This window comes from Bufo bufo, chromosome 7 (assembly GCF_905171765.1).
Source record: "Bufo bufo chromosome 7, aBufBuf1.1, whole genome shotgun sequence".
NCBI classification, from domain to species: domain Eukaryota; kingdom Metazoa; phylum Chordata; class Amphibia; order Anura; family Bufonidae; genus Bufo; species Bufo bufo.
This window is the reverse complement of record NC_053395.1, coordinates 122,905,518-122,977,606: the sequence shown is the minus strand read 5'-3', so window position 1 is coordinate 122,977,606 and position 72,089 is coordinate 122,905,518. Positions and strand designations below refer to the sequence as shown.

Sequence of the window (72,089 nt, the reverse complement as noted above, 5' to 3'; positions counted from 1 at the left end):
GCAATAGCAGTGGTTTCCAGAGGGGAGGCGTGTACTGAGTGGTTGCGCGGTGTTCATACTTATATAAAAGTTTACATTTTTTCTAATGAATCTCTTACCAAGACTACAATAGGATGGCATTGGCAACATCCAATGTGCTGTCATTCATACTGTATGAATGACAGCACACCTACCCCTAGGCTCGGACTGGCCCACAGGTGTATAGGTGTATCCCCTGGTGGGCCCCTAGCCCCCTGCACAAGTGGCACATGGCATAGTAAAGTGACTGAACTACACATAGATAGGCTGGTGGGTATGGTGTACATTGTCTGTGTTCATATAAAAAATTGGTAGATTATTTAACAGTTTATTATTAAAGATACATTGGGTGGCCTCGTTTCATAGGGACATAACTTCTTAAAGCTGCTGCAGGGACCCCATAATCAATCACTTTGTAACATCTTGAAGTTGTTGCTGCCTGCCGCTGTGTGAGCAGTTAATGTTTGCTTGTATCTGTTTAGTGTGCCCCTAGAATGAATTTTACTGGTGGGCCCTAGGAGCCCCAGTCCTACACTGTCTACCCCATTCGTTTCCATTATGCCATTTAGTCTGGCTGCGACACTGTAGTCATACTGTAATGTCCAGTTTTAGTATAGAAACATCAAACATAAAGCAAGGCTGTCGAAAACAGTCATCATATAATCTAAATCAGGCCATTTTAAACTGTTACATTTGTTAAACCTGCAATTACACAGTAGAGACCGTTTTGTTTCCATTTTTACTTGCTATTATTTACTTCATTAAATGTCAGAAAATACCTTTAAAGGGGTTCTCCAAGAGTATAAAATGTCCCCTCATGTGTCGGGCACCCCACATGGAATATACTTACCCCGGTCCCCGCTCCCAGCGCCGCTCCTCGTCCCTGCAACGCTGCTGCTCCTCCCTGCACGCGGTAGCGTCACTGGCAATGTGATCGTACTGTAATACAACATCCTAAACATGTGTAATCGGCTTTTTTTTGTCTCCCTGTTGCTCTCTATGTGCACCTCTTCAATACAGCAACAGTGAGCTTGACTTCAGCAGTAGTCCATATTAGTAGAAGACTACAGTTCTCATCTCGCCTTGCTGATACCTATTCCAGGCAATTCTTCCCCATATTCCCCTGACTGCAAGTATTGGCCCCCTTGTGTATTTCATGTTGTGCTTCCTTGCTTTTGAGCCTCTCACATTAGTTCTGAGTTACAATCTCCTACAATTCCTAGTGCTGGAGCTGAGCATACTAGAACAATAAGCTGAAGCTGGAATGCAGGTCGTAACCCTAGGCAGCAAACTAAGAACATTGCATTTTGGGCCAACTAGTGTTGAGTGATTATGTGGGAAAGTACTGAAAAGATTTAGGGGGAAATGTATTATTGTATGTGTATTTAAGGTATTTTTTTTTATTTCAGAGTTGCTATGCTCATGTGCTATGCTCAAGTTTATGATAATAGTGCAAAGTAATAATTTGGTGCAAGTGCAATGTGGTTGCACATGTTTTAGTAAAAGTACACCTGGGGGATGCCTGGTGGGGAGTCACACTTTTTTGCGACCTTTTAAAAAGTCACATTAAATACTATATATCAGAAAAGTAATCTACTCTGAAATTCTGACCAAACTGGAAGGCACAGTGCTCAAAAAGTAGCTAAATGCACAAAAGACCTGGAAAAGTTGCAAAGACCCTACTTAGGACTTTTTGAATCCAGAATTCTAGTGTGCAGAGCTTAACCCCTTAACACATAATGCCGTGCATGTGCGGCATTATGCGCTCACAACTGTATGGAATGGGCTGCTGCGGTGAGCCCCCTCCATACGTGGCAGGTGCCAACTGTATAATAGCTCCCGGCCGCCACAACGGGGATCGAAGATTATGCCGAACCCGTCATTTAACCCCTTTAGATGCTGCGTTCAAAAGCGAACATGGCATCTATGAGGTTATGCAAGGGGATGCGGCTCTCTCTATCTACCAATTGGAGCCCCCGCAGTAAAATTGTGGGACTCTAGATGGTTACCATGACAGCCTGGGGCCTGCTGAAGCTTCCCAGGGCTGTTATAGTAATCTGCCTGCTAAGCTGTACACGAGACCCAGCTCAGCAGGTAGAGTGTCAAAATCCCATTCAACTTAATATATCTCTATTAGGGTGAATGGGATAAGGGAGCAAAAGATTTCAGGTTCTAGCTCCTAAGGGGGCTAATAGTTATGGTGGAAGTGAAAAAAGTAAAAAAAAAATATTAATAGTTTAAATCACCAATTTTACATATAAAATATATAAACAATAAAAAAATAAACATGTTATCAACATGTCCGAAAATGTCTGAACTATTAAAATATTAAAAATATTTCCTGCACAGTGAATTCCGTAACAAAAAAATGATTCATCATTTTTTTGTCACCTAGTCCCCTCAAAAAAAACGGAATAAACAGTAATCAAAAAGTTGTATGTACCACAAAAATGGTACCAATAAAAAGTACAGTTATTTCTACAAAAAACAAACCATCATACAGCTGCATAGACCAAAATATAAAAAAGGTGGCAATGCAAATAAAATTTGGATTTTTTTCCAAAGGTTTTTATTTTTTATTCAATAAGTAAAAAAACTAGGAAAAACTATACAAGTTTGGTGTCACCGTAATCTTATTGAGCTGCATAATTCGGGCATAATATTATTTTTTGTGCACAATGTGATGTGATGTCAAAACCTCGAAAACCTTGGTGGAATTGTGTTTTTTTTTCAGTTTTACCCCACAAAGAATTTTTTCCCATTTTCCATGGTAAATTAAATGGTGCTATTAAAAAATGTATCTTGTTCATCAAAAAATAAGCTGTGAATGGGAAAATAAAACAGTTATGGCTATTGGAACATGGGAAGGAAAAATTAAAAATTCTAAAGTGAAAATAGACATTTAAAGGGTTACTAACTTCCCTTCTTAGGCTTCAATAGAAGTCAAGTTTTGTAGACTGGAATAACCCTTTGAAAATCAATTTGTATAACCTTGAGGAAAGAGAAAGCGGGACATGATCAAAGTCTTAAGAGAAGATCAGAAGCAATGTCATTAAATATTATTGACAGATGGTTTTGATGTTGATCGAACACCAAAGTGCTCTTGTGTTCTACCGGGCACCCCTGCATTGTGCTCGGTAGAACACACGAGTTCATGACTCATGAACAGCGCCATCTATTGGTTTCATAGTCTTATGACAATGTTATTACTCTTGTCTTAAGACTATAAAACCAATAGCTACACGATCGCGAAATTTCCATGCAAATGGTTTTTCAGTTGAAAAACAAGGCAGATTCTGCTCATTTGCATGTCTTTCCCATATGCCCATGTTTATGCAAATGAGTTTTTACATGACAAAACTGTATAGAAAGGTTATTGAATATTATGTTAGGACTATCAGAAAACTTTTTGTCTCCCTAATAGTGATGAGCGAGCACCAAAGGGTTCGTGTGTTCGAGTGTTCGGTCCGAACACATTACGATATTCGTGCGCTCGGCCGTGCACCCGAGTATAATGGAAGTCAATGGGAGGCGACCAGGCACCCCCTGCTCGGATAAGGGGAGGGTGCCTGGTCTATAGGAAAAGGTCTGAAAGTGATGGAAAAGCTTCTGAAATTGATCAGGAACAGCAGGGGGACCATGTCTGGATGCATCTTGGACACCAATGTCGCTGTTAGGAACCATGTTGTCCGAGTTGCACACCACTTTCACAGACTGACAAAAAAATGCCCAAAACCCCGCCCCCACAAAAAAATCCTTTTTAGAGGAAAAATTGTTAGGAAACATTTTCCTGTAGATTCAATTGTATATACAGTGTAAGTGCTGCCAAAAATTACAAGGAAAAAGAGATACAGCCTCTATATCACATAAAGGAGGGCCTCATTCACATGGTGCTACAATTGTTCAGGTAGTGGCACTCCTACACTCATACAGCCTATGCACCTTAAAAGGCGTGCCAAAAATTACAAGGAACAGGCACTCCAATGCACCTTTTATTACACATTAAGGAGGGCATCATACACACCCTTTAAAAATTATTAATAATAGCCTGCTGCTGACCCTCAAAAAACATTAGGAGCAAAGGCCTGCTGGTTACCCTCTAAAACATTACGGGTGAGGGCCTGCTGCTCAGCTGACTCTCTTAAACATTATGGTTGAGGGCCTGCTGGTGAGCTGACCCTGGAAAACATTGGAGGTGAGGGTCTGAAGGTGAGCAAACCCCTTAAAACATTGTAGTGAGGGCCTACAGCTGAGCAGACCATATGAAACATTGGAGGTGAGGGCCTACAGCTGAGCAGACCGTATGAAACATTGCAGGTGAGGGCCTGAAGGTGAGCAAACCCCATAAAACATTGTAGTGAGGGCCTACAGCTGAGCAGACCGTATGAAACATTGGAGGTGAGGGCCTACAGGTGAGCGAACCCCATAAAACATTGTAGTGAGGGCCTTATGGTGAGCAAACCCAATAAAACATTGTAGTGAGGGCCTACAGCTGAGCAGACCATATGAAACATTGGAGGTGAGGGCCTACAGCTGAGCAGACCGTATGAAACATTGGAGGTGAGGGCCTGAAGGTGAGCGAACCCCATAAAACATTGTAGTGAGGGCCTGAAGGTGAGCGAACCCCATAAAACATTGTAGTGAGGGCCTACAGGTGAGAAGACCATATGAAACATTGGAGGTGAGGGCCTGAAGGTGAGCAAACCCCATAAAACATTGTAGTGAGGGCCTACAGGTGAGCAGACCGTATAAAACATTGGAGGTGAGGGCCTACAGGTGAGCAGACCGTATGAAACATTGTAGTGAGGGCCTACAGCTGAGCAGACCGTATAAAACATTGGAGGTGAGGGCCTACAGGTGAGCGAACCCCATAAAACATTGTAGTGAGGGACTTATGGTGAGCAAACCCCATAAAACATTGGAGTGAGGGCCTACAGCTGAGCAGACCGTATGAAACTTTGGAGGTGAGGGCCTGAAGGTGAGAAAACCCCATAAAACATTGTAGTGAGGGCCTACAGCTGAGCAGACCGTATGAAACATTGGAGGTGAGGGCCTACAGCTGAGCAGACCGTATGAAACATTGCAGGTGAGGGCCTGAAGGTGAGCAAACCCCATAAAACATTGTAGTGAGGGCCTACAGCTGAGCAGACCATATGAAACATTGCAGGTGAGGGCCTGAAGGTGAGCAAACCCCATAAAACATTGTAGTGAGCTCCTACAGCTGAGCAGACCGTATGAAACATGGGAGGTGAGGGTCTACAGCTGAGCAGGCCGTATGAAAGATTGGAGGTGAGGGCCTGAGGGTTAGAAAACCCAATAAAACATTGTAGTGAGGGCCTACAGCTGAGCGGACAGTATGAAACATTGGGGGTGAGGGCCTACAGCTGAGCAGACCGTATGAAACATTGGAGGTGAGGGCCTGAAGGTGAGCAAACCCCATAAAATATTGTAGTGAGGGCCTACAGCTGAGCAGACCATATGAAACATTTGAGGCGAGGGCCTGAAGGTGAGCAAACCCCATAAAACATTGTAGTGAGGGCCTACAGGTGAGCAGACTGTATGAAACATTGGAGGTGAGGGCCTACAGGTTAGCAGACCGTATGAAACATTGTAGTGAGGGCCTACAGCTGAGCAGACCGTATAAAACATTGGAGGTGAGGGCCTACAGGTGAGCAGACCGTATGGAACATTGGAGTGAGGGCCTACAGGTGAGCAGACCGTATGGAACATTGGAGTGAGGGCCTACAGGTGAGCAGACCGTATGAAACATTGGAGTGAGGGCCTACAGGTGAGCAGACCGTATGAAACATTGTACTGAGGGTAAATATACTGTATGGAACAGGAGGAGGAGGAGTAAACAAGATTCAAACATATACCCTTTTTTGGAGGTGAAAAGGGTGCATCTGAATCTTGTGAATTGAGTACATTGTAAAGCTTACTTTAAATTGCGTGTGTGTTCCTCATTAGCTCAGCGTTCCTCTGGTGGAGTGGAGAAGTCAGGGGCAATCCAGGCCTTGTTCATTTTTATCTGAGTCAACCTATCAGCATTGCCAGTGGACAAGCGGATACGCTTATCTGTTATGATGCCACCAGCAGCACTAAATACAGGCTCAGACAAAACGCTGGCGGCAGGGCAGGACAACACCTCCAAGGCATAGAGCGCAAGTTCATGCCAAGCTTGGACACCCAGTAGTTGTAAGGCACTGAGGGATCATTTAGGACACTGACACGGTCTGCTATGTATTCCTTCACAATTTTCCAAAACTTTTCCCTCCTTGTAGCACTAGGCCGCGCTTCAGGGTGAGGTTGCTGGCAGGGTGTCATGAAAGTGTCCCATGCCTTAGAGAGTGTTGCCCTGTCTTTGTTGGAACTGCTGTGTGTTCCCATTGTCTCCCTTCCCCGGTTGCCTAAGGAAGTACGGACTCTGCTGCCAACGTTGTCAGATGGAAAATTCCAGAGCAATCTCTCAACAAGTACCTTCTGGTATTGCACCATTTTACTCGTCCTCTCTACCACAGGAATGAGAGATGAGACGTTTTCTTTGTAGCGGGGGTCGAGAAGGGTGAACACCCAGTAATCCGTGTTATCTAAAATGCCTATAATGCGAGAGTCGCGGGTAAGGCAGCCTAACATGAATTCAGCCATGTGTGCCAGAGTACCGTCAGGCAAGATGCCGACATCAGTATGACTCTCCATCTCCTCTTCCTCCTCGTCCTCCTCTTCGGCCCATCCATGCTGAACAGATGGAATTAAAGTTCCATGGGTACTAGCCTCAGTAGCAGAGGCAATAGTCTCCATCTCCTCCTCCTCCTCCTCTTCACGGTCCAATTCGTGCTGAGAAGACGAACTGTGGGTGGTCTGGGTATCACCCTGTGAGATGTCCTCCCCCAGTTCCTCGTCTGCCACATTCAGAGCGTTGTCCTTAATTGTGGGCAGCGATCGATTGAGTAGACATGTGTGCCAGAGTACCAACAGGCAAGATGCCGACATCAGTATGACTCTCCATATCCTCTTCCACCTCCTCCTCCTCTTCGGCCCATCTACGCTGAACAGATGGAATTAAAGTTCCATGGGTACTGGCCTCAGTAGCAGAGGCAACAGTCTCCATCTCCTCCTCCTCCTCCTCCTCTTCACGGTCCAATTCGTGCTGAGAAGACGAACTGTGGGTGGTCTGGGTATCACCCTGTGAGATGTCCTCCCCCAGTTCCTCGTCTGCCACATTCAGAGCGTCATCCTTAATTGTGAGCAGCGATCGTTTGAGTAGACACAGAAGTGGGATGGTTAAGCTGATAATAGCATTATCGCCACTAACCATCTGTGTGGATTCATCAAAGTTTTTTAAAACCTCACACAGGTCTGACATCAATGCCCACTCCTTGCTTGTGAATAGTGGCAGTTGACTTGAAAGGCGACGACCATGTTGCAGCTGGTATTCCACAACTTCCCTCTGCTGCTCACAAAGCCTGTGTCACCGCCAGTTCTGTGAGAATATCTGGCAGACGTTCTTCTCTACCTCTTGTATGATGTTCTTTGGTTTCACTTTCTCATCTCCTTTCCTTCTGCCAGGTGTCACTTATTTCGACTAATTGTCTTCCTTTATAATCCCTCCCATACTGCCTCACTTTGCGGTTTATACTACTTCCTGGATGAGGTGTTCACTGCTGGATGCTGCTTCTGCTGTTTGTTCAGATAAGTCATTTACTTTATTGTGTTACCTTGCTGGCTTGATTCTAGGTGACCCTAACTCTGTCCGTATTAAGTGCAGGGAGCTGGTGGTCGTGTCCCCTCACTATTATAGGGTTTTCAGGTGGCCCACAGTATTAGGTACGCGGGCATGCAATCGTCTGCCATACAGACCTTTGCATGTGCATAGCAGTCAGGGAGAGCTCTTAGGGTTTTATAGGGCTCACCTATAAGCTCCTTAGTTTGGGATCAAGCCAGTCGCTTGTTTATTTATATGTTCCAGCTATCTGCTAACTTCATCCGTGACATTATAAACCGCCATAACCGTCTTAAGCATGGATCCGGTTTCAGCCTTGATTGACCGCATACATGGTATTTCGCTGGAGGTAGCAGATCTCTGTAAAACTGTGTCTCAGGTGACCGGTTCTGCTGGCGTTCATGGAGTTTGTTCCGAGCATAAGATCTCGCTCCCGGATACGTTCTCCGGAGGTAGTGAGAATTTTGTTCGCTTTAGAAAGGCTTGCAAACTCCATTTTCGCCTACTTCCCCATTCCTCTGGTGATGAGGAGCAGAGGGTGGGGATCATCATCTCACTGCTCAGGGATAACGCTCAGTCTTGGGCTTTTTCGCTGCCGGTGGAGGCACGGCCCCTCCAATCGGTGGATGAATTTTTTATAGCCCTGGGGCAGATATATGATGACTCGGATCGTATTGCTCTGGCTGAATCTAAACTGCGTCTTTTATGCCAGGGTAAACAGTCCGCAGAGGTATATTGTTCTGAATTTCAGAGATGGGCAGCTGATACTGGTTGGAATGATGCTGCACTCCGAAGTCAATTTTGCCATGGTCTTTCGGAAAGATTGAAAGATGCATTCGCTTTTCATGAGAGACCAGTGTCGTTAGAGTCAGCCATGTCTCTAGCTGTTTGTATTGACAGGCGTCTTAGAGAGAGAGAGGAGACTACTCTTTCCTGTCATATTCAGCCCAAGGACAGTGGGGCTGTCTCATTCAGTGCGCAGGGGTCTCAGTCTGTCTCAATCCCCTCTGAGGAGGAGGCCATGCAGCTGGGTTTGCTTGCCTCTGATAGTAGAGGATTCAGCTCTCAGAGGAGGGTTTGTTTCTGTTGTGGGGGTATAAATCATTTGGCTAATGTTTGCCCCTCTAAGAGATTCATGGCGTTTTCTGAGGGTAATAAAAACAAAACAAAACAAAAAAACTCTAAAAACTTTCCATTTGCTACTATTGGCAAGGTTGATGCAGAAATTGAAGGTTTGCAGTTTGCTTGTAGTTCCAGTTTTCTCCTACCTGCCAGGGTGGCGCTAGACAGCAAGAACATTGTTTGTGAGATTTTTGTAGATAGTGGAGCAGCTGTCAATCTCATTGATAATCAATTTGCAACAACGCATGGTTTCCAGGTATGCACTTTGGAAAAGGATATACCTGTTTTTGCTATCGATTCCGCTCCACTTTCTCAAAGATCGTTAAAGGGCATAGTTCACAATATCCGTTTGACTGTGGGTGACGCTCATGTTGAGGATATGTCATGTTTCATCTTAAGCGGATTACCTACTCCTCTAGTGTTGGGGCTACCCTGGCTCACTAAACATAACCCCACCATTGATTGGCAAGCAAGGCAAATAAATGGTTGGAGTGAGTTTTGCAGAGAGAATTGCCTCACGGCGTCTCTTTCAGAGGTTTCTACCAAGACTGTGCCATCTTTTCTCTCTGAATTTTACGATGTGTTTTCCGAGAGTGGTGTCCAGGAGTTGCCCCCTCACCGGGAGTACGACTGCCCTATTAATCTCATCCCAAAAGCCAAGCTGCCAAAATCACGACTATACAATCTCTCCCAACCTGAAAGAGTCGCTATGCGTACTTATATCTCTGAGAGCCTGAGAAAAGGACACATCCGACCCTCGAAGTCACCTGTTGCCGCTGGTTTTTTTTTAAGAAAAAAGATGCTTCTTTAAGACCTTGTCTGGATTTCAGGGAGCTGAACCGTATCACGATTCGTGACCCATATCCGCCTCCTCTGATCCTGGACCTGTTTAACCAGATTGTTGGGGCTAAAGTTTTTTCTAAGTTGGATTTAAGAGGGGCATACAACCTAGTCAGGGTCAGGGAAGGGGATGAATGGAAGACGGCCTTCAATACCCCTGAGGGTGATTTCGAGAATTTGGTTATGCCCTTTGGTTTGATGAATGCTCCGGCCGTCTTCCAACATTTTCTGAACAGCATTTTTGATCATTTAATGGGAAATCTGTACTGGTGTATCTAGATGACATTTTGATTTTTTTTCTCCTGATTTCAAGACTCGGGATCACCTATGTCAGGTCTTGCTGATTCTGCGGGAGAATAAATTATACGCTAAACTGGAAAAATGTGTGTTTGCGGTTCCGGAGATTCAATTTCTTGGTTTTCTTCTCTCCGCTTCTGGTTTTCGGATGGACCCTGAAAAGGTCCGTGCTGTGCTTGATTGGGAGCTTCCTGAGAATTAGAAGGCAGTTTTTGGGTTTTGCCAATTATTACAGAAAGTTCATTTTGAATTATTCCTCTGTTGTTAAGCCACTCACTGATATGACTAAAAAGGGGGTGGATTTTTCCTCGTGGTCGGTAGATGCGCTTAAAGCCTTTTCTAGTATCAAAGAGAGTTTTGCTTCCGCTCCCATTTTGGTACAACCTGATGTCTCTCTACCTTTTATTGTTGAGGTGGATGCTTCTGAGGTGGGTGTGGGTGCGGTCTTATCTCAGGGTCCCTCTCCTGCCAAATGGCGACAGTGTGCCTTTTTCTCAAGGAAACTCTCCTCTGCAGAGAGAAATTACGATGTGGGAGATAGGGAGTTGTTGGTCATCAAATTAGCTTTTGTGGAATGGCGCCAATGGTTAGAAGGAGCCAGACACCCTATTACTGTGTTTACCGACCATAAGAATCTGGCCTACTTGGTATCGGCCAAGCGTCTGAACCCGTGACAGGCCAGATGGTCTTTGTTCTTTTCTAGGTTTAATTTTGTTGTTACGTTCCGCCCTGGGGTTAGAAATGTGAAGGCGGATGCCCTGTCACGTTGTTTTCCGGGAGGGGGGAACTTTGAAGACCCGGGTGCCATTTTAACTGAAGGGGTGGTCGTCTCTGCTCTTTATCCTGATTTGGAGGCAGAGGTTCAGGCAGCCCAGGCAGAGGCTCCTGATCTTTGTCCTCCTGGGAGGTTGTTTGTGCATCTCGCTTTACGACACAAGGTTTTTAAGGAGCAGCACGATACTGTCCTTGCTGGGTACCCGGGGAGTAGAGCCACAGTGGATCTCATAGCTCGGAGATTCTGGTGGCCGGCTCTTCATAAGACGGTTGAGGGTTTTGTGGCAGCCTGCGAGGCCTGCGCTCGTGCCAAGGTCCCTCATTCACGGCCATCGGGTTCTCTCCTCCCGTTACCCATTCCTTCCCGTCCTTGGACGCATCTGTCACGACTGTGACTGATCCAGACAGGTCTGGGAGGAGAAGGTCGCAGCGACTTGCTACTCGCGATAGCTTGTGAGTTTGCTCCGTGGTTCAGGGTATGTCATATGGGTTTTGCCTTGTGAACCTTTTTGTCCTGACTGGGAGTTTGTAGGCATCCTCCTCAGGTGAGTCCTGTCTGCCACTCCCAGCTACTATATTAGTTTCACTTTCACTTTCAGTCATTGCCAGATATAGTCCTTACTACCAGTGCTACTCTGACCTTGGAAGGAGATCGTTTGATGGTGTTGCTGTGGAGCTCTTGTCCGGCGTGGACTGTCGTGTTTGGGATCGCCTTCTCTGCTCGTGACTGGATAAGTCTATCACTGCCATAGATTGTTTGTTGCTGTCTTCCCCTGTTGTTTTCCTAGACGTGAGTGATGGTGACTAGCGCTCCCATCGGCCTTCCCTCAGTCCAGTCTAGTTAGGGCGACTGAGGGTTTTAGGTATCCTGCTCGCCGCACGGGTTCACACCCCGTCTAGGGTATCAGGGCAGACAGGTGCCAGCTGAGGGTTAGTCAGGGGTGGCCATTCTATTTCTCAGCCATAGATTAGGGTCCCCCTTCCCCTCTGTCTGGTGCGACACGACCGCTGCTGGGATAGCGGTCGTGACAGTATATCTGGCCTTTTAAAAAAAAAAAAAAAAAAAAAAAAAAAAGTGACTTTTTTTTTTTTTTTTCTCTGCTTGCTGTTTTGCTTTGTATTTTGTCTGTTCCACTATGGATCCGGTTTCGGTTTTGGCGAAACAATTACAGGGGTTATCCCTTGAAGTGGCAGGATTAAAAGCAACAGTGCTGCAGCAGCAATCCTTGGGTTCCACCGTTGCTACGGGTAACCAAGGTACTCCTGAGCCCAAAGTGGCTTTACCTGATAGGTTCTCAGGAGGGAGAGACCAATTTGTAACCTTCAGAGAAGCTTGCAAGTTATTCTTCAGGTTACGCCCTAGATCCTCCGGCGGTGAGGAACAACGGGTGGGCATTGTAATTTCTCTCCTGCAAGGAGATCCGCAGGCTTGGGCTTTCTCCCTACCATCAGACTCCCCGGCCTTACGATCAGTGGAGGAGTTTTTTGAAGCCCTGGGTCTCGTATATGATGACCCGGACAGGGTCTCACTGGCTGAGTCTAAGCTACGTGGACTTCGGCAGGTGAACCGGTCTGCTGAACTATATTGTTCCGAATTCCGTAGGTGGGCTACTGATACTTTATGGAATGACTCGGCCCTTAGGAGTCAGTTCTGCCAGGGGTTGTCTGAAAAATTAAAAGATGCGCTGGCGGTATACGAGGTCCCTGGGTCTCTTGAGGCTGCTATGTCTCTGTCCATAAGAATCGACAGACGACTCAGGGAGAGACTATTTAATTTTACGGAGGCCTCTATAGGGCAGGGATCGGTCTGTTATGGTCCAGTCGAACCAATGCAAATAGGGGGCGCCACTAGACGGGTGAATCCTCCTAAGTTCCACCGTAGGTCAGAGGTTTGTTTTCGTTGTGGGGGGAGGGGTCATTTTGTAAAGGTTTGTCCCTCGGAACCCAAGAGACCACAAACTAAGGAGCCGCCGGAAAACTACAGTCCCCAGATTGTGCGGAGGAGAACAGTCTGGGCGTATTCGTTTCCTCCATACGCATGTCTCAGTTTTTGTTGTCCGCTACCGTTGAGGCGGGCAATAAGACTGAGATCTGTTCCGTCTTTTTGGACAGTGGGGCGGGGGTCAACTTGGTGGATTCACGGTTTGCTCAGGCTCTGGGATTAACTCCGGAACCGGTATGCAGAAATATTCCTGTGTTTGCCATCGACTCCTCCCCTCTTACTCAGAGAGAGTTAACTCAGATCATCCATAATATCCATCTGCAGGTAGGGGACCTCCATAAAGAGCATATCTCGTGTTATGTCCTGGACGGTCTTCCGGCTCCTATGGTATTGGGGCTTCCCTGGCTGGTGACTCACAATCCAGTGGTGGATTGGCTGGCCGGGGAGATTGTGGAGTGGAGTGAACATTGTAAGGACAACTGCTTGAGTAGCAGGTGCTCTACACTCTCTGTAACATCTTTACCTGCCTTTCTGTCAGATTTTATGGATGTGTTCTCTGAGAAGGGTTGTCAGGGGTTACCACCTCATCGTCCATAGATTAATCTATTACCTGGGGCAAAACTACCTAAAACCCGGTTATATAATCTTTCCGGCCCGGAGAGGAAGGCTATGAAAGATTATATTTCGGAGAGTTTGGCTAAGGGACACATCAGACCCTCTTCTTCACCTGTGGCTGCAGGGTTCTTTTTCGTTAAAAAGAAAGATGGGGGCCTACGTCCTTGCCTGGATTTCCGGGATTTAAACCGGATAACTATCCGAGATCCCTATCCTCTTCCTCTCATTCCCGACCTCTTTAATCAGGTTGCTGGTGCTAAATGGTTCTCCAAAATGGATCTCAGAGGAGCCTATAACCTGGTTCGCATCAAAGAGGGGGATGAGTGGAAGACGGCTTTTAATACTCCGGAAGGGCATTATGAAAATCTGGTCATGCCATTTGGTCTTACTAATGCGCCTGCGGTATTCCAACATTTTGTCAACGATATTTTTAGTCACCTTATCGGGAGATTTGTTGTGATATATCTTGATGACATCCTGGTCTATTCCCCGGATCTGGATACACATAAGGTCCATGTGAGACAAGTGCTGCAGATATTAAGGGCCAACAAATTGTTTGCTAAGTTAGAAAAATGTGTGTTCGCCGTAAAAGAACTGCCATTTCTGGGGTATGTGTTGTCAGATTCAGGTTTCCGCATGGATCCAGAGAAAGTCCGGGCGATTATAGACTGGGATCTGCCTGAGAACCTGAAGGCATTGCAACGTTTCCTGGGGTTTGCCAATTTTTATAGGAAGTTTATAAAGAACTATTCCTTGGTGGTCAAACCACTGACGGACATGACCCGAAAGGGATCCGATTTTTCCAAATGGTCACATGCAGCCAAAACTGCCTTTGCATCTCTGAAGGAGAGATTCACCTCGGCCCCTATTCTCGTACAGCCAGATGTCTCGCTTCCTTTTATTGTAGAGGTTGACGCATCAGAGGTGGGGGTGGGAGCGGTACTATCTCAGGGCCCGTCCCCTGGTGAATGGCGTCCGTGTGCTTTCTTTTCGAAGAAATTGTCTACTGCTGAAAGGAACTATGATATTGGCAACAGGGAACTTTTGGCTATTAAGTTGGCTTTTGAGGAGTGGCGTCATTTTTTGGAGGGGGCGGTTCATCCCGTCACGGTGATTACTGATCACAAAAACTTATTGTATCTGGAGTCTGCTAAACCTCTCACCCCTAGACAGGCTCGGTGGTCGTTATTTTTTACTAGGTTTAATTTTGTAATAACCTATCGCCCGGGGGCAAAAAATACTAAGGCGGATGCATTGTCTCGAAGTTTTCCTGGAGGGGGTGATGTTGAGGTACCAGAGCCCATTTTGCAAAAGGGGGTGGTGGTCTCTGCATTACACTCAGGTTTGGAGGGGAGGGTGTTGGAAGCTCAGGGGGACGCCCCGGCCTCCTGCCCCTCGGGGAAACTGTTTGTGCCAGAAAATTTACGACTGGAGATACTAAAAGAACACCATAACTCCACACTGGCAGGACACCCAGGTAGTAGGGCAACCTCTGAGTTAGTGTCTCGTCGGTTCTGGTGGCCTAAATGGCGCCAGGAGGTGTTGAATTTTGTGTCTGCATGTGCTACCTGTGCTCGTTCTAAGGTAGATCATACTCGTCCGGCAGGGCGTCTGTTACCTCTGGCCATCCCCAACAGGCCTTGGACGCACCTGTCAATGGATTTCATTACGGATCTACCAGTATCAGCGGGGAAGACTGTTATTCTTGTAGTTGTTGACAGATTCAGCAAAATGGTGCACTTTATTGCTCTTGCCACATTGCCTAATGCTAACACACTGGCTCAGGTTTTTATTGACCACATCGTGAAGCTTCACGGGGTCCCTTCCGATATTGTTTCGGATCGTGGCACCCAATTCGTTTCTAAATTTTGGAAAGCTTTTTGTTCTCGTTTAGGGGTTCATCTGTCGTTTTCTTCATCTTTCCATCCACAGTCCAACGGTCAGACTGAACGTACCAATCAAAACCTAGAGACATATTTGAGATGCTTTGTTTCCGAAAATCAGGAGGAATGGTCATCTTATTTACCGTTAGCCGAGTTTGCCATTAATAATCGTCGTCAAGAATCCACCGATAAGTCACCATTTTTTGGTGCATATGGTTTCCATCCTCAGTTTTGTACGTTTAGTGAGGGGGGGCCGTCTGGGATTCCCGAGGAGGAACGATTTGCGTCTTCACTTTCTTCAGTGTGGCAGAGTGTGCAAGAAAGTTTGAAGAGAATTGGTAGTAGATACAAACGTGCGGCTGATAAGAAGCGCTCTGAAGGTCCGGACCTTGGGGTGAATGACTTGGTGTGGTTGTCTACCAGAAATATCAAGTTGAAGGTTCCCTCGTGGAAATTAGGTCCGAGATTTATTGGTCCTTATAGGGTAATTAAGATCATTAATCCGGTGGCTTTTCGTCTGGAGCTACCTCAGACTCTAAGGATCCATAACGTCTTCCACAGATCTCTGCTTAAGAGATATGTAGAACCTCCTGAACCATTGCCACTACCGCCTCCACCGGTGGTTGTTGATGGCAGTCTTGAGTTTCAGGTAGAAAAGATTGTTGACTCACGATATGTTCGCCGCTCTCTTCAGTACCTGGTGCACTGGAAAGGTTATGGTTCCGAAGAGAGAATGTGGGTTCCAGCATCAGAGATAAAAGCGGACAGACTCATTCGGGCTTTTCATAGCTCCCATCCGGAGAGGCCTGGTCTTGAGGGTCCAGGGGCCCCTCTTAGAAAGGGGGGTACTGTCACGACTGTGACTGATCCAGACAGGTCTGGGAGGAGAAGGTCGCAGCGACTTGCTACTCGCGATAGCTTGTGAGTTTGGTCCGTGGTTCAGGGTATGTCATCTGGGTTTTGCCTTGTGAACCTTTTTGTCCTGACTGGGAGTTTGTAGGCATCCTCCTCAGGTGAGTCCTGTCTGCCACTCCCAGCTACTATATTAGTTTCACTTTCACTTTCAGTCATTGCCAGATATAGTCCTTACTACTAGTGATGAGCGGGAGGTGCCATATTCGATTTCGCGATATTTCGCGAATATTCGCATGAATATTCGTGTTATATTCGTCGAAATCGAATATTCTCAATTATTCCAATTATCGCGAAATTATTTTTTCGCATATTGCGAAAATTTATCTTGATAGTATAAGGCAACGTTCCTATGCTAATGACTATGGCTAGGCTAATATGTGTATTTTACGAAATTTCGTAATATTGCTCTAACTTCGTCTCTTAGAATATTACGAATATTCTAAAAGACGAAGTTAGAGCAATATTAAGAACATTTGCAAAAGTCGAAATTGCGATGCGAGTAATATAACACGAAATAGTCGCATGAAGATTTAAACTTAGCACTGCTATATTCCATATTCTAGCCTAATATGGAATATAGCTGTGCTAAATTAGCACTGCTATATTCCATATTAGGCTAGAATATGGAATATAGCTGTGCTAAGTTGAAATCTTCATGCGACTATTTCGTGTTATATTACTCGCATCGCAATTTCGACTTTTGCAAATGTTCTTAATATTGCTCTAACTTCGTCTTTTAGAATATTCGTAATATTCTAAAAGACGAAGTTAGAGCAATATTACGAAATTTCGTAAAATACACATAGATTGTATTTAAGCTAATATACTGCTATAGTAATAATTTTTAATAGTGTACATATTTTACAAAACTTAGGTTCAGAAGAGGCAAAAAAAAATTACAGGAAAAAAAAGGGATTATAGCACTATATTAGCTAAATTACAATCTATATGTGTATTTTACGAAATTTCTTAATATTGCTCTAACTTCGTCTTTTAGAATATTCGTAATATTCTAAGAGACGAAGTTAGAGCAATATTACGAAATTTCTAAAAGACGAAGTTAGAGCAATATTAAGAACATTTGAAAAAGTCGAAATTGCGATGCGACTAATATAACACGAAATATTCGCATGAAGATTTCAACTTAGCACTGCTATACTCCATATTCTAGCCTAATATGGAATATAGCAGTGCTAACTTACCACAGCTATATTCCATATTAGGCTAGAATATGGAGTATAGCAGTGCTAAGTTGAAATCTTCATGCGAATATTTCGTGTTATATTACTCGCATCGCAATTGCGACTATTGCGAAATTTCGTAAAATACACATATAGATTAGATTGTAATTTAGCTAATATGGAATATAGCAGTAAGTTGAAAACGCCACTGACTGGAGCAGCCAGGAAGCCAGGAATCCAAAGGACAGGTAAGAACAATTTTAGGGAAGTGGTAAAGAAAAAAATATAATAAAAAAAGAAAAAAACGAATATTCGATTTTGCGAATATATAGAACGATATTCTAAATATTCGCGAAATCTCGAAATTGCGATATTCGAGAAAAAAATTCGCAATTCGAATATTCGCGCTCAACACTACTTACTACCAGTGCTACTCTGACCTTGGAAGGAGATCGTTTGATGGTGTTGCTGTGGAGCTCTTGTCCGGCGTGGACTGTCGTGTTTGGGATCGCCTTCTCTGCTCGTGACTGGATAAGTCTATCACTGCCATAGATTGTTTGTTGCTGTCTTCCCCTGTTGTTTTCCTAGACGTGAGTGATGGTGACTAGCGCTCCCATCGGCCTTCCCTCAGTCCAGTCTAGTTAGGGCGACTGAGGGTTTTAGGTATCCTGCTCGCCGCACGGGTTCACACCCCGTCTAGGGTATCAGGGCAGACAGGTGCCAGCTGAGGGTTAGTCAGGGGTGGCCATTCTATTTCCCATCCATAGATTAGGGTCCCCCTTCCCCTCTGTCTGGTGCGACACGACCGCTGCTGGGATAGCGGTCGTGACAGCATCTGTCCATGGACTTCATTACGGACCTGCCTCGTTCCTTGGGGAAGACTGTGATTCTGGTGGTAGTGGACCATTTTAGCAAAATGGCACATTTCATTCCCTTTCCTGGGTTACCCAATGCTAAGACGCTGGCGCAAGCGTTTGTTGATCATATTGTTAAATTGCATGGCATTTCTTCAGACATCGTTTCTGATAAGGGCACGCAATTTGTTTCCAGATTCTGGAAGGCCTTCTGTTCTCACTTGGGGGTTCGGTTGTCGTTCTCTTCTGCTTTTCACCCCCAGTCGAATGGTCAGACCGAACGCGTCAATCAGAATCTGGAGACATATCTGCGCTGTTTTGTGGCGGAGAATCAGGAGGATTGGTATTCTTTTTTGTCCCTTGCTGAGTTTGCTTTAAATAACCGTCGCCAGGAGTCCTCTGATAAGTCACCATTTTTTGGTGCATATGGGTTTCATCCGCAGTTTGGGACATTCTCTGGAGAAGGGTCTTCTGGTTTACCTAATGAGGAGAGATTTTCCTCGTCTTTGTCATTTATTTGGCAAAAGATTCAGGGTAATCTGAAGATGATGAGTGAGAGATATAAGCGTGTGGCGGATAAGAGACGTGTGCCTGGTCCGGACCTGAATGTGGGTGATCTGTTGTGGTTGTCTACAAAGAATATCAAACTAAAGGTTCCCTCCTGGAAGTTGGGTCCTAAGTTTATTGGGCCTTACAAGATCTTGTCCGTCATCAATCCCGTTGCCTTCCGTCTTGATCTTCCACAGACTTGGAAGATCCATAATGTTTTTCACAAGTCCCTATTAAAACCTTATGTCCAACCCACTGTACCCTCCTCTTTGCCTCCTCCTCCTCCGGAGGTAATCTTGAATTTCAGGTCTCTAGGATTGTGGATTCTCGCATTATCTGTGGTTCTCTTCAGTACCTCGTTCATTGGGAGGGTTATGGTCCTGAGGAGAGGATGTGGGTCCCAGTGGCGGACATTAAGGCCACTCGTCTCATCAGGGCTTTCCATAGGTCTCATCCTGAGAAGGTGGGCTCTGAGTGTCCGGAGTCCACCCGTAGAGGGAGGGGTACTGTCGCCGCCAGTTCTGTGAGAAGATCTGGCAGATGTTCTTCTCTACCTATTGTATGATGTTCTTTGTTTTGGTTTCACTTACTCATCTCTTTTCCTTCTGCCAGGTGTCACTTATTTCGACTAATCGTCTTCCTTTATAATCCCTCCCATACTGCCTCACTTTGCGGTTTATACTACTTCCTGGATGAGGTGTTCACTGCTGGAGGCTGCTTCTGCTGTTTGTTCAGATAAGTCATTTACTTTATTGTGTTTCCTTGCTGGCTTGATTCTAGGTGACCCTGACTCCGCCCGTATTAAGTGCAGGGAGCCAGTGGTCGTGTCCCCTCACTATTATAGGGTTTTCAGGTGTCCCACAGTATTAGGTACGCGGGCATGCAATCGTCTACCATACAGACCCTTGCATGTGCATAGCAGTCAGGGAGAGTTCTTAGGGTTTTATAGGGCTCACCTATAAGCTCCTTAGTTTGGGATCAAGCCAGTCGCTTGTTTATTTATATGTTCCAGCTATCTGCTAACTTCATCCGTGACAGCCTGGCTAACATATAGAACGTAGAGTTCCAGCGCGTGCTCACGTCGCACAACAGTTGGTGAGCTGGAAGCCGCAAGCGCTACTGCAGCGTTGACAGGCTGAAGCTGTGGACGACTTGCGAAAATAGGCACACACGTGGCGCGCCTTCACTAGTAGCTCTGGCAAATTGGGGTATGTTTTGATAAACCGCTGAACCACTAAGTTTAAGACGTGGGCTAGGCATGGGATGTTTGTCAGGTTGCAGTGCTCCAAAGCCGCCACCAAGTTACGGCCATTGTCAGAGGCCGGGAGTGAGTCGTGGTGGAATGTGGTGGATGCCGGGAGTGAGTCGTACCCTGGGATGGCACAGGTGCTACCGACGCCCAGGATTGCGGGCCCTATGTCCATCAGGTTCTCCGCAAGTAGCTATGTTACTGGCTTCAACCCCCACTTCTCCTCCTCTTCTGCCTCATCCTCCTCCACTTCCACCTCCAGCAGCCATCAGCCATCAGTTGCTAGCTGGAAGCAGTGTAACACTGCTGTTGGTAAGCGTCAACAGGCCGTGCTGAAGCTGATTTGCTTAGGGGACAAACAGCACACCGCCACAGAGCTTTGGCAGGGTATAAGGGACCAGACTGAGCTGTGGCTCTCTCCACTCAACCTACAACCAGGCATGGTATCACCTGTGCCATCCCAGAGTACGACTCACTCCCGGCCTCCACCACATTCACCCAGTGTGCGGTCAGGGAAATGTAGCGTCCCTGGCCACCAGCACTTGTCCATGTGTCCGTGGTTAAGTGGACCTTCCCTGTAACTGCGTTGGTCAGGGCACGGGTGATGTTCTGGGACACATGCTAGTTGCGGAAGGCCTCAGTGTCCACAAGCCTATATGGAAACATTTCAAGGCCCAGTAATTTTGAAAGTTGGCAATTAAGTGCTATGGCCTGTGGGTGGGTGGGTGGGTATTTGCGCTTGCATTTAAATGACTGTGGTATGGACATTTAGACACTGCACTGGGACAGAGAAGTGGTTGTTGTTGCTGCTGGTTCATTCGAAGGTCCAGATGCAGGGCGATCGGCATCCGGGCCTGCTTCTTGGACAGGGGATTGGACAGCACGTAACACAGGGGAAGAGGAGGCTGTGGTGTCACCAGCAGACCCAGATTGTGGACCCAGGCATTTGGCCCTCTTAGTAGGGTGCTTGGATGCCATGTGGCGGATAATGCTAGTGGTGGTGAGGTTGCTAGTGTTCATGCCTCGGCTCATTTTGGTACCGCACAGGTTGCAAACTACCACTCTTTTGTCCTCTGCACTTTCCTTAAAAAAGCGCCATACTGCGGAACACCTACTCCTTGCTAAGGTTGATTTACGCATAGGGGTGATCGGTGTAACGGTTGTGGGCCTGTTTGGTGTGGGCCGACTTCTCCCTTTTGCAACCCCACTGCCTCTTCCAGCCTGTTGCGGTGCTGCGGATCCCTCCCCTCTGTACTTCTGTCCTCGCTCGGCTTTTCACCTTCCCATATTGGGTCAATGACCTCATCGTCCAACACCTCCTCTTCCACTTCCTCACTCTGATCATCCTCCTGTCTTGACCTAACCACAACTTCAGTGATTGACAACTGTGTCTCATTGTCATCCACCTCGTGAACTAATAATTGACGTTCACCACCGTCATCTTCTTGAGACTGTGAAGGCTCAAGAGGATGGGCATCAGGGCACAATATCTCAGGTCCCTCTTCAAGCATGCTGGCCGCGAGGGCCAAATCTAATAGTGGAGCTGAAAAGAGCTCCTGGGAATATCCGAGTGTGGGATCACTCGTTTGGCAGGCCTCTCCATGGTGGGAGGAAGGATGATCTGAGCGAGGCGTTGGCTGACCAGACTCTTGGCTACAGAGACTGGACTTGGTGGAAGAGAGGGTGGTGCTTAGCCGACTGGAAGCATTATCGTCAGCAAGCCAACCGACCAACTGTTCGCACTGGTCTGACTTGGACAGTGTTGTCGTGTGCCGCCTAGGTAAGTTGGACATGAAGCTGGGTACGGTTTTATTACTTTTTTTTTTGTGCACTGGCAGCAGACACAGTTTCATTGCGCCCAGTGCCACGACCTCTGCCTAAACCATCAGCATAATGCCCACTTCCCCGTCCCTTAGTGCTGGCTTTCTTCATATTTATGGATTTTTTACTGGTTGTGACACAATTTTTTTTTTTACTGTCCACAAAAGACAGTTTTCAGATACAGGGCAGTATATGACACAGAACAGCACATATTTTGGACAGTATTTTAGCCACAGATTATTGTAATCTGCAGTACAGACACTGTTTTATGATGTTGTTTATATTTATGACTATATTATTCCCAATATATGGGCCTGAAGTGCACAGATGGTAGCAGAAATGCAATGCACTGCGATTAACGTTTTAAACCGCAGACCAGAAAACTGGGTGCTGATTTAGTTAAATGTGTATATGTACTGATTTTCAATTTCTCCAGGCTTATTGGCTCTCAGTCAGATGAGAGCTGGTTTGGAATGTCTCATAGTGCACAAGGCTACCATTGTAAGGTATGCTGACTAAGCCTGTCATCTGTCTAATGGATAGATTGATGGCTTGCATATACCTTGCTTTTGGCATATAGCCTTTGTGTGGTTGTCTATTGTATGTCAAAGATAATAGAAGTCCAAGACGCATCCAGCTATCCTCTTAAGGCCTCCTGCACACGACCGTTTTTTTTTTGCGGTCCGCAAAAACGGGTTCCGTTTTTCCATGATCCGTGACCGTTTTTTCGTCCGTGGGTCTTCCTTGATTTTTGGAGGATCCACGGACATGAAAAAAAATCGTTTTGGTGTCCGCCTGGCCGTGCGGAGCCAAACGGATCCGTCCTGACTTATAATGCAAGTCAATGGGGACGGATCCGTGGGGGAGGGGAGGCCGCACACTGGCCACCAATGATATTAACACAATAGAGGGGGGGCCGGGGGGGGCGCACACTGGCCACCAATGATAATACAAGGGAGGGAGGGGGGGCCGAGGGAGGCCACACACTGGCCACCAATGATATTACAATAGAGGGAGGGAGGGGGGGCCGGGGGAGGCCGCACACTGGCCACCAATGATATTACAATAGAGGGAGGGAGGGGGGGCCGGGGGAGGCCGCACACTGGCCACCAATGATATTACAATAGAGGGAAGGAGGGGGGCCGGGGGGGGGGCGCACTGGCCACCAATGAAATTAAAACTGGGGAGGGAGGGGGGTCTGCTCCCTCCTGCCTGGCAGCACCTGATCTCTTACAGGGGGCTAAGATACGCACAATTAACCCCTCAGGTACAGCACCTGAGGGGTTAATTGTGCGGATCACAGCCCCCTGTAAGAGATCGGGTGCTGCCAGGCAGCAGGGGGCAGTCATGTACCCAGTTCGTAGTATATTCTAACTAGAAGCGTCCCCATCACTATGGGAACGCCTCTGTGTTAGAATATACTGTCGGATTTGAGTTTTCACGAAGTGAAAACTCAGCTCTGAAAAAGCTTTTATGCAGACGGATCTTCGGATCTGCATGAAAGTAGCCTACGGCCACCGACACGGATGCCAATCTTGTGTGCATCCGTGTTTTTTCACGGACCCATTGACTTGAATGGGTCCGTGAACTGTTGGCCGTGAAAAAAATAGGACAGGTCATATTTTTTTCACGGCCAGGAAACACGGATCACGGATGCGGCTGCCAAACGGTGCATTTTCCGATTTTTTTCCACGGACCCATTGAAAGTCAATGGGTCCGCGAAAAAAAAACGGAAAACGGCACAACGGCCACGGGTGCACACAACGTTCGTGTGCAGGAGGCTTAATGCTGTTTCCAAACTATTTTGATGGGGTTTCCATCAATTTCTTACCTTTTTTTGTGAACCAGACACCCTCTCTTCTTCAGAGCAGTCGGTGCCTGGTTTGATGCTCGGGTCTTTGACATTGACTTTCATTGTATTAAATTGTACTCGAGCACCCACAGTATTCGGCTGAGCACTCAGATGTGCCAAGCACAGCAATGCTCGAGCTGAAAAGCAGTTTGGCCAAGCATGCTTGCTCAACACTAATAAAAACATGATTTTTTTTCAAAAATGATTTTATTTTGTAAAACTGAAAAAAAATTGACATATTTGATCACTTACAAAATGTGTTCAATGTGCTGCCCATTGTGTTGGATTGTCAATGCAACCCTCTTCTCCCACTCTTCACACACTGATAGCAACACCGCAGGAGAAATGCTAGCACAGGCTTCCAGTATCCGTAGTTTCAGGTGCTGCACATCTCGTATCTTCACAGCATAGACGATTGCCTTCAGATGATACGAGAGCAGTAAGTGGTCAGAAACTTGTAAATAACTCATGAAATAATAAAGTTACGTTAAAACCAAGCACACCATTGTTTTTCTTGTGAAATTCCCAATAAGTTTGATGTGTCAAATGACCCTCTTCCTATTGAAAAAACAAAAGTTGGATTCAAAATGGCTGACTTCAAAATGGCCGCCATGGTCACCACCCATCTTGAAAAGTTTCCCCCCTCACATATACTAATGTGCCACAAACAGGAAGTTAATATCACCAACCATTCCCATTTTATTAAGGTGTATCCATATAAATGGCCCACCCTGTATAACTAGTATCTCTGTAATTGTACAGACTAGCAGAATAAAGATATCACATCATTTGCACAGTGTATACTGCAATAACCAAACCCAAAAAGGCATTGGCAGAATTGCTGCCTTTTCTTTATACTTCTTCCCAAAAGCAAAATAAAAAGTGATTAAAAAGTCATATGTACCCCAAAATAGAACCAATAATTATGGAAACTCCTCCCGCACCAGGCTTTGTTAAAAAACATATAGGGGAGATTTATCAAAAACGGTGTAAGGGAAAACTGGCTTAGTTGCCCTATAGCAACCAGTCAGATTCCACCTTTCATTTTCCAATAAAGCTCTGAAAAATGAAAGGTGGAATCTGATTGGTTGCTGTGGGCAACTAAGCCAGTTTTCCTTTACAACGGTTTTGATAAATCTCCCCATAGTGCTCAGAAAATGGCTGTACGGGTACCCCATAGGCTGTTCAAAAGCAACATGGCACCCATAAATCAACCCATCAAAATCGTTGCTGCAAAATCTAAAAGGTGGTCTTTCCCTTTCAAACTGTGCTGTGTACACAAACAGTAGTTTATGTCCAAATGTATTACTTTTCAGTACCTGGTAGAACCCACCTAACAATTTAAAGGGCATGTCTTAGATGGCACCAACTGGGCACAGCATTTTGGCCACTGAAATGCAATATCTGTGCAAAACTTGCAATTTTCACTTTACACCATCTGCTGTGAAGTAATTTTTACAAAACTCTGTTGGTTCAAAATGCTTACTACACCAATTGGTAAAGTCTCTGAGGGGTGTGCTTTCTAAAATGGGGTCACCTCTTTGGGATTTCCTTTTCATATTTGCAGTGTCCCACTACGTGATTGTGGGCACTGCAAACTTGTTTTTATTGTGTTTTAATGTCTTGTATTATGCCTGTATACTGTATTTCATCTCATGTGATATTCTCCCATGTCACAATGTGATTTCTTCATGTAAGATCCTTTACACAGGCCTAGTTAGGGTGCACTACACTAGTTTCTCCACAAGATGGGGCAGTGTCACAGTGTATATATAGCTTAGCTCAGGCCCAAGTTAGGCAGTTCCAGTCTAGACTAGTTTTAGTAAGTATGCAGCCATGAAGTAGCTGCTTGCTGGAGGGAGGCCTCCTGCCTCTCTGCTCTCTCACTGTTGGCTCCACAGCCCAGGGTTAAAAGATTCCAGCCAGAGGTGGGAAGTCCACTTCTATATCACACTCTTCCGGGGTGACTAGTGTCCAGCTACTAAAGCAAGTATTCAAGGGGATTTTGATATTGTCTTAAAGTCAAAGGATAGCACACGGCCATACTTAAGGGCTTCCCAGGCACCTTTGCAAGCAGGTGTAGGACACAGCTTCCGGCATCCACACCTCCAGTTTAAACCCCGAGGACAGAAAGGCCATCTGTCAGAAAACACTGGAAAATAGAGGTTCAAGGACTCAGCAAACCACCTTCAAGTCAGGTTAGGATCAGGCGAGAGTTTTTAACAGCCAAAGACTTTTATTTCTTCAAAGCCTAGTCTGAAGCAGCAGCTTTCTTGCATATATATTTAGGACAAGAGGCTGTTTTCTTCTGAGGGCCTACATTTCCCTACCCCTGTATGCATGAGACTGTATTTTACACTGGGATGTACAAAGGACTGTTTATAAATTGGATGGAATTATTACTAGGAGCAACGTTCAGTAAAAGTTATAATTTGGATTCCACCATCCTTGTCTCAGTCTTCAGTTCCTCAATTAACACTACAGTTAATAGTTGTACCACCACAAAAGGCACTGTTGTCACAACTACAAAGGGACCTTGCCATAGGCACATTAATACAGACCATCAAGGCCACCTCGAACCACCATCTGGACTGTGTCCCTTACACCAGAGTGCGCCCCAGAGAATTCTTGTGCCGTTCTCCTCTTCACTTATGCAGGCCTGCCCAGGGATGGCGTAACCGTGAGTAACCAGAACTGTATTTACCTCAGCCCACCTATTGCTCACACCGTGACCTCACGTATTAGTTCCCTTGTTGGTCTGGCATACCGCATATTTAACCTCCGAGTTGCTGTAGTTGTCGGTCAATGCTTTATAAATCACCAAACTAGGCCTCAAATGCACGAGTTGCTCTTTCTATTCTGAGCCCTGCTGTGTAACCATATAGCAGTTTACAACCACATACGGGGTGTTGTCATATCCAGGAGAAAATGGGTGAAAAATTGTGGGTGCATTTTTTTCTTGTTAGCCTTTGTAAAATAAAAAAATGTGTGCCTAAAAGGAGCAATTTTTTTTTGTTGTAAAAAATCAAATTTTTCAGTTTCACAGCCAAGTATTTAAAAATGTTATGAAACGCCTGTGTGGTCAAAGTGCTCACTAAATGTAGAGATGAGCGAAGTATTCAGCAATTCAATTCGGCTGCTTTGCTGAATTTTACAAAAAAATTTGCTTTGTGACGATTAGATTGAAGATCTGGGGCGAAATTGATGACTTCATCATGTCGGCCAGCGTTATTACATTCATACACCACAGCGCGCGGGATTTTGTGCGAGATCTTCAAGCAAGATGGTGGCGGCCAGCCCGTCGCGAGCAAATGGATGAGGTAAGTATGATTTTTATTTTATTTTTTACACTATTCGGCTTTGTGGCGAATAGAGTTTATACTGAAATTCGAATGATTCAATCTACATTAACTACATGTCTCAATAAATTTCTTGAGGGGTGTAGTTTCTAAAATGGGGTCACTTTTTGGGGGTTTCCACTGTAGTGGCACCTCAAGGTCAGTGGCATAATTAGAGGTCTAGGGGCCCCAGGGCAAACTTTAACCTGCAACCCCATAACCCCGCCCCTCCCCCGCCACTCGCTCTGTATATATATCATTTGGCCCCCACCCAGACTATATATATTTCACTTGGCCCCCACCCAGACTGTATATATTTCATTTGGCCCCACCCAGACTATATATATATATCATTTGGCCCCCACCCAGGCCATATATATTTAATTTGGCCCCAAAACTGTATATATTTAATTTGGCCCCCACCCAGACTGTATGAATTTCATTTTGACCCCTGTATATAATTGAATGATTGGCTGCCCCTGCCCCCCCCCCCCTCACTCTGTATAGATTATATTTTTTGTGGCCCCCTCTTATATGGCTGGTGCGGGCCCACCTTTCTAAATTCAATTCATAGGGCCACTGCCAGGTGCTCCCAGTATGGCACAGCCCCTGCCAGGCTGCCACCCTCTCTGTATAGAGTTTATTTTCTTTTTGTTCCCACCCCCCACCCCCTGACCCTTTCTAAATTCAATTCATAGTGCCAGGTGCACATAAAAAAAAATGTAAAAAAATACTTACCTCTGCTCTGCTCTGCATTCGGTCACCCCGTCTCACTGGCAGCATCATCATGTCTTCCCGCGAGACCCGTGACCTCCAGCGTCGGGTATCGCCAACATTGAGCAGTAAGTGCCTAGTGTACTAAGCACTTACTTTTTAAATAGACAAAGCAAAGTGGAGGAGAACTGAGCTCACTAAAAGCGCTTGCGGTGCATTCAGGCACACAACATGTGGCTGAATTATTGTTCATATTTCTTGATAAAGGGTAATATGTAGAATTTTAGGTCCATGACTGTCGGGCTGCCATTTAAAAGGGTTGTCCTAGTTCAGTAAATGGAATTTAGCCTGTAGACATGCATTATATAATGTTATGGCTAAAGATAAAAGAAGTTTGGAAAAATTCGATTCAGCCAATTCGCCGAACTTTGATTCATCACAATCACGATAAATCAGATATACCCAGGCTAATCTGCCTAATCATATTCATCCCACTTGGTGGCCCAATCTCAGTGTGAAGGCTTGGACCTTAAACTGCAAGGAGATTGCAGGGAGAGAGTATCCCCATGGGCATTACATTCTAGTACACACACATTCATAGTTAATCCGTTCTGTAGGTACAATGCTGTCAGTATTAAAGGTGTAATTTATTGTTGTCTACATCACTGTGCAGTGCACCAAGATTTATAGCTAATTCATAGCATGCAGTACCCTTCAGTAAAGCCAAAAAACCATGCGCTCCCCTGCAGGAGCTGTGTCCAAATGGCTCCTTAGTGGAACTAAATAAATAAATGGAGGCAGCGCCAATAAAGTAGTGGAGAAAACAAATGTTCTTTTAATGCATGTTGTGGCAGTCTAAACACATGCTTTTTAATCTCTTCTGTAAGCGCTGTAGATTTACTGGGTGTCAGTATTACAGGTCACTGTTACTGTCAGGTCTAATTTATTGGATGGACTTAAAGGGGTTATCCAACCCATATAATTCCCCCCAAAATGCCCGGGCCCCTCATACTGGTCATACTTACCCTGCTCCCCGGCACCTGTGATGCTTCTAATACCTGCACCGCCGCCGCTGCATCTCCCCGTCACTCAGATCAAAACAATTTTGGGGCAACCAATAGCAAGCTGCGACGGGAACAAGCCTGCCTAACATTGCGAGTGCGGGCATCAGAAGAGACACAGGTTCTGGGGAACGGAGTCAGTATGATGAGTATGAAGGGCCCGGGCATTTTGGGGGGCATTATAGGGGTTGGATAACTCCTTTTACCGTGCAGTGCCCCAAGATTCAAGTAGTGGCCTCATGAGAGAGTAGGGAGAGTGGCAGCAGCAGTGGCTTTAACAGTAACAATAGTGGCCCCATGACAGAGTGGGGTGGGTGGCAGCAGTGGCAGTACCAGTGACAATAGTGGCCCTATAACAGAGTAGGGATGGGGACCAAAAGCAGTAGCAGTAACACGGACAATAGTGGCCCCATGACAGAGTGGGAAGGGGCAGCAGCAGTGGCAGTAAAGTTGTGCTCACATCACTGTTTATTTTTCCGTTCTTCTGATCCGTCGTAAGATCAGAAAAAAATTTTAAAAAATGAAGTCTGTATTTTGTGCATCCATAAAGACTCTTTCAGACAATCAGTATTTGATCATTAATTGTAAGCCTAAACCAGGAGTGTGTCCAAAACAGAAATAAAATGAATTTTATATGCATCTCTTTTGTGTTTATTACCCACTCTTGATTTTGGCTTCCAAATACTAATCATATACTGATGCAAAATACTGACCGTGTGAAAGAGGCCTTATGGTCAACTTACACCCATTTTGGCCATTTACATCAGAAATTATTTTTTTAAAGAGGACCTTTCACCACTCCTGACTAGAGATGTCCCGAACTATTTGCCGGCGAACAGTTCCCAGCGAACATCGCTTGTTCGTGTTCACCGCGGTGGGCGAACATATGCGATGTTCGGTTCGCCCCCTATACGTCATCATTGAGCAAACTTTGACCCTGTACCTCACAGTCAGCAGACACATTCCAGCCAATCAGCAGCATACCTTCCCTCCCATACCCTCCCACCTCCAATCAAAAAGCAAGGACAGCATCCATCTTAGATTCATTCTGAAGCTGCAGTGTTAGTGAGAGCAGGGAGAGTGCTGCTGCTGATGATTTAATAGGGAAATCGTTACCTAGGCCAGTGTTCTGTGTCCACTCCAGTCCTCAAAGACTCATCTGATCTGCTGTAAGGACAGCGTCCTGACAGCACCCCAAAAAGCCCTTTTTAGGGCTAGTACATCAGTCTGCTTTTTTTCCCCCTCTGTAATCTAATTGCAGTTGCCTGCCAGCGTGTGTGTCAGGCCCACAGCGTGTACTGTGCCCACTACTGCCAGTGCCCAGTGCCACCACTCATATCTGGTGTCACAGTAGCTTGCATTTAAAAAAAATAAATACAATTTTCACTGTAATCTAATTGCAGTTGCTGTCACGGATGAAGTTGCAGATAGCTGGAAGTTATGAATAAACGTCCGACTAGCTTGATCCCAAACTAAGGAGCATATAGGTGACTCCTATAAAACCCTAAGAGCTCACCCTGACTGCTAAGAACATACAAGGGTCTCAAAGGTAGACGATTGTATGCCCCCATACCTAAGACTTTGTGACACCTGAAAACCCTATAATAGTGAGGGGACACGACCACCGGCTCCCTGCACTTCATACGGAGGGAGTCAGGGTCACCTAGAATCAAGCCAGCAAGGAAACACAATACATGAAAGGACTTATCTGAACAAGCAGCAACAGAAGACTCCAGCAGTGAACGCTTCAATCCAGGAAGTAGTATAAACTGCAAAGTGAGGCAGTATGGGAGGGAATATAAAGGTAAGAGGATTAGTCTAAATAGGTGACACCTGGGAGAAGAAAATGAGATGAGAAAGTGAAACCAAAACAAAGAACATCATGCAAGAGGTAGAGAAGGACGTCTGTCAGACCTTCTCACAGAAGTAGCGGTGACAGTTGCCTGCCAGCGTGTGTCAGGCCCACAGCGTGTACTGTGCCCACTACTGCCAGTGCCCAGTGCCACCACTCATATCTGGTGTCACAGTAGCTTGCATTTTTTTAAAAACTAAAAAAAATTCACTGTAATCTAATTGCAGTTGCCTGCCAGCATGTGTGTCAGGCCCACAGCGTGTACTGTGCCCACTACTGCCAGTGCCCAGTGGCCACCGCTCATATCTGGTGTCACAGTAGCTTGCATTTTGAAAAACAACAACAATTTTTTCACGGTAATCTAATTGAAATTGCCTGCCAGCGTGTGTGTCAGGCCTACAGCGTGTACTGTGCCCACTACTGCCAGTGCCCAGTGCCACCACTCATATCTGGTGTCACAGTAGCAGTAAAATACAACTAATTGAAAAAAAAATGACAGGCAGAGGCAGGCCACCCCGCAGGGGCCATCGTGGTCGTGGTGCTGTGATTTTCTTTGGCCCTAGAATAATGCCCAGTGTTCAGAGGCCACGTACCCTGAACTCGAAAGGTTCTGAGGACATAGTCGACTGGCTAACACCCAATCTTCTACAGCTTCCGCTCGGAACCTTGACGCACCATCCTCCTCCAGCTCAGCTTCGGGCACCTCTCAAGTTACCACTCGCCCACCTGCCGCCACCACCAACACTAGCACCACAGCTGCTTCACTTGATCTGTCAGAGGAGTTATTTACACATCAGTTGGAAGAAATGAGTGATGCACAACCATTATTGCCACAGGATGTAGATAACAGGGATATGTCTCAGTCAGGCAGCATTACACACATGGACGTACCCGCTGCTGCTTCCTTTGCTGAGTTGTCAGATACAAGTGAAGCGGTTGATGATGACGATGTGTCCGTGGATGTCACGTGGGTGCCCCCTCGAAGAGAAGAAAAACAGGAGGAAAGTTCAGATGGGGAGACAGAGAGGAGGAGGAGAAGAGTTGGAAGCAGGGGGAGGTTTATCGCAAGGAGCTAGTGGCACAGTCAGACAGCATGTATCGGCACCCGGGGTCAGCCAGACAGCACGCCTATCAACGCACCAGAATGCTGTCATTGCAAAGCTCAGCAGTGTGGCATTTTTTTTGTGTGTCTGCCTCTGATAACAGCGATGCCATTTGCAACCTGTGCCAAAAGAAACTGAGTCGTGGGAAGTCCAACACCCACCTAGGTACAACTGCTTTGCGAAGGCACATGATCTCACATCACAAACGCCTATGGGATCAACACATAATGAGTACAAGCAGCACACAAACTCAAAGCCACCATCCTCCTCCTGGTTCAGCATCTTCAGCCACGTCAACCACTGCTGTCCTCCTTGCCCCCTCTCAACCATCCGCCACTCCGACTCTCACCTTCAGTAGTTCCTGCTCATATGCCCACAGTCAGGTGTCTGTCAAGGAAATGTTTGCCCGGCGTCTGACAGCTGGCTTGTCGGAACTCTTAGCCCGCCAGCTTTTACCATACAAGCTGGTGGAGTCTGAGGCCTTCAAAAAATTTGTAGCTATTGGGACACCGCAGTGGAAGGTACCCGGCCGAATTTTTTTTTCACAAAAGGCAATCCCCAACCTGTACTCTATTGTGGAAAAGGAAGTCATGGCATGTCTGGCACACAGTGTTGGGGCAAGGGTCCATCTGACCACTGATACCTGGTCTGCAAAGCAGAGTCAGGGCAGGTATATCACGTACACTGCGCATTAAGTAAACCTGCTGACGGCTGCCAAGCATGGAATGCGTGGCACTGCAGAGGAGTTGGTGACACCGCCACGACTTGCAGGCAGGCCTGCTGCCACCTCCTCTACTCCTCCTACTCCATCCTCTTCGCTAACCTCCTCGGCTGAGTCCTCTTCTGCTGCTGTGTCTTGCTCCACATCAACTGCACCCCCCCAGCTCCCCAGGGGCTATTCCACATCCAGGATACGACAGTGTCACGCCGTCTTGGGATTGACTTGCCTGAAAGCAGAGAGTCACACCGGACCAGCATTCCTGTCCGTCCTGAATGAACAGGTGGATCAGTAGCTGACTCCGCACCAACTGGATATCGGCAAAGTGGTGTGTGACAACGGAAGCAATTTGTTGGCGGCATTGAATTTGGGCAAGTTGACACATGTGCCGTGCATGGCACATGTGTTGAATCTGATCGTACAACGCTTTGTGTCTAAGTACCCAGGCTTACAGGACGTCCTCAAGCAGGCCAGGAAGGTGTGTGGCCATTTCAGGCGTTCCTACACGGCCATGGCGCACTTTTCAGATATTCAGCGGCGAAACAACATGCCAGTGAGGCGCTTGATTTGCGACAGCCCGACACGTTGGAATTCAACACTCCTAATGTTCGACCGCCTGCTCCAACAAGAAAAATCCGCCAACGAGTATTTGTATGACCGGGGTGCTAGGACAGCCTCTGCGGAGCTGGGTATTTTTTTGCCACGTTACTGGACGCTCATGCGCAATGCCTGTAGGCTTATGCGTCCTTTTGAGGAGGTGACAAACCTAGTCAGTCGCACCGAAGGCACCATCAGCGACATTATCCCATTTGTTTTCTTCCTGGAGCGTGCCCTGCGAAGAGTGCTGGATCAGGCCGTAGAGCGAGCGTGAAGAGGAAGAGGAAGAGTTGTGGTCACCATCACCACCAGAAACAGCCTTATCAGCATCGCTTGCTGGACCTGCGGCAACGCTGGAAGAGGAGTCTGAGGAAGGGGAGTCAGAGGAGGAATGTGGCTTTGAGGAGGAGGAAGACCAACCACAGCAGGCATCCCAGGGTGCTCGTTGTCACCTATCTGGTACCCGTGGTGTTGTATGTGGCTGGGGGGAAGAACAGACCTTCAATGAGATCAGTGAGGACGAGGAACGGGACATGAGTAGCTCGGCATCCAACCTTGTGCAAATGGGGTCTTTCATGCTGTCATGCCTGTTGAGGGACCCTCGTATAAAAAGGCTGAAGGAGAACGACCTGTACTGGGTGGCCACGCTACTAGACCCCCGGTATAAGCAGAAAGTGGCTGAAATGTTACTGAATTACCGGAAGTCAGAAAGGATGCAGCAGTTCCAAAACAAGTTAAAATCCCTGTTACACAGCATATAATGGTGATGTCACAGCACAACGGGAATCTAACAGGGAAAGAGGTGAAAGTAATCCTCATCCTACCACGACTACGCTGGCAAGGACAGGACGCATTACAGACGTGTTGTTGATGGAGAACATGCAGAGGTTTTTAAGTCCTACGCATCGTCACAGCCCTTTGGGGTCCACCCTCAGAGAACGACTCGACCGACAGGTAGCAGACTACCTCGCCTTAACTGCAGATATCGACACTCTGAGGAGCGATGAACCCCTTGACTACTGGGTGTGCAGGCTTGACCTGTGGCCTGAGCTATCCCAATTTGCGATAGAACTTCTGGCCTGCCCCGCTTCAAGTGTCCTGTCAGAAAGGACCTTCAGCGCAGCAGGTGGTATTGTCACTGAGAAGAGAAGTCACCTAGGTCAAAAAAGTCTAGATTACCTCACCTTTATTAAGATGAATGAGGCATGGATCCCGAAGGGACTGACAGTGGGGGATGCATTTGACTAAAAAAGACCTGATGAGATGCCTTGGGCTATAAAATGGTCCACACGCTGCTGTATTTAATCATTGCATGCCGGATGACTTGCGTGACTTCTCCGCCACCAACTAGGGTTCAAGCCACAATGTTTTAGTGCACTTTCTGCCTGGAAAACATAAATTTTTCCGGCTGCAACAATACCTAATTTTTCAGGCAAGTGTACATGCCTAATTTTTCTGGCCTCTGGTGCTGCACTGTGGCTGCAAAAACAAAACAACAAAAAAAGGCACATACATGTGTCAATTCCCCTTCGTGATCGTTACCTTGTTGTGGTAAAGGGGCTTGCGTATCACAATGAAGCGATCACCTCTATGAGTGTGTTGGCAATGGCAATGTTGGCAATGTTGGCCCAGATGAGATAAGGTCGTTGCTTCATTGTGAACAGACCAAAAGCGATCGGCTGGATAATTTTGCATAAAAAAAAACATTAATTTTCTTTGTGATCATCTAAGGTGATCATTAAAGCCTACTAGGCCAACAATGGGCCCACACTGCAGAATCATTGTTTTCTGGGTCACTTAACTGTCACTGAACTAACTCAGCATGACCATAGGCTTTGAAAAACCGCCATCGACTGCAATCTCCCAAACGTGCACACGAGCACAGTCATCACTACACCAAGATTGACGCATAGAGGAATAAAATTTTTGTCATGAGTGTGTCAACTATTGACAACTCTTTGCGGTTGTCTAAACTCTATTCCAAACACGTCCCCTGATAGGGGATGTAACAGGGATTAAACTGATAGGACTAGTACTACTTAACATACCACTCATATCGGGTAGCACAGTACATTGCGCGGCGCACGCGCAGTGCCCCAAATTGGAAGTAAGAAGACCGACCAAGCATCTTTATCCATCTCCCGGTTCCTAAAATCTATTCCATACACCGGCCCCTGATAGGGGACGTAACAAGGATTAAACTGATAGGAATAGTACTACTTAACATACCACTCATATCGGGTAGCACAGTACATTGCACGGCGCACGTGCAGTGCCCCAAATTGGAAGTAAGAGGACCAACCAAGCATCTTTTCCCATCTCCCGGTTCCTAAAATCTATTCCATACACCGGCCCCTGATAGGGGACAAAACAGAGATTAAACTGGTAAGAACAGATTTTTTTTATTAAAAAAAATAGAGGACAGCCTCTGCGGAGCTGGGTATTTTTTGGCCGCGTTACTGAACGCTCATGCACAATGGCTGTAGGCTCATGCGTCTTTTTGCGGAGGTGACAAACCTGGTCAGTCAAACCCAAGGCAACATCATCGACCTCATCCCATATGCGTTTTTTCTGGAGCGTGCCCTGCAAAGAGTGCTGGATCAGGCCGTAGATGAGCATGAAGAGGAAGAGTTGTGGTCACCATCACCACCAGAAGCAGCCTTGTCGTCGTCGATTGCTGGACCTGCGGCAACGCAGAGAGAGGAGTCTGAAGAAGAGGAGTCAGAGGAGGAAGGTGGCTTTGAGGAGGTGAAAGACCAACCACAGCAGGCATCCCAGGGAGCTTGTTGTCACCTTTCGGGGACCCTTGGTGTTGTACGTGGCTGGGTGGAGGAAGAGACCTTCAATGACATCAGTGAGGACAAGGAACGGGACATGGCTAGCTTGGTATCCAACCTAGTGCAAATGGGGAGTTTGTGGTTGTGCAAATGGACTGTTTGCGGTTGTTTGCGGTGCGTTAAACGGGGAGTTTGGTCTGTCACTGTGAAGCGGGCGTAACCCTTACACTACCTGATTGATACAACATTATACCTGATGTTTTAAAGCACGTTATTCCAAACAATTTAGGAATGTTAGGTGATTTATGCCCTTTATGGTTCAAAACCTGACTCTGCGTCAACTACGTAATTTTCCATGGGAGTTTTGCCATGGATCCCCCTCCGGCATGCCACAGTCCAGGTGTTAGTCCCCTTTAAACACCTTTTCCATCACTATTGTGGCCAGAAAGAGTCCCTGTGGGTTTTAAAATTCGCCTGCCTATTGAAGTCTATGGCGGTTCGCCCGTTCGCAAACATTCGCAGAAATTAGCATTTGCCGTTCGCGAACGGAAAATTTTATGTTCGCGACATCTCTACTCCTGACCTGCCTATTTTAATAGCTCCATGCATTCCCCTAACTAACTCACCTGTACTAACAATTCTGGAGCATCTATTCTTATGGCTCTGTGTTGTGCCATTCCTTTATTATTTGCACTGTAAGTTATAAATGAATTGCTATTAGCCTTCAGTAAGGGTACAGATGGGAGGTAACCAGTTGGGGGGAGTGTCCCTGCACAGTCTGAAAATGGAAGCACTGATTGGATAGAGTGAGTCTGTGCAGGAACACACCTCCAAAAGGTTAACTCCCCTCTGTACCCTTACTGAAGGCTAATAGCAATTCATTTATAACTTATAGTGCAAATAATAAAGGAATGGCACAACATAGAGCCATAAGAATAGATGCTCCAGAATTGTTATTACATAGGGAATACATGGAGCTATTAAAACAGGAATGTGAGGAGTGGAGAATGGTCCTCTTTAACAAGGAAAAAAGTCCTGCATGCAGGACTTTAATGGCCTCTTATGCATGGGCAGTATTTGGTCAGTATTTTTGCATCAGTATTTGATCAGTATTTGTAAGCCTAAGGGCTCATGCACACCACCGTATGGCTTTTTCAGTGCTTTACGGTCCGTTTATTACGGATCCGTTGTTCCATTTTTTGTTTCCGTTGTGTTTCAGTTTCCTTTCCTTTCTTCCGTTCCATTTTTCCGTATGCCATATACATTATACAGTAATTACATAGAAAAAATTGGGCTGGGCATAACATTTTCAATAGATGGTTCCGCAAAAACGGAAGACATACGGATGCATTTTCGTATGTGTTCCGTTTTTTTGCAGACCCATTGACTTGAATGGAGCCAAGCACCGTGATTTGCGGACAAGAATAGGACATGTTCTATCTTTTCACGTTACGGAAATACTGAAACGGAATGCACACAGAGACACTTCAGTTTTTTTTGCTGAACCATTGAAATGAATGGTTCAGTATATGTACCGCATACTGAACTAAAAAAACGGCCAGTATACTGAACGCAAAATACTGTCGTGTGCATGAGCCCTAAAACAGGAGTGGGTCCAAAACATAGATAAAATGTCATGGAAATATTTTTATCTCATCTGAGTTTTGAACAAGATAAACGGGGTGATATATTAGACCGCCCTTTAATACTGAGGCACAATAATTCTTTGTATAAACTAACAGATTAACTGAGAATGTGGCAGCAGTTCAACAAGATACACTCGGCAATATATTAGACTGTCCTTTAATACTGAGGTACAGTAATTCTACGTATAAACTAAGAGATTAACTGCGAATGTGGCAGCAGTTTAAAAATATGCACACAACAATATATTAGACCACCCTTTAATACTGAGGCACAGTAATTCTATGTATAACCTAACAGATTAACTGGGAATGTGGCAGCAGTTCAACAAGATATACATGGTGATCACACTTAAACTGCACTGTCCCTGCTGTCTCCCTACTATCTTCCTGCACTGTTCCTGCACTATCCCTATCCAATATTCTTCTACTAATTCCTTTCTGCAACACTGTCCATAGCACATAAGCGCTTGCCACATTTCTCCCTAAGCTCAGCTCACAGTGAAATGGCAGATACTACGCAGGATACTTTTAAAGGGCTGTGACATCACAGGGGATGGCTGCGGATTGGCTGGCTGGTATGGCATTTTGGGTCGTATTGCATTCCCTGCAGACTTGGACTGGCCCACAGGGGAACAGGTGAATCCTCCGGTGGGCCCCAGAATGTTAAATAAGCAAGTAATATCTTCCCAGAGACATGTAACTGAGGAACAACGTCATCATATGTGTTTTATTGACCCCACCTCCACCCCACATAACTGTGAGTCGTGCTGGTCACAATTTATAACTGTTTTGCTGGATCCGATAAGAAAAATAGAGATTATGAGTTAGTTGGAAAGCCCTATCCCAGTCTTATTTGGTGTAAGACCATTCTCTCCCATTCTGCAGTAAATGATTGCATAGAGGATGTTGTTCCCTCCAAGAATAGGCTATAAGCTGTGGAGATCAGGTGAGCAGTAGCAGCAGAAGTCATGCATAGGTTGTTGAAGGGCAGTTAAGTTCAAGTCAGCTCACCTCGAGAGGGTAAGGAGCAAACCAAGTTTCGGATCTGATTGTGCAGTGTCTGGGACCGCAGGGACAATGTGTGATTGTGGTGGCTGATGGGTGCAGTAGTTGGTACTCACGTTTCTGCAGCTCCCTGGGCTGGTGTGCAGTGAGTGGAAGGATAGCACCAGTTTCCTTCAGGGCCAACTCTAGTGTTCAGGGATCTCCTGCTGAATGTTGGTTGAGGTGCCCGTGATGGTCTGAGTTTTGTGCAGGGAAGGCAGGGACCCTAAGGTTTGTGATGCCAGCACTTTTGGGCGTGAGTAGGTGATAAGTTCGCACAATAAGGAGACCAGTTTTCTTAACAAATTCCCAGTACTTTACTGAAGCTGATCCAAAGGTCATCAATGCGCACAAAAGTCATTCACAGTAAGGCAGCTTCTCCAATGGTTCAGGTTATTTCCCAGAAGTTGCATGAGGGGTTGTTTTCCTCTATAGCAATAATTCTTCCTCTATTTCTCCAGGCTAGAGGGATGTACTACCTCTGCTGTACTGTATAGTCATATACTTTGGTTCACAATAGCTTTGGTATGCTCTAGAAACCTCCTAATAGGTGGCCTTCTGTCTTTGGTTATGGTGGGCAGCTGGTAGAATCTCTCCACTGAATGTAGAGGAGACTAAAGCCTGATAAACGACAATTATCTTCCTTTGATATTCTCACTTCCTATCTGAGTTGCCTGGAACTTCTACAATCTTTCCCTTCTAGGGGCTGGTGCATGGAACTATCTCTGGAGTTTAGATAATTCTCCACAATGGGTGATGAGGTTTTGCTTCGTCCTCTAACAACACACTACACTGCACAGACTTCTTTCCTCTTAGAGAGAGGGGTGGAGTCAGCCCTGGGAGGTTCGTTAGAACGTACCCCTCCCTATGCAACTTTGTGGGAACTCAGGCACAAGAACATTTTCACGAAACACAATTACAATACAGTGTTACAGGACACTGCCATTGTACATATACCAAGGGGAGTCCCCTCCTACAATATCTGTGTAAGATTGTCTTTTAAAACATAGAATCCCACTTGCTTGTAAACTGGGTGGGAAACTCAGACTGCTGAAAATTGGCGGGATGGGGCTGTGTAAGCCTACAAGTATCAGCAAGTGACTATAATTGTCCTAAAATCTAAGCAAAGGCATAAAAATGGGTTTGCAGGGCTCCTCTAGTACATGGTTTCAGTCAAAACACTGATAATTTATTAGAATTTTTTTCTGAATAACCAAGCCAAAATATGTATATTCATCTATTTCTAGATTATCTTCTATGAGGACAGAAACTTCCAGGGTCGCTCCTATGAGTGCAACTCTGACTCCTCTGATCTGTCTTCATACTTCAATCGCTGTAACTCTATTCGAGTGGAGAACGGAAACTGGATCCTGTATGAACATCCCAACTACAGAGGACACCAGTACTTCCTTAGAAAAGGGGAATATCCTGACTTTCAGCAATGTATGGGTTACAATGACTTCATCAGATCATGTCGTTTAACACCACAGGTAGATATTGTATTAATTACAGGGATCTTCCACAAAAAATTTTATTTGTGATATTTTGCAAATATTACATTTTATTAAATTATTTCTTCTGCCTAAACACAGCATCGAGGACCATTCATGCTTAGAGTCTATGAAAAAGAAGATTTTAAAGGTCAGATGATGGAGTTCACTGAAGATTGTCCTCATGTCCATGAGCAATTCCACTACAATGACATCTACTCCTGCCAGGTGCTTGATGGGTACTGGATGTTCTATGAAGAGCCCAACTACAGGGGACGTCAGTATTACCTGAGGCCTGGAGAGTTCAGAAGATACAGCGACTGGGGAGCTTCTAATGCCAGGATTGGTTCTTTCAAAAGAGTTCAGTATCTACATTAAATTAAATAAATATCACATTTACTGCTGCACATTAATTAAATGCTTAGCTGAAAATAGACGTTTTGTGTGATTTTGTATTTTTGAGAGTCTCCTAAAGGGGAAAATTATATTTCTCAAAAGAAGAACAAAAAAGCAAACAAACTGATAACAAAAGATTAAAGTTATACTGAACAGACTTTAGCACATTTACTAAGGTATACTTGGCTCTGTTTGCACCCAAAACTGGTTTGCATGCCTTGTGCTAGACTGGTTATCTGCTTGAGATACTTTTTGTCTGTTACTAGAGGAGGCAGGGCTAAACAGGAAGGTGAGTAGCTTAGGAGAGATATGGAATGGCTTAAAGGGCTTCTCCGCTTTTCCTAAATTGAGAGCTGTGTTATCTTCAATGTTTACCTGCTCACTGTCGACACTGCAGTGCCGAGCATTGTAATTACAAATCCTCCTCCCCATTAATTTCAATGAGACGTCTCCTTCCACTCGCTGCTGTAATGGTGTCGACAGCAGGTAAACAAGGAAAAGAATATAGCACTTGTACAGTTGTGTTTAAAATAATAGCAGTGTGTTTAAAAAAGTAAATAATGCTCAAAATCCTTCTAATAGCTTTTATTACCATACACACAAATGCACTGGGAACACTACACATTCTATTCCAAATCAAAACATGAAGAAAAAAAAATCAAATTTGTGTTGTTCCTCTAAAAAAAAATTAAGAAAAGTGAATATAGCAGTGTTTGTATTCTTCTTTACAAACTCAAACATTCACTATATAAACTGAAAAATGTTTAAAGATTTTGCTTTCCTTTGAATCACTTAATATTTAGTTATATAACCACTGTTTCTGAGAACTGCTGTACATCTCTGTTGCATGAAGTCAACCAACTTCTGGCACCTGTGAACAGGTATTCCAGCCCAGGGTGATTGGACTACATTCCACATTTCTTCTCTATTTCTTGGTTTTGCCTCAAACTGCATTTTTGATGTCACCCCATAAGTTTTCTATTGGATTATGATCCGGGATTGGGCTGACCACTTCATAACGTCAATCTTGTTAGTCTGGAACCGAGATGTTGCACATTTACTGGTGTGTTTGGGGTCGTTGTCTTGTTGGAACACCCATTTCATAAGCATTTCCTCTTCAGCATAAGGCAGCATGACCTCTTCAAGTATTCTGATGTATTCAAACGGATCCATGATCCCTGGTATGCAATAAATAGGCCCAACACCTTACAATGAAAAACATCCCCATATCATGATGCTTGCGCCACCATGCTTCACTGTCTTCACAGTGTACTGTGGCTTGAATTCAGTGTTTGGGGGTCATCTGACAAACTGTCTCTGGCCACTAAAACCAAAAAGATCAGTCCACAAAATATCTCTTTAGGCCAGTCAATGTGCTCTTTGGCAAATTGTAACCTCTTCAGCACATGTCTTTTTTTCAACAGTGGGACTTTGCGGGGGCTTCTTGCAGATTGTTTGGCTTCACATAGGCGTCTTCTAATTGTAATTGGAGATGATTGTTGGCTGAGTCCTTGCCATTTTGGCTATTTTTCTATCCATTTGAATGGCCGTTTTTCACTTTCTTCCAAGTCTTTCAGGTTTTGGTTGTTATTTTAAAGCATTTGCGATCATTTTAGCTGAGCAGCCTATCATTTTCTGCACTTCATTATATGTTTTCCCCTCTCCAATCAACTTTTTAATCAAGGTACGCTGTTCTTCTGAACAATGTCTGTAATGACCCATTTTCCTCAGAATTTCAGAGAGAAATGCACTGTAACCAGCATGTACAACATTTGCTGCCTTCCTTCCTTAAATAAAGGCAATAATTGCCACCTGTTTTTCAAATAATAAATGACCTCACTCATTGAACTCCACACTGCTATTATTTTGAACATGCCCCTTTCAATAAGTGATTGAATTACAGAGAATCAGCAGCATGCATGTCATGACTGTTGGGTCTGTTGGGTTTCTTTTATTCTACTACACCTGATAGTAAATAATTTGCCATGTAGAAATATAATTTCTACCAAAAACTGAGATTATCAGGTTAGTGATGTCTGACTTCTATTATTTTGAACACAACTGTATGAGCAATGCATTTTCATACAGCTGAATGGAGGGGTGCCGACAGTCAGGGCACCGAACTGATATTGATGACGTACACTGAGGACAGGTCATCAATATAAGAAAAGTAGAGAATCCCTTTAAAGCGCCACACAGGGGGTCTAAAAATAATTCATCAAAGAGGTGAGCAATAATTCAACAAAGAGGTGTCAAAATTTAAGACAATATTAACACCTTGAAAAAATGTGGGGGATTCAATCAGCACAACCCTATATGTAGGTGCACATTGCTATGGCGAAATACATATACAAAGAAAAAGACACAAATGCAATAGCATTCTACAACCAGCATTCTGCCCTGCCTCTATGCTGGATGAGGCATTGGTGTACATTTTGGCCAAAGCGTAATAAGCCACTCACCACGTCAAGGTCGCCTCTATGGAGTGGTCCCTAACACTAGTTCCTACCTGTTTGTGGGCCATGACAGCCACACAAAGTCCAGGGAGCACAGGTACAGCATGAACGCCAGGCACACTCTGCTTTTAATGTCATGGCCCACAAACAGGTAGGAACTAGTGTTAGGGACCACTCCAAAGAGGCGACCTTGACGTGGTGAGTGGCTTATTACGCTTTGGCCAAAATGTACACCAATGCCTCATCCAGCATAGAGGCAGGGCAGAATGCTGGTTGTAGAATGCCATTGCATTTGTGTCTTTTTCTTTGTATAAGTATTAACACCTTGCCAACCTAGGACGAGAATGCTCGTCCTAACTAGCTGGTACGTAAAGCCTTAGGATGAGCATTCCCGTCCTAGGCTTAACAGGCTGCCCAACATGTGCTGCCACGATCAGCAGCAGTGGCCCGGCTGATACTGTATCCACCAGCAATGGTGAAAACACAGATGCCAGTGGATTAACAACCTGTAGGACATGGTCACGCTGACCGCGGCATACAGGGCGTTTGCGGCAGCTTATAAATCCCAATCGGGTCCCCATGCAGCGGTGATGCACAGGCATCGGGACTGCCAGCTACGGAAGCCCAGGAGATCCAGCCCAAGGGCTGGGTCTCCTAGACAACTATCAACGCCTTACAGTGTAAGGCACTGACAGTTCAATACAGCACAATACAGATGTATTGTGCTGTATTGAAACAGGGATCAGACCCTGAAATGTTGAATTAATACCAATATGAGACCAACGTTAGCCAAAACTACAATGAGTCAATACAACACACGTTGCGGCACAATAAAGGGGATCAACTATCAGAATGTGCAAAAGAGTACCAGCTCCTCTAACAAAACAACGACCTACAATAAGCGAAGCCAAAAGGTACAGATGCAAAAAATATATATACTTTATTAAATGACATGATTACATACATAAAATACGTTATACTACAAAGAAGTAGCAGCAGGAATAAACCACCTCCCAGTGGTACACTACACTGAAAATAATAACCTGATGATTGTCACAAATAGAACTCTATAACATATGGCAGTCTCCTATATTGAATTCAGTCAATATCTCTCTATGGACCATGGGAGTCACTACCAAAGATAGTGACAACAGTCAAACGCAAAATGTTGAAGTCACATAGTGGGACAAAAAAAAAAAAATACAAGTGAAATAAAAGTGTATTTAACAATAAAAAAAAAAATTAAGTTTCAAGACATATAAAATTGTAAAAAATAGAAAATAAATAAAAAACACACATAATAGGTATCACCGGGTCCGTAACAACCTGCTCTATAAAAATATCCCATGAGCCACACTGTCCGGTCAACACAGTAAAAAAATAAAATAAAAAAAACTGTGCTAAAAAAAGCAATTTCATCACAAAAAGTGTAATACCAAATGATCAAAAAGTCATATGTACCCAAAAATAATACTAATCAAAACATCATCTCATTCCACAAAAAATAAGATTCTACAAAAGACAATCGGCCAAAAAAATAAAAAAGATATAGCTTTCAGAAAATGGAGACATAAAAACATCTTTTTCGTTTAAAAAAAATTTTTTTGTTAAGAACGCGGCCATATTTCACCTTAAGGACCAGGCCATTTTTGTGTCACTTTATATGTGAATAACTTTAAAACGCTTTTACTTATCCAGGCCATTCTGAGACAGTTATTTTGTCACTTGTTGTAATTCAAGACGCCGGTAAAATGGAGTAAAAAATAATCATTTTATTTATAAAAAAAATACAAAATTTACCAAAAATTTTGAAAAATTAGCAAATTTCCAAGTTTTAATTTCTCTACTTATATAATACATATTAATGCCTCCAAAAATAGTTATTAATTTACATTCCCCATATGTCTACTTGATGCATGATTTTGGGAATGCCAATTTATTTTTGGGGACGTTACAAGGCTTAGAAGTTTAGAAGCAAATCTTGAATTTTTGCCGAAAATTTCTAAAACCCACATTTTCAGGACCAGTTCAGGTCTGAAGTCACTTTATGAGGCTTACATAATAGAAACCACCCAAAAATGACCTCATTTTACAAACTACACCCCTCAAGGTATTCAAAACTGATTTTACAAACTTTGTTAATCCTTTAGGTGTTCCACAAGAATTAACGGAAAATAGAGATTAAATTTCTGAATTTCACTTTTTTGGCAGATTTTCCATTTTAATCATTTTTTTTCCAGTTACAAAGCAAAGGTTAACAGCCAAACAAAACTCAATATTTATGGCTCTGATTCTTTAGTTTACAGAAACACCCCATATGTGGTCGTAAACTGCTGTACGGGCACACGGCAGGGCGCAGAAGGAAAGGATTGCCATATGGTTTCTGGAAGGCAGATTTTGCTGGATTGTTTTTTAGACACCATGTCCCATTTGAAGCCCCCTGATGCACCGCTAGAGTAGAAACTCCAAAAAAGTGACCCCATTTTGGAAACTACGGGATAAGGTGGCAGTTTTGTTGGTACTATTTTAGGGTACATATGATTTTTGGTTGCTCTATATTACACTTTTTGTTAGGCAAGGTAACAAAAAAATAGAAATTCTGAAATTTCATCTCCATTTGCCATTAACTCTTGTGCAACACATAAATGGTTAACAAAATTTTTAAAATTAGTTTTGAATACCTTAAGGGGTGCAGTTTCGTAAATTTGGTCACTTTTTGGAGTTTCTACTCTAGGGGTGCATCGGGGGGCTTCAAATGGAACATGGTGTCAAAAAACCAGTCCAGCAAAGACTGCTTTCCAAAAACCATATGGTGTTCCTTTCCTTCTGCGCCCTGCCAATGCCATGTGGCCATACAGCAGTTTACGACAACATATGGGGCATTTATGTAAACTACAGACTCAGGGTAATAAATATTGAGTTTTGTTTGGCTGTTAACACTTGCTTTGTTACGGGAAAAAATAGATTAAAATGGAAAATAGAGCAGGTTCTTATGGACGCGGCGATACCTAACAAAAAAAATCATGTTTTAGTGTCTCCATAGTCTGAGAGCCATAGTTTTTTCAGTTTTTAGACGATTGTCTCAGGTTGGGTATCATTTTTGTGGGATGAGATGACGGTTAGATTGGCACTATTTTGGGGTGCATATGACTTTTTGATCGCTTGCTATTACACTTTTTGTGATGTAAGGTAACAAAAAATAGCTTTTTTGACAACGTTTTTATAAAATATTTTTACAGTGTTCACCTGCTACTTTTTTTATTTTATTTTTACGTTTAACATAAAAAAGCATTTTTGAAACAAAAAAATCATGTTTTAGTCTGAGAGCCATAGTTTTTATATTTTTTGGGCCATTGTCTCAGGTTGGGGCCCTTTTTTTGAAGGATGAGGTGATGGTTTGATTGGTATTATTTTGGCTTACATACGACTTTTTTGATCACTTTTATTACCTTTTTTAGTAAGTAAGGTGGGCAAAATTTTTATTTCATCCTATTTTTTTACATTTTTATGGCGTTCACCATGTGAGAAAAATAACATGACAGTTTTATAGATCAGGTCGTTATGGACGCAGTGATATCAAACATGTGTAGGGAATTTTTATTTTATTTTTTTATCAGTGATTAATGTTTTTTTCTTTTTTTTTTACTTTTTTTTCACTTTTTTTTAAAAAAAATTGACCCAGACCCACTTGGTTCTTGAAGATACAGTGGGTCTGATGTCTGTATAATACAATACAGTACGCTAAAGGCAGAAATCTGATCAGCACCAGGGACAGCCGGAAGCCTGTGAAGGCAGCCCGTTGCATGATAACCATCACTCACTGCCACAACAGAACAGCGGGTGATGTGGAGAAAGGGGGGACCCCTCCCTCTGTGATCCCGTCAAGAATCGGGGACTGAAAAGGCACTGCAGCCCCCGATGGGAAGGGGAGGGAGCTCCTTCCCTGTTAACCCCCTTCCATATAGCGGTCCCTACGGACCGCGGCATGGAAAGGGTTAAACGGCTGACATCTGTGTGATGATGTCAGCCATTTCAAGCAGAGTGTCAGCAATGTGCTGGCACTCTGCTTGCTAACCGCTTGGCCATCCTGAAATCATCCGCCCGCCCGCCCTCCTGCACTGCCAGACCGCCGCACCGCCCGCACATCACAAAGAGGGCTGCGGGGGAGGGGTAAACACAAAAAAAGGCATTTTGAAGTTTCTGATCAGAAACTTCCAAAAGCGTTGCAAACCGCAGGTCTGAATTGACCTGCGGTTTGCAGCGATCGCCGATATGGGTGGGGTCACAGGACCCCCCTCGGCATTGACCCAGGGTGCCTGCGGCAGTGATCGCCACTACACAGTACGTACCTGTACGCCCTGTGTCCTTAAGTACCAGGACATCAGGGCGTACAGGTACGCCCTGTGTCCGTAACAGGTTAAAACCAAAATATATTAAAAAGAACAGACATATTAGGTATCACCGCATCCATAACTACCTGTTCTATAAAAATATCACATGAGCTAAGCTGTCTGGTGAACACCGTAAAAGAAATTAAATAAAAACTGTGCAAAAAAAAAGCCATTTTTCCTTACATCTCAAAAAGTATAATGCCAAGCGATCAAAAAGTAGTTAGTACCCAAAAATAGTACCAATCAAACCATCATCTCATGCCACAAAAAAATGTGACCCTAAATAAGACAATTGGCCATAAAATAAAAAAGATATGGCTTTCAGAAAATGGAGACATAAAAACAGCATTTTTTTGTTTAAAAAATGCATTTAATGTTCAAAACCAAAATATATTTAAAACAACAAACATATTAGGCATGGCCGCATCCACAGCTCTATAAAAATATCACAAGAGCTAACCCGTCTGGTGAACACTGTATAGTCCGGGTTCGTACCGAATTTTGGGGTGTCCGTGACACGGACCCGATCCCGAACATTTTCGTAAAAGTCTGGGTTCGGGTTCGGGGTTCGGGTTCGGTGCTTTCTTGGCGCTTTTTGAAAGGCTGCAAAGCAGCCAATCAACAAGCGTCATACTAATTGCCCCAAGAGGCCATCACAGCCATGCCTACTATTGGCATGGCTGTGATTGGCCAGTGCAGCATGTGACCCAGCCTCTATTTAAGCTGGAGTCACGTAGCGCCGCACGTCACTCTGCTCTGATCAGTGTAGGGAGAGGATGCAGCTGCTGCTGTTAGGGCAAGATTAGGCAGGGATTTATTTACTGAAGTGATCGATATACAGCTGTGTATCATACAACCTCTGCTATTCAATTGCTCACTGTTTTAAGGCTGCCCAGAGCGTTTTTCAGTCACTTTTTTCTGGGGTGATCGGCGGCCATTTTGTGTTTTGTGGTGCGCCAGCACAAGCTGCCACCAAGTCCATTTTTAACCATCAATAGTGGCTTGACTTGGCTGTGCTTGCTATTTTATTGAGGGGTAAAATACTATTGCCAAAATAGCAGTACCCTAAATCTGGTGTTTCAGCTGTGGCTAGCCAATTGTAATACTGTCTGCTGTTTGCCGAAGCACAGTTTTTGTTCTGGGTTGAAATACAATTCCCAACTTAGCAATTCCCTAAATTAGTGGTTTCTGCTCTATCAGGCCAAGTTTAAATCTATCCATAAAAGGGTATATTAGATGGAAGGTGCGGATAGGGTCATCCTCAATGACTTCACACGCTACCGTGCATTTCCAAGTCTAATTCTGTCCGTAAAAGGGATACCTGTCATCCAGCGCCTAAATACTAGGCCTACAATTTATATTCAGCTAAATCTGTTGTTACTGCTGTGGCTGGTCAATCTATTTAGTGTCTGTCAAAGCACAGTTTTTGTTCTGGGTTGAAATACAATTCCCAACTTAGCAATTCCCTAAATTAGTGGTTTCTGCTCTATCAGGCCAAGTTTAAATCTATCCATAAAAGGGTATATTAGATTGAAGGTGCGGATAGGGTCATCCTCAATAACTTCACATGCTACCGTGCATTTCCAAGTCTAATTCTGTCCGTAAAAGCGATACCTGTCATCCAGCGCCTAAATACTAGGCCTACAATTTATATTCAGCTAAATCTGTCGTTACTGCTGTGCCTGTATTAGTGTAATACGGTACCTAAATAGATAGCCAGATAGTGTTAGGTGCCTGTAAAAAAAGGCCTTAATTTGAATTCAATACATTTGGCCAAATAATTTTTTTCTTATTGTGGTGAACGGTAACAATGAGGAAAACATCTAGTAAGGGACGCGGACATGGTCGTGGTGGTGTTAGTGGACCCTCTGGTGCTGGGAGAGGACGTGGCCGTTCTGCCACAGCCACACGTCCTAGTGAACCAACTACCTCAGGTCCCAGTAGACGCCAGAATTTACAGCGATATTTGGTGGGGCCCAATGTTTTTCTAAGGATGGTAAGGCCTGAGCAGGTACAGGCATTAGTCAATTGGGTGGCCGACAGTGGATCCAGCACGTTCACATTATCTCCCACCCAGTCTTCTGCAGAAAGCGCACAGATGGCGCCTGAAAACCTAGACCATCAGTCTGTCACATCACCCCCCATGCATATCAGGGAAACTGTCTGAGCCTCAACTTATGCAGCAGTCTCTTATGCTGTTTGAAGACTCTGCTGGCAGGGTTTCCCAAGGGCATCCACCTAGCCCTTCCCCAGCGGTGGAAGACATAGAATGCACTGACGCACAACCACTTATGTTTCCTGATGATGAGGACATGGGAATACCACCTCAGCACGTCTCTGATGATGAAACACAGGTGCCAACTGCTGCGTCTTTCTGCAGTGTGCAGACTGAACAGGAGGTCAGGGAGGAAGACTGGGTGGAAGACGATGCAGGGGATGATGAGGTCCTAGACCCCACATGGAATGAAGGTCGTGCCACTGACTTTCACAGTTCGGAGGAAGAGGCAGTGGTGAGACCAAGCCAACAGCGTAGCAAAAGAGGGAGCAGTGGGCAAAAGCAGTACACCCGCCGCCAAGAGAGTCCGCCTGCTACTGACCACCGCCATCTGGGACCGAGCACCCCAAAGGAAGCTTCAAGGAGTTCCCTGGCGTGGCAGTTCTTCAAACAATGTGCTGATGACAAGACCCGAGTGGTTTGCACGCTGTGCCATCAGAGCCTGAAGCGAGGCATTAACGTTCTGAACCTTAGCACAACCTGCATGACCAGGCACCTGCATGCAAAGCATGAACTGCAGTGGAGTAAACATCTTAAAAACAAGGAAGTCACTCAGGCTCCCCCTGCTACCTCTTCTTCTGCTGCCTCGGCCTCTTTCTCCGCCTCTGGAGGAACGTTGGCACCTGCCGCCCAGCAAACAGAGGATGTAGCACCAACCCCACCACCTGCGTCACCAAGCATCTCAACCATGTCACACGGCAGCGTTCAGCTCTCCATCTCACAAACATTTGAGAGAAAGCATAAATTCCCACCTAGCCACCCTTGATCCCTGCCCCTGAATACCAGCATTTCTAAACTACTGGCCTATAAAATGCTGTCATTCAGGCTGGTGGACACAGACAGCTTCAAACAGCTCATTTCGCTTGCTGTCCCACAGTATGTTGTTCCCAGCCGCCACTACTTCTCCAAGAGAGCCGTGCGTTCCCTGCACAACCAAGAATCCGATAAAATCAAGTGTGCACTGCGCAACGCCATCTGTGGCAAGGTCCACCTAACCACAGATACGTGGACCAGTAAGCACGGCCAGGGACGCTATATATCCCTAACTGCACACTGGGTAAATGTAGTGGCGGCTGGACCCCAGGCGGAGAGCTCATTGGCGCACGTCCTTCCGCCGCCAAGGATCGCAGGGCAACATTCTTTGCCTCCTGTAGCCTCCTCCTCCTACTCGGCTTCCTCCTCCTCTTCTTCCACCTGCTCATCCAGTCAGCCACACACCTTCACCACCAACTTCAGCACAGCCCGGGGTAAACATCAGCAGGCCAATCTGAAACTCATATGTTTGGGGGACAGGCCCCACACCGCGCAGGAGTTGTGGCGGAGTATTGAACAACAGACCGACGAGTGGTTGCTGCCGGTGAGCCTCAAGCCCGGCCTGGGGGTGTGCGATAATGGGCAAAATCTCGTCGCAGCTCTGGGACTAGCCGGTTTGAAGCACATTCCTTGCCTGGCGCATGTGCTGAATTTGGTGGTGCAGAAGTTCATTCACAACTACCCCGACATGTCAGATCTGCTGCATAAAGTGCAGGCCGTCTGGTCGCGCTTCCGGCGTTCACATCCTGCCGCTGCTCCCCTGTCTGCGCTACAACTTAACTTCGGCCTTCCCGCTCACCGACTCATATGCGACGTGCCCACCAGGTGGAACTTCACCTTGCACATGCTGGACAGATTGTGCGAGCAGCAGCAGGCCATAGTGGAGTTTCACGGGTCAGTCGCACTGCGGAACAGCACCACTTCACCACCAATGACTGGGCCTCCATGCGAGACCTGTGTGCCCTGTTGCGCTGTTTCGAGTACTCCACCAACATGGCCAGTGGCAATGACGCCATTATCAGCTTTACAATACCACTTCTATGTCTCCTTGAGAAAACACTTAGGGCGATGATGGAAGAGGAGGTGGCCCAGGAGGAGGAGGAGGAGGAAGAGGGGTCATTTTTAGCACTTTCAGGCCAGTCTCTTCGAAGTGACTCAGAGGGAGGTTTTTTGCAACAGCAGAGGCCAGGTACAAATGTGGCCAGACAGGGCCCACTACTGGAGGACGAGGAGGACGAGGATGAGGAGGAGGTGGAGGAGGAGGAGGAGGAGGATGAAGCATGTTCACAGCGGGCTGGCACCCAACGCAGCTCGGGCCCATCACTGGTGCGTGGCTGGGGGGAAACGCAGGACGATGACGATATGCCTCCCACAGAGGACAGCTTGTCCTTACCTCTGTGCAGCCTGGCACACATGAGTGACTACATGCTGCAGTGCCTGCGCAACGAAAGCAGAGTTGCCCACATTTTAACGTGTGCGGACTACTGGGTTGCCACCCTGCTGGATCCCCGGTACAAAGACAATGTGCCCACCTTACTTCCTGCACTGGAGCGTGATAGGAAGATGCGCGAGTACAAGCGCACGTTGGTAGACACGCTACTGAGAGCATTCCCAAATGTCACAGGGGAACAAGTGGAAGCCGAAGGCGAAGGCAGAGGAGGAGCAAGAGGTCGCCAACACAGCTGTTTCACGGCCAGCTCCTATGAGGAGAGGGTTAGCATGGCAGAGATGTGGAAAAGTTTTGTCACCACGCCACAGCTAACTGCACCACCACCTGATACGGAACGTGTTAGCAGGAGGCAGCATTTCACTCACATGGTGGAACAGTACGTGTGCACACCCCTCCACGTACTGACTGATGGTTCGGCCCCATTCAACTTCTAGGTCTCCAAATTGTTCACGTGGCCAGAGCTAGCTTTTTATGCCTTGGAGGTGCTGGCCTGCCCGGCAGGCAGCGTTTTGTCTGAACGTGTATTCAGCACGGCAGGGGGCGTCATTACAGACATAAGCAGCCGCCAGTCCACAGCCAATGTGGACAAGCTGACGTTCATAAAACTGAACAAGGCATGGATCCCACAGGACCTGTCCATCCTTGTGCAGATTAGACATTTATAAGTACCTTCCCTTAACAATATATTCTTGTACTCCAGGGCACTTCATTCAATCCTCTTTTTTTAATTTTACCATTATATTGCGGGGCAACCCAAAGTTGAATAAACCTCTCCTCCGTATGGGTGCCGGGGTCTAAATATCGGACAGTGGCCTTTTGCAGTGGTGGGTGACATGAAGCCTGATTCTCTGCAATGGGACCTCTCTCCTCTGTCTGGGTCCTGGGGCCTAAATATCTGACAGTGACCTGTTACAGTGGTGGGTGACAAAGCCTGATTCTCTACAATGGGACCTCTCTCCTCTGTCTGGCTGCCGGTGCCTAAATATCTGACAGTGGCCTGTTCCAGTGGTGGGTGACATGAAGCCTGATTCTCTGCAATGGGACCTCTCTCTTCTGTCTGGGTGCCGGGGCCTAAATATCTGACAGTGGTCTGTTCCAGTGGTGGGTGACATGAAGCCTGATTCTTTGCTATGGGACCTCTCTCCTCTGTCTGGGTGCCGGGGCCTAAATATCTGACAGTGGCCTGTTCCAGGGGTGGGTGACATGAAGCCTGATTCTCTGCAATGGGACCTCTCTCCTCTGTCTGGGTGCCGGGGCCTAAATATCTGATAGTGGCCTGTTCCAGTGGTGGGTGACATGAAGCCTGATTCCCTGCAATGGGACCTCTCTCCTCTGGCTGGGTGCCGGGGCCTAAATATCTGACAGTGGCCTGTTCCAGTGGTGGGTGACATGAAGCCTGATTCTCTGCAATGGGAACTCTTTTTTATTAGAAAAATACAAAACTTCTCAGCTGGCCCAGCCTCACTCATACTCACATTCATACCAATACCCTATAAAAAAAACTATATACAAACTATATACAAATGCTAAAAAAAAGAAATGAAACTTACTTAGCCGGTTCAGCTGTAAAACCCAAAAAGAAAAACTTGACTACTCGTCAATAAAACGAAAATGCAAATAAAACGAAAATGCAAATAAGACTAATAAAACAATAACAATAATAACAATAATAATAATAATAATAATAATAATAATAATAATAATACAAAACAACATTTTTTTAATTTATTTTTTCCCATCACAAAATTATTATTATTTTTTTAATATATATTTTACCTTTTTACTAATATAACACATAAAGCAAAATAAACCTTTTTACCTCCCTAATCTAGCCCTAACCCCCACTACCTACTCCATCACCCTTCACCCATCACCCAAGGCTGACCTCCGCCTCACGTCTCTTTCATGTCCGCATAGTCCGAGGCCAGCCCTACTTCCACCACCCACATCTAGCCCCTCGCCCCATGTCCTCCCATGTCCGTATAGTCCAGGGCTAGATGCAGGCCTCCCCACATAAACACACATGAAACACATAAAAGCACAAATAAAAGACCCCTTCCCTCACCCACCCAACCTAACTAGCCCCAACTCATGCTATCCTAACAAACAACATAAACAACATAACTATTTAACACACACTGCAAAATATTCCAATATACAGAACTACCCGTAGGCCCAAGCTCTGTCTCTGTAAGCCTTTCTTCAAAGCTCAACATCCCACAAAACAATAATCTACGGTGAAAGCGTCAGCCCACCACCAGGAAACGTATGACTAGGCTAGGGTACGCTAAAAGCAAAGCCTCTCCAGAGGAGAGAGGCCCTACTGGTACCCAATCTCTCATACTCCAAAGAACGTACCTTCACCAGGTCACCCATAATGTTCCTACATACCTCGTCCACTGGGAGGACTTTCTGCTGCGTTGAAACTAAGCACCGTGCATTCCACGTGTAGAACCTAACCACTATACTAACTAAAAAACATGTGCACAGGTCCCTTCTACCAATGTCTCTGAGCACTCCATAGGCCCACTCCGCGTAGGAGAGGCTGGCTAGCCTAGGCCAGCCAATGGAAGCTCCCACCCGTTGGTATACCTCTGTATTAAAGGGACACTGAAGCAGGAAGTGATCCATACTTTCCAATATGGAGCCACACTCCTCCCGGGGACAACCCCTTTCATCAGAGTTCCTGTACTTCAAGTTGTCCCTCACATACAGCCTCCCGTGAAAGCAGCGCCAAGCCATGTCCCAAAACTTCAAGGGGATCCTTGCAGAATTTAGCAACTGTAACCCCTTGTCTAGATCCCGGCTTGGGCAATCCCTGAGGGCCAGGGGCTTCTGGAAGTGGGACAACAAGACCCTCTCGTCAAGGGACCTCCTTAACAGAGTCCTGATCTCCCTCACCTCCAAACACCACCGGCGGATCACCTTCAGAATCGGGGTGACGTAAGTCGGAAGATATCCGTGAGGCGTACGTAATTCCTTCACTTGCCCTCCTGTCTCCCATTCCTGGAAGAATGGCCGAAACCACCCCCGGCAGGAGACTACCCAATGGAGAAGCCCTCTCCATCCAGAGGTTTGCCAGATTTGCTTTAACAAAGGTGTTTACAAGAAACACCACAGGGTTGACCATAGATAACCCCCCTAGTCTCCTCGTGCGGTAAGTCACTTCTCTCTTGATCAGGTTCAGTCTATTCCCCCATAAGAGCTGGAAGAACAGACTATAAACCCGAGTCCAGAGAGGCTCTGGCAAGATACATATGCTACCCAAATAGACAAGCAAAGGGAGTAAGTAGGCCTTGATCAGGTTTACCCTTTCCCTGAGGGTCAAAGACCAACCCTTCCACTGGTCGACCTTCTGAGCGGCGATCTTAAGCCTGTCATCCCAATTTTGAGTGGGATAGTCCCCATGGCCAAAATGGATGCCTAGGACTTTGGCTGACGACTGGGGCCCTGGGAGGGTGTCCGGGAGATCAAAAACTGGATCACCCCCTCCCAGCCAGAGACTCTCACACTTATCCTGATTGATCATGGACCCGGATGCCTCCGAGTAGCGATCCACTTCAGACATCACGTACTCCGCCTCCCCTCTTGGGGATACGAAAATGGTGACATCGTCAGCGTACGCTATTACCCTCAGAGTGGCTTGCGGCGCGCGCCCGATCCATCCTGACTCCCGCCAATGGTCCACGATCGATCCGCTTAAGAAAGGGATCAATCGCGAACACGTATAAAAGCGGGCTCAAGCGGGCTCAAAGCACAACCCTGGCGGACGCCAGACCCAACCTCAAAAGAGCAGCCAGACCAACCGTTCACAAGCGGGAAACTCTCTGCCCCTGCATACAAGATCTTTAACCAATCGACAAACCTCAGAAGGACCGACCAGAGGTACTCATGGTTCCCCCGATCAAACGCCTTTGCTTGATCTAAGGACAGCATGTACCCCCTCCAGTAGCCTGCTCTACTCTGTTCCACTGCCTCTCGGACACCGAGTACAGCACTAAAAGTGCTGCGGCCTGGAACCGAGCAATGCTGAGCCACCGAAAGGAGCTGGGGTGCAAATTTCACCAGCCTATTAAAAATTATCTTGGCCAGAATCTTTCTGTCCGTATTAAGAAGTGCTATGGGACTCCAGTTCTCAATACGGCTCGGATCTTTACCCTTTGATAGAAGGATCAGAGCTGACCTCCTCATTCACCGAGGCAGAGTGCCCGAGGATAAACACTCATTGAATACCTCAGGACATAAAGAGTCCTTAAGGCCTTATAAAACTCGGATGTTAAGCCATCCGGGCCTGGCGACTTCTTCAGAGCTAACCCTTCCACCGCCAGGATAACTTCCTCCTTCCTGATCTCTTCTACCAAACCGTCAAAAGAGAGGTGAGCTCCTGGCTCAGGGGTGACCCCAGCCAGGAAAACCGACATCCTGTCCCGATCCAGATCCCTCCTCCCCAAGAGGCACGAGTAAAAGGATCTGACGACTTCCAGGATCCCTGATCTGGACCTGCTCAGAGATCCCGTACTATCGACCAGTCCTGTTATTAACTTACTCTTCACTGACATCTTACAATTTCTGTAGGGGTCGGGCGAGCGGTACCTCCCGAAGTCCCTCTCAAAAACTAAAGATGTGTGCCTATCATACTGGCACCTCTTGAGCAAAGATTTCACCCTGGAGATATCCTCGCGGCTAGCACCAGTCGAGACCAGATGCTTGAGTTTCCTCCTCAGACCCTGATACAGGTGGTATCTGTCCAGGGACCTGAGGCTCGAGAGCCGGCGGAAGAACTTTGCAGCCCGATCTTTGAATATCTCCCACCACTCTGACTTAGTATCACAGAGATCCAGTAAAGGTACCTGACTCTGAAGGAAGTCCTCAAAGGATTGTCTCACCTCTGCTTCCTCCAAGACACCCGAATTCAGCTTCCAATAACCTCTTCCCATTTGGAGGGATTCTGAAATATTCAGAGAAAACATAATCAAACAGTGATCAGAGATTTCCACCTCCACAACCCTTAAGGGCGAAAAGGTAGCCTCCTCCTTCAAATAAAACCTATCTATTCTAGACCTGGTCTGACTACCTCTATAGAAAGTGAAACCCCCGTGGCCTGGGGTATGCCTAATGTGGACATCCTCCAGACGAACCTCACTAGCTACTCTATTCAGAAAAATACTATCATAAGTCAGCCGGTTTCTGGTGCCTCCCCTGTCTTGGGGCCTTGTGACAGTATTAAAGTCCCCACCAAAAACCACCTGCTGACTTGTAAAAAGGAAAGGCTTAATCCTCATAAAGAGACATTTCCTGTCCCACCTGGACTGGGGCCCGTAGATATTGATCAGGCGCAGTTCCTGTCCCTTCATGAGGATATCCAAGATCAAACACCTCCCCATTTCTAATTCAATTACTCGTCGGCATTCTACCGGTGCGGTAAAAAGGACCGCCACTCCGCTGTACGGCTCAGCCGCAAGAGACCAGTAGGAGGGCCCTGGTCTCCACTCCCTCTTGGCTTTATAAATCGCTGCCAAATCTGGCAGCCTGGTCTCTTGCAAAAACAAAATGTCAGCTTCAACACGGCTGAGAAAATCGAAGGCTGTGAAACGAGCCGCATCCGACTTAATGCTGGCGACATTAATGGTCGCCAGAGTCAGCAGAGCGGGTACCGCCATAAAGAGTAGTTAAATTAGACGGCCTTCTTCCCATCCTTCTCCCCCCTCCCGGGGCTGTCTTCTAGAGCAGCGCGACTTCTCTTGAGTTAGATAGTGGTATCCATCTCTGCCACCACCACCTCCCTCTGCGCACCACTCCTGGCTTTCTCAGTCTCAGGGCCCGGTTTTACCACCCCTCCTGAGGACCTTGCATCCCCACCAGAGGGGGGCGCGGGGCCCCCTGAAGGTCCTCCCTCCTTCGCCCCCGGCCCCTCACCTTCAACCCCCTCCTCAGCAGAGGAGGCAGAGGTCTCATCCAAAGTGAGGTACCGGTTGGAGAGCTCCAGAGGGGAGCCGGTTACACCTTCCCTGGCAACCTTGGTTGGGCTAGATCTTTTCTTAGCACGCCGTTTCCATCTACTTTGGGACTCTGCCCCACTACCCTCTGCAGAACTTTCGTAGTGCGAGGACAGAGTCTCTTCGGTCCGATCCAGTCTCTCAATCTCCTCCTCCAGCTTCCTGCCCCCTAGGGTCTCGGATTCAGGAGGGGCAGTCGTTTGGGAGGGAGCGGGCATCACCCCAGGATGGAGTTCCTCCCCCTCCCTATCCGCCTGACGCCTCTCTCTCCGCCTCTGCCGGGATGGGTTGTTCCAGTTCCTCATTGACCCCTTAACTCCACTGCCTTTGCCAGTACCCGCCTCAGCCGAAGGGACCTCCCGGCCCGCTCCTGCATGAGCTCGGGCCACATTGGCCTCAGAGAGAGGGCAGCGACTGAAGGGGTGCCCGAGCTCACCACACAGGTTGCATCTAATCTCCTCACAAGATGCGGCTAGATGACCTGTCCCCCCACACAACGCGCACTTCTGCACTTGGCAGCTGGCGCTGAAGTGTGTGGGGCTGCTGCACTTGGGACAGAGCTTAGGCTGCCCTCTGTAAAAGACTAAGATCCTGTCTCGGCCGATAAAGGCAGATGATGGAATGTGGGAAACTGTACTCCCCAGACGTTTGAGTTTGATATCAAACGTCCAGGCACCCGACCAAATGCCAAACTCGGCCAAGTTTTTAGCTGGTACTCCCTGGACCTCTCCGTACCTACCCAGCCAGGTCATGATGTCAACACAAGAGAACCAAACGAAACTCCTTGGAACCAAACGGATGGATCAAGGCAAAGATGTCGGTTGCCTTGAAACCCATCCCAAGCAGGATCTCCACTACCCTCTTTCTAGTAGGGCAAGCTTCATCGCTACTCCACCTGAGACAGAACACATTCCGTCTGGCTCCAGGGCCGGTTGTGGGTGAAGACCAGGTGGTCTCGCCCCCGTTCTGTTCTCGGAAGGTCCGGACGCCATGTCTGTTGAACCAGAATGACAGGTCCACCTTCTTCCCCTCTACGGTAATGGAGCTCTCCCCCTTTTTGAGGGCCTCCAGCAGTTGCCGCTGCAAGTCACCATTACCAGACCCTGAGAGCGAGGAAGCCAACGAAGCCAGCCCCTCCCCCCCCACGGCCACGGCCACACTGGCATAACTCCTGCCAGGCGCCACGGATGCAGGAGGGGCAACCAAACCGGCTCTCCCCTTCTACCTGCCTCAACTGTCGCACCGGATCCCTCTGAGAGGGCCACACGGGGGGACCCCGCCACTTTTCCAGCAGCAGGGCAACCCCCTGCATTCACCCCCCCATCGGGACCCGGAGCGACCCCTAAACTAACACCCCCTCCACAACCCTTTTGGGTGACCACTTTTTCAGTAGTCACCTTTACAGGGACTACCTTAATCACATCGGACCCCATACACACTGCTGGGCCAGCTGACACTTTATTTACATCATTTACATTGCTTTTATTTATATCGTCACTTTTATCCTTTTTATCCTTCTTATCCTTCCCTCCGCTACCACCTGCCCCACTCAGGACCTGGGCACTGGTGGTCACTACCCCCACCTCCCCTGCGCATGATTCAGCGCTGGGGGCAGAGGCAGAAGCGGAGGGAATGACACCGGTAGGCCACATAGGTGGCCATGGAGGAGGGGGAGACACATCCCCTCCTCCTAACTGTTCTTCTTCTTGAGAAGCGCCGTGCCGTGGCACCACTACGCTCAGCAAGCCGATGCTTTCCACTCCTAAATTGTCCTTTAGGAGAGCTCTCAGCCTCATCCATGGACACACCGACAGACACGCCCCCCGGCCCGCCCACCACTCCCGCAGCACCGCTCCCCGTCACCAACACTGTGGCGCAGGATGGTGGAGCAACGGGCACTACCGGAGCAGCGGGACCGGAGGAGAAAACAGGGAAACTTGGAGCCATCTTTATGGGAGAGAGGAGAGGAGCACCGGCCACGGCAGCCGCCCCCACCACGTCACTCCGCCGCAGGTCCACCACACACTCATTCAGCGTGTTTAGGACCGCGGCGGGGACGGGCGGGGTTAGCTGCGTCACCGGAAAGCCCCCCCACCCTCTGAACTCGCCGCCCTCAATGCCTGCGTGTTGGACTTTTCAGTCCCTCCTTCCCTCGGGCCGCAACCACTACTGCAAGTGAGGACGGCGTCCTCCGCCATCTTGGACACCTCATGCTTTTTCTCCCCACTCCCGCCGCCCGGTCCCACAGCAGAGACCGGGGCTGGGAGGATGGTGGGGGTTGCAATCCAAGCAGACTTTTCAGCCTGCCCGGATTGCTGGGGTGAGAAACATACACATATCTCACCTTGAAATGGAAATATTATCTGTTGTAGAAATATTAATATTCCAAATCTGCTCTCCAATGTCTTTGTGTAAGGAGAGGTAAAAATCTCAACCCCAGTCATCCAAAGGTGTTCTCATGGTAAGTCCTGCTGAGCATCTGCCCCGCCCTGCCCAGTCTGCTCACTTTTATTTACTAAAAAGGGGCTGGCCCAAGACAAGGGAACGGGAAGTGATGACATAGGAAGACAAGACACCATCATTTAGAATAACCTAGCTAGCTAACAAACACATGTATACTATAATCTACCATTACCACTGGAGCTAATTTTATCCAGCCTTGCTCAGTGATCAATGCCAGATAAAACTACTATGATCCTCATGCATGTTTATTTACAGGACAACGTCATTATCTCCAGCGGCTGATCAGGCGCACTAGAGACAACAAACGCACGTTCCTTTCTTTATATTGTTCTCTTAACAAATGCATCCACGCCAAGCCAATAAATCTGCGTCTTGCGTGGGGGCCCTAGCCGGCGTCCATACATCAGCCAACAAAACACTGCTCTGCTGAACACATCAGTCTCCCTCGGCCCACAGCCCAGTGCTTAGCACATGGACCATTCGCCGATGGAGACCTCTGCGCCCCGCAGCTGTGACAGGACATACACGGGAAGATATCCACTCCAATGGTTTACCCTGACACTGAGAGACATGATGACAATACACAATACATTAAATACACATCCTAATAAAATTTCCACAACAACCTCCACTCTGCTTTTTTCTTTCTTCTTTTTTTCCTTCCTTTTTTTCTTTTCAATATCTTCATCTTCATCTGGAAGCTCTTCTCCAAACAAAAAACTGCCTTCATGGAGCCGGGGTGACTCCAGGCGTTTAATCTAAGCCATGAGCCCTCCCCCGACTCCACTACTTCCACTTTCAATTTCATCTTCTGAACTTGTGAGGGGCAGGCACACCTGTTCAGCGGTGATCCCAGTGTCCATAACCTGCTCCTCTTTCTCTGTCTTTTTCTCTGCCTCTGGTTCTTCCTCGTCGTCTGAGGGGTCGGCCATTTGCAGACTTCCCTGGGCCATGGCGAAAAATCTCTCCTCGTTTTTAAGTTTTTCTTGGAAGGGGCCTCTACTTTTCAGTATAATTGCCCTCCTTGCTTCCATTTCTTTTATCTTTTCTTTTAGGACCTTTATCTTCTCTGATATCTCAGGTCTTTTATTTCTTGAAGCCTTGTCCGCCTTTACTCTTTCCAGCTTTATCTCGCTTTATCTCGCTTCTGAGCTTTTTTAAGGCTTTGCCGGCGTCTTCATATTCCCTGAGGTAGGCCGCAATACAGGAGCTGTACATGGAAACCGATTCCTGGGGCCTTTTGATGCCCCAGTCAGTCTCCATCCTCCCTGACCTGATTCTGGCTTCCTTTGATGTGGTAAGCTTATATACCTCTATAGAACATGCATTAGGCTTACGAGTAATTGAACAAACTTTACAAATGATTCAGTACAGCACTGATTGTCAACAGTTTCTGATTGCGTTGTTGAGGTTCATCCTCACTCGCAACTATTTCCTGTTCCAAGATGAGTTTTTTCTGCAATTGCGGGAGACCACGATGGGGTCCAATGTGGCGCCGACCTATGCAAATCTTTACATGTCACATCTTGAGGAATCTGTCGTCTATGTGAGCCACCACTTCAGCTGTGTGCTGGGGTGGTGGCGATACATCGACAACATTTTCCTCATTTGGGTCGGCGCCACTGAGGACCTCATGGCCTTCCAACTCTTCTTGAACACGATTGACCCTAGTGCCAAATTCACGTTGACACATTCTGAGGAAACTATACAGTTTTTGGACACTCTGGTCAGCATTTGTAAAGACAGGCTAGTTACTGACCTATATGTGAAGCCCACAGACAAAAATACTTTGTTACGTTTTGAGAGCCACCATCCAAAACCCATGATTAGGTCACTCCCTTTTAGCCAACTTCTCAGAGTGAAGAAAATTGTGCAAGATCCCACCTTAGTGGAAAACAGATTGCAAGAAATGGGGTCCAAATTCCGGACACGTGGATATCCTAAGAAACTTATCCAAGAACACCTAGGTAGAATCAATGCCCTCACCAAAGAGGCCATTAGCGAAGGATTGGGTGACACGACACGTTCCCGACCCCGTATGCCCTTTGTGTCTCAGTTCAGTACCAATAGTGATAGCATTGCAGCTATTTTAAAAAAACATTGGAGAATATTAACCAGTAACTTTGAGAAGGTAGAGGAATTCAAATCTTTTCCCTTATGTTCATACCGGAGAAGTCGCAATTTGGGTGACAGATTGGTAAAATCCGATATTGGCTCTGCTAGGGAAACTTGTGAGACATACTTTGGATCCACCCGCAAGGGGTGTTTTCCATGCTACAATTGTGTAAATTGCAATTTGATGTTACGAGGTGACTCTTTTGTTCACCCGGTTTCTGGCCAAACGGTTAAAATCAAACAATACCTAACGTGTGACTCGTCCCATGTTATTTATTTGTTGATGTGCCCCTGCCATCTTTTATACATAGGCAAAACTACCTGGGATGCTAAAACCCGACTCAACCAACATCGATATTCTATCAGGAAACAAAAAATGGATCACCCCGTATCAAAACATTTTGCTGAGGTAAAACATTCAGAAAGGGATTTACGGTATAGAATTCTAGAGCAAATACCACTTTTGAGACGAGGTGGTGACAGAACAAAATTATTGAAAAGAAGAGAGCTCTATTGGATATACACACTAGGTACTTTAAAGCCACAGGGTCTTAATGTAGAATTTAGGGTCGTTTAGTCACCAGTTGTGTATGTGCCCTCTCCCTTCGTTTTTTGAATGGAAAACAACATTTGCTATATGCTAAAATTATGTTCTCCTTTTTTTTCTGTAGGACAATCTTCTTGACTGTATGCCATGAATAGAGTTTAGCGAACACCTGGATGTTCGGGTTCGAGAATTTCGGCCGAACTTCCCGGAAATGTTCGGGTTCGGTATCCGAACCCGACCCGAACCCGAACCCCATTGAAGTCAATGGGGACCCAAACTTTTCGGCACTAAAAAGGCTGTAAAACAGCCCAGGAAAGGGCTAGAGGGCTGCAAAAGGCAGCAAAATGTAGTTAAATCCCCTGCAAACAAATGTGGACAGGGAAATGAATAAAAATAAAAATAAAATAAATAAAAATTAACCAATATCAATTGGAGAGAGGTCCCATAGCAGAGAATCAGGCTTCATGTCAGCAGAGAATCAGTCTTCATGTCATAGCAGAGAATCAGGCTTCACGTCACCCAAAACTGGAACAGTCCATTGTCATATATTTAGGCCCCGGCACCCAGACAGAGGAGAGAGGTCCCATAGCAGAGAATCTGGCTTCATGTCAGCAGAGAATCAGTCTTCATGTCATAGCAGAGAATCAGGCTTCATGTCAGCAGAGAATCAGTCTTCATGTCACAGCAGAGAATCAGGCTTCACGTCACCCACCACTGGAACAGTCCATTGTCACATATTTAGGCCCAGGCACCCAGGCAGAGGAGAGAGGTCCCATAGCAGAGAATCTGGCTTCATGTCAGCAGAGAATCTGGCTTCATGTCATAGCAGAGAATCAGGCTTCATGTCACCCACCACTGGAACAGGCCACTGTCAGATATTTTTAGGCCCCGGCACCCAGACAGAGAAGAGAGGTCCCATAACAGAGATTCAGGCTTCATGTCAGCAGAGAATCAGTCTTCATGTCATAGCAGAGAATCAGGCTTCATGTCACCCACCACTGGAACAGGCCACTGTCAGATATTTTTAGGCCCCGGCACCCAGACAGAGGAGAGGGGTCCCATAACAGAGATTCAGGCTTCATGTCAGCAGAGAATCAGTCTTCATGTCATAGCAGAGAATCAGGCTTCATGTCACCCACCACTGGAACAGGCCACTGTCAGATATTTTTAGGCCCCGGCACCCAGACAGAAGAGAGAGGTCCCATAACAGAGATTCAGGCTTCATGTCAGCAGAGAATCAGTCTTCATGTCATAGCAGAGAATCAGGCTTCATGTCAGCAGAGAATCAGTCTTCATGTCATAGCAGAGAATCAGGCTTCACGTCACCCACCACTGGAACAGTCCATTGTCGCATATTTAGGCCCAGGCACCCAGGCAGAGGAGAGAGGTTCCATAGCAGAGAATCTGGCTTCATGTCAGCAGAGAATTAGTCTTCATGTCATAGCAGAGAATCAGGCTTCATGTCATAGCAGAGAATCAGGCTTCATGTCAGCAGAGAATCAGTCTTCATGTCATAGCAGAGAATCAGGCTTCACGTCACCCACCACTGGAACAGTCCATTGTCGCATATTTAGGCCCAGGCACCCAGGCAGAGGAGAGAGGTTCCATAGCAGAGAATCTGGCTTCATGTCAGCAGAGAATTAGTCTTCATGTCATAGCAGAGAATCAGGCTTCATGTCACCCACCACTGGAACAGGCCACTGTCAGATATTTTTAGGCCCCGGCACCCAGACAAAGGAGAGAGGTCCCATAACAGAGATTCAGGCTTCATGTCAGCAGAGAATCAGTCTTCATGTCATAGCAGAGAATCGGGCTTCACGTCACTCACCACTGGAACAGTCCATTGTCACATATTTAGGCCCAGGCACCCAGGCAGAGGAGAGAGGTCCCATAACAGAGATTCAGGCTTTATGTCAGCAGAGAATCAGTCTTCATGTCATAGCAGAGAATCAGGCTTCATGTCACCCACCACTGGAACAGGCCACTGTCAGATATTTTTAGAGGAGAGGTTCATTCAACTTTGGGTTGCCCGCAATATAATGGTAAAATGAAAATAAAAATAGGATTGAATGAGGAAGTGCCCTGGAGTACAATAATATATTGTTAAGGGGAGGTAGTTAATGTCTAATCTGGGCCCTGTCTGGCCACATTTGTACCTGGCCTCTGCTGTTGCAAAAAACCTCCCTCTGATTCACTTCGAAGAGACTGGCCTGAAAGTTCTAAAAATGACCCCTCTTCCTCCTCTTCCCCCTGGGCTACCTCCTCTTCCATCATCGCCCTAAGTGTTTTCTCAAGGAGACATAGAAGTGGTATTGTAACGCTGATAACGGCGTCATCGCCACTGGCCATGTTGGTGGAGTACTCGAAACAGCGCAACAGGGAACACAGGTCTCGCATGGAGGCCCAGTCATTGGTGGTGAAGTGGTGCTGTTCCACAGTGCGACTGACCCGTGCGTGGTGCAGCTGAAACTCCACTATGGCCTGCTGCTGCTCGCACAGTCTGTCCAGCATGTGCAAGGTGGAGTTCCACCTGGTGGGCACGTCGCATTTGAGGCGGTGAGCGGGAAGGCCGAAGTTACGCTGTAGCGCAGACAGGCGAGCAGCGGCAGGATGTGAACGCCGGAAGCGCGACCAGACGGCCCGCACTTTATGCAGCAGCTCTGACATGTCGGGGTAGTTGTGAATGAACTTCTGCACCACCAAATTCAGCACATGCGCCAGGCAAGGGATGTGCGTCAAACCGGCTAGTCCCAGAGCTGCAACAAGATTTCGCCCATTATCACACACCAACAGGCCGGGCTTGAGGCTCACCGGCAGCAACCACTCGTTGGTCTGTTGTTCTATACCCCCCCACAACTCCTGTGCGGTGTGGGGCCTGTCCCCCAAACATATGAGTTTTAGAACGGCCTGCTGACGTTTACCCCGGGCTGTGCTGAAGTTGGTGGTGAAGGTGTGTGGCTGACTGGATGAGCAGGTGGAAGAAGAGGAGGAGGAAGCTGAGTAGGAGGAGGAGGAGACAGGAGGCAAAGAATGTTGCCCTGCGATCCTTGGCGGCGGAAGGACGTGCGCCAAACAGCTCTCCGCCTGGGGCCCAGCCGCCACTACATTTACCCAGTGTGCAGTTAGGGAGATATAGCGTCCCTGGCCGTGCTTACTGGTCCACGTATCTGTGGTTAGGTGGACCTTGCCACAGATGGCGTTGCGCAGTGCACACTTGATTTTATCGGATACTTGGTTGTGCAGGGAAGGCACGGCTCTCTTGGAGAAGTAGTGCCGGCTGGGAACAACATACTGTGGGACAGCAAGCGACATGAGCTTTTTGAAGCTGTCTGTGTCCACCAGCCTAAATGACAGCATTTCATAGGCCAGTAGTTTAGAAATGCTGGCATTCAGGGCCAGGGATCGAGGGTGGCTAGGTGGGAATTTACGCTTTCTCTCAAATGTTTGTGAGATGGAGAGCTGAACGCTGCCGTGTGACATGGTTGAGATGCTTGGTGACGCAGGTGGTGATGTTGGTGGTACATCCCATGTTTGCTGGGCGTCAGGTGCCAACGTTCCTCCAGAGGCGGAGGAAGAGGCCGAGGTGGCAGCAGCAGAAGAGGTAGCAGGGGGAGCCTGAGTGACTTCCTTGTTTTTAAGGTGTTTACTCCACTGCAGTTCATGCTTTGCATGCAGGTGCCTGGTCATGCAGGTTGAGCTAAGGTTCAGAACGTTAATGCCTCGCTTCAGGCTCTGATGGCACAGCGTGCAAACCACTCGGGTCTTGTTGTCAGCACATTGTTTGAAGAAGTGCCATGCCAGGGAACTCCTTGAAGCTGCCTTTGGGGTGCTCGGTCCCAGATGGCGGCGGTCAGTAGCAGGCGGAGTCTCTTGGCGGCGGGTGTTCTGCTTTTGCCCACTGCTCCCTCTTTGTCTTTTGCTACGCTGTTGGCTCGGTCTCACCACTGCCTCTTCCTCCGAACTGTGAAAGTCAGTGGCACGACCTTCATTCCATGTGGGGTCTAGGACCTCATCGTCCCCTGAATCGTCTTCCACCCAGTCTTGATCCCTGACTTCCTGTTCAGTCTGCACACTGCAGAAAGACGCAGCAGTTGGCACCTGTGTTTCGTCATCATCAGAGACGTGCTGAGGTGGTATTCCCATGTCCTCATCATCAGGAAACATGCCCTTGGGAAACCCTGCCAGCAGAGTCTTCAAACAGCATAAGAGACTGCTGCATAACTTGAGGCTCAGACAGTTTCCCTGATATGCATGGGGGTGATGTGACAGACTGATGGGCTTGGTTTTCATGCACCATCTGTGCGCTTTCTGCAGAAGACTGGGTGGGAGATAATGTGAACGTGCTGGATGCACTGTCGGACACCCAATTGACTAATGCCTGTACCTGCTCAGGCCTTACCATCCTTAGAAAGGCATTGGGCCCCACCAAATATGGCTGTAAATTCTGGCGGCTACTGGGACCTGAGGTAGTTGGTACACTAGGACGTGTGGCTGTGGCAGAACGGCCACGTCCTCTCCCAGCACCAGAGGGTCCACTAACACCACCACGACCATGCCCGCGTCCCTTACTAGATGTTTTCCTCATTGTTACCGTTCACCACAATAAGAAAAATATTATTCGGGCCAATGTATTGAATTCAAATTCAGGCCTTTTTTTTACAGACACCTAACACTATCTGGCTATCTATTTAGGTACCGTATTACACTAATACAGGCACACCAGTAATGACAGATTTAGCTGAATATAAATTTGAGGCCTATTATTTAGGCGCTGGGTGACAGGTATACGTTTACGGACAGAATTAGACTTGGATCAGCACTGTAGCGTGTGTGTGAAGTTCTTGAGAATTACCCTATCTGCACCTTGAATTTTATATACCCTTTTAGGGATAGATTTAAAGTAGGCCTGATACAGCAGAAACCACTAATTTTGAGAATTGCAAAATTGGGAATTGTATTTCAACCCAGAACAAAAACTGTGCATTGACGGACACTAAATAACTTGACCAGCTAAAGCAGTAATGACAGATTTGGATGAATATAAATGTGAGGCCTATTTTTTAGGCGCTGGGTGACAGGTATACGTTTAATCACAGAATTAGACTTGGATCTGCACTGTAGCGTGTGTGTGAAGTTCTTGAGAATTACCCTATCAGCACCTTGAATCTAATATGGGCCCCTTTGCCCACCTAGGCTGCAAAAAAGTGTCACACATCTGGTATCTCCGTACTCAGGAGACGTTGGGGAATGTGTTTTGGGGTGTCATTTTACATATACCCATGCTGGGTGAGAGAAATATCTTGGCAAAAGACAACTTTTCCCATTTTTTTATACAAAGTTGGCATTTGACCAAGATATTTCTCTCACCCAGCATGGGTATATGTAAAATGACACCCCAAAACACATTCCCCAACTTCTACTGAATACGGAGATACCAGATGTGTGACACTTTTTTGCAGCCTAGATGCGCAAAGGGGCCCAAATTCCTTTTAGGAGGGCATTTTTAGACATTTGGATACCAGACTTCTTCTCACGCTTTGGGGCCCCTAGAATGCCAGGGCAGTATAAATACCCCACATGTGACCCCATTTTGGAAAGAAGACACCCCAAGGTATTCAATGAGGGGCATGGCGAGTTCATAGAATTTTTTTTTTTTTGGCACAAGTTAGCGGAAATTGATATTTTTTATTTTTTTCTCACAAAGTCTCCCGTTCCGCTAACTTGGGACAAAAATTTCAATCTTTCATGGACTCAATATGCCCCTCACGGAATACCTGGGGGTGTCTTCTTTCCGAAATGGGGTCACATGTGGGGTATTTATACTGCCCTGGCATTCTAGGGGCCCTAAAGCGTGAGAAGAGGTCTGGAATATAAATGTCTAAAAAATTTTACGCATTTGGATTCCGTGAGATTTTATTTTTTGTCACAAGTTAGTGGAATATGAGACTTTGTAAGAAAAAAAATAAATAATTCCGCTAACTTGGGCCAAAAAAATGTCTGAATGGAGCCTTACAGAGGGGTGATCAATGACAGGGGGGTGATCAATGACAGGGGGGGTGATCAATGACAGGGGGGGTGATCAATGACAGGGGGGTTGATCAATGACAGGGGGTTGATCAATGACAGGGGGGGTGATCAATGACAGGGGGGGTGATCAATGACAGGGGGGGGATCAATGACAGGGGGGTGATCAATGACAGGGGGGGGGTGATCAATGACAGGGGGGGTGATCAATGACAGGGGGGGTGATCAATGACAGGGGGGGTGATCAATGACAGGGGTGGTGATCAATGACAGGGGGGTGATCAATGACAGGGGGGTGATCAGGGAGTCTATATGGGGTGATAACCACAGTCATTGATCACGCCCGTGTAAGGCTTCATTCAGACGTCCGTATGCGTTTTGCGGATCCGATCCATCTATCAGTGGATCCGTAAAAATCATGCGGACGTCTGAATGGAGCTTTACAGGGGGGTGATCAATGACAGGGGGGTAATCAATGACAGGGGGGTGATCAGGGAGTCTATATGGGGTGATCACCACAGTCATTGATCATGCCCCTGTAAGGCTTCATTCAGACGTCCGGATGCGTTTTGCGGATCCGATCCATCTATCAGTGGATCCGTAAAAATCATGCGGACGTCTGAATGGAGCTTTACAGGGGGGTGATCAATGACAGGGGGGTGATCAATGACAGGGGGGTGATCAGGGAGTCTATATGGGGTGATCACCACAGTCATTGATCATGCCCCTGTAAGGCTTCATTCAGACGTCCGGATGCGTTTTGCGGATCCGATCCATCTATCAGTGGATCCGTAAAAATCATGCGGACGTCTGAATGAAGCTTTACAGGGGGGTGATCAATGACAGGGGGGTAATCAATGACAGTGGGGTGATCAGGGAGTCTATATGGGGTGATCACCACAGTCATTGATCATCACAGTCATTGATCATGCCCCTGTAAGGCTTCATTCAGACGTCCGGATGCGTTTTGCGGATCCGATCCATGTATCAGTGGATCCGTAAAAATCATGCGGACATCTGAATGGAGCTTTACAGGGGGTGATCAGGGAGTCTATATGGGGTGATCACCACAGTCATTGATCATGCCCCTGTAAGGCTTCATTCAGACGTCCGGATGCGTTTTGCGGATCCGATCCATCTATCAGTGGATCCGTAAAAATCATGCGGACGTCTGAATGGAGCTTTACAGGGGGGTAATCAATGACAGGGGGGTGATCAGGGAGTCTATATGGGGTGATCACCACAGTCATTGATCACGCCCCTGTAAGGCTTCATTCAGACGTCCGGATGCGTTTTGCGGATCCGATCCATCTATCAGTGGATCCGTAAAAATCATGCGGACGTCTGAATGGAGCTTTACAGGGGGTTGATCAATGACAGGGGGGTAATCAATGACAGGGGGGTGATCAGGGAGTCTATATGGGGTGATCAGGGGCTAATAAGGGGTTAATAAGTGACGGGGGGGGGTGTAGTGTAGTGTAGTGGTGCTTGGTGCTACTTTACTGAGCTACCTGTGTCCTCTGGTGGTCGATCTAAACAAAGGGGACCACCAGAGGACCAGGTAGCAGGTATATTAGACGCTGTTATCAAAACAGCGTCTAATATACCTGTTAGGGGTTAAAAAAAACACATCTCCAGCCTGCCAGCGAACGATCGCCGCTGGCAGGCTGGAGATCAACTCTCTTACCTTCCGTTCCTGTGAGCGCGCGCGCCTGTGTGCGCGCGTTCACAGGAAATCCCGGCTCACGCGAGATGACGCGTATATGCGTCGCTGAGCGCAGGGCTGCCACCTCCGGAACGCGAATCTGCGTACAGCGGTCCGGAGGTGGTTAAAGTAGGCCTGATACAGCAGAAACCACTAATTTTGAGAATTGCAAAATTGGGAATTGTATTTCAACCCAGAAAAAAAACTGTGCTTTGACAGACACTAAATAACTTGACCAGCTAAAGCAGTAATGACAGATTTGGATGAATATAAATGTGAGGCCAATTTTTTAGGCGCTGGGTGACAGGCTCAACTTGCCCCTGATGTAGTATATGGCCAAAAAATAACCACACTATTGATGGTTAAATGCACTTGATGACAGTTTGACCCTGATGTAGGATATAGCAAAAAATAACCACACTATTGATGGTTAAATGCACTTGGGTGACAGGCTCAGCTTGCCCCTGATGTAGTATATGGCCAAAAAATAACCACACTATTGATGGTTAAATGCACTTGATGACAGCTTGACCCTGATGTAGGATATAGCAAAAAATAACCATACTATTGATGGTTAAATGTACTTGGTGGCAGCTTCTGCTGGCGCACCACAAGCCACAAAATGGCCGCCGATCACCCCAGAAAAAAGTGACTGAAAAACGCTCTGGGCAGCCTAAAAACAGTGAGCAATTGAATAGCAGCAGTTCAATGATCCACAGCTGTAGATCGATCACTGAATGAAGTCTTTTGGAGGAGTTAATCACTGCCTAATCTCGCCCTAACGTTGCAGCTGCAACCTCTCCCTACACTTGTATCAGCAGAGTGACGTGCAGCGCTACGTGACCCAAGCTTATATAGAGGCTGGGTCACATGCTGCACTGGCCAATCACAGCCATGCCAATAGTAGGCATGGCTGTGATGGCCTCTTGGGGCAAGTAGTATGATGCTTGTTGATTGGCTGCTTTGCAGCCTTTCAAAAAGCGCCAAGAAAGCGCCGAACACCGAACTCGAACCCGGACTTTTACGAAAATGTTCGGGTTCGGGTCCGTGTCACGGACACCCCAAAATTCGGTACGAACCCGAACTATACAGTTCGGGTTCGCTCATCCCTAGTCATGAATGCTCACGTTTGGTGAAGACTGGAGGAACTATTCAGGCGATCCACCTAAATGCTATTAAACAGTTTATTATATTGGGATACCACTTTAATTTTCTCACGACAGTCTCCTTCCACACTTGGTGCCACTCCAGCCCCTAGGGACTTGGGTGACACTGACCTCAGACGGGCTGCCGTGTTCTTTTGTAATATTTATAATACTATATACTTTGTAATGCTCTGATGCGGTTCATCCGTGACTCCCCCTGCTGTTTGGTGGTAGCGGGTCCACATTTGTGGACCCCTATTCCCATTTGGTGGGTTGTGTCGCGGAACGGATGTGCTGTCATTTCTGGAAGGAGGGGTGTATGCAGTTTTCGCGGCCGTACC

The 72,089-nt window shown here is 46.5% G+C and overlaps 1 protein-coding gene across 1 annotated transcript; it reads left to right on the top strand.

Annotated features, from left to right (window-relative positions):
* The first annotated feature begins 38,826 nt into the window (after positions 1 to 38,826).
* LOC121008783 (gamma-crystallin 1-like) lies at positions 38,827 to 40,350 on the top strand. Its single transcript, XM_040441476.1, has 3 exons — positions 38,827 to 38,874; positions 39,730 to 39,972; positions 40,075 to 40,350. The coding sequence occupies exons 1-3, from the start codon at positions 38,827 to 38,829 to the stop codon at positions 40,348 to 40,350; spliced, it is 567 nt and encodes a 188-aa protein (XP_040297410.1).
* The last annotated feature ends 31,739 nt before the right edge of the window (positions 40,351 to 72,089 follow it).

Coding starts and splice junctions, on each gene's coding strand:
- LOC121008783 (XM_040441476.1), top strand. CDS start 38,827: ATGCGCACAAAAGTCATTCACAGTAAGGCAGCTTCTCCAATGGTTCAG. Junction 38,875..39,729: donor CAGCTTCTCCAATGGTTCAG/GTTATTTCCCAG, acceptor ATCTATTTCTAG/ATTATCTTCTATGAGGACAG. Junction 39,973..40,074: donor CATGTCGTTTAACACCACAG/GTAGATATTGTA, acceptor GCCTAAACACAG/CATCGAGGACCATTCATGCT.